Below are 72,089 nucleotides of genomic sequence, written 5' to 3' on the forward strand. Positions count from 1 at the left end.
CTAAGCTCTAAATTTTTTTTACTTTGATCTGGCATTAATCTTAAAAGATTTGAATAGAAATTTTTCTAAAGGAGTTTAAGAAAAAGATGCTTCTTCTTCCTCCTTTTGTTTATTGGTAAAGACTTTTTCTTTGCTGATTTTATCCCCTAAAACTTGAAGTTACTTGTAACTATAGTTGGCATGTTCTATGAAGCCTTAGATATCATTGGGAGTAATAAACTCATTAAGATTTTTGGTTTTGAATGGTGTTGTCATTACTGTATTTGAGTCATGATCATTCTAAGCTGATGAATTTCACATGCAGTGGGGACACAGATGGTAGAGTTCCAGTTACGTCAACAAGATATAGCATAAACAAAATGAGTTTAAAAATAAAGAAAGCATGGACAAGTGTCAAGTGGCAGGGTGGACAGAGGTGTACGAGAACGGCCTCACATTTCCCACCATTAGAGGTGCAGGCCACCAAATTCCAGTCTTTGCACCAGAACAATCCATTTCTCTATTCAGCCATTTCCTCTCTTCTCAAACCGCCCATCTTCTTACTTCTAGACTAGTTAATTATATATACTGCTCAAATAAAAATAAACAAGGTCAGTGATGAATCCCTTAATTGATTATATTTAATTGCCTAAGTTGAACTTTTTTACATTTTGTAATTATGGTTATCCCTTCAATAAATTGTGGCTTCACTAGCCCAATTTCATTTTGGGTGACATGTTTAAAGGGTATATATAGAACACCTTTTACTTATATTATATTTCCTATTTTTCATGTTTAACATTATACGGCTGTTAGTACGCTTGAACCTTATGCGCTTTTTCATTTTCTGTACTAATCACACAGCATAACAAATGCAAAAGGTGAAATGAGATTTGGCGTACAGTAGATTAATCTGCCCCTTGCTATCAAATGGTCCCTTCAGCCTTGGGTTTATAGCTGTTTTGCACACTCAGCCCAATACTTAATTAAATGAAATGGTCCAACCCAACAAAGGAATTTAAGCATACACTCTGTATCAGCATATGATGCCCAAGTTCACACGAAAAAGGACAAAAATGCACGGATTTGTTTGATAAAAGAAGTCAAATTAGAGCAAGAGCTCCAGCAATGAGACACTCCAAAAAGGTGTCAATTCTTTAGAACACAGAACGGCTAACAACAGTGGGTAGATGCTAACCTATCTCTATATTTTCAACATCTACAGTTTCATAGGCTTATTTTTCATAGATGATTATTAGTATCTCTATATAAGTGTACCATCAAAATTCTACACCCAACCTAAGTTATTTTGTACTCGATAAGGCATATAGATAATTTTTGAAACTCTTGATAATTTTTCAATTAAAACAAATATTCATTTTTATAGTTAAACCTAAATTATACTTCATAAATTTTTCACAATTTTTTAAGTTATTTTTTCTTGTTTCTCTCCACAGTCTCTTTTTCTTTAATTACTAACATATAAATTTTACTTTCTCTTAACTACACACCATATTTCACTTTCATGTATTTTTAAATTAAAATATTAAAAATACTTTCTTAATTTTATAACAAGCTTTCCAACAACTCAATTTGTGTTATTTTTTTATTCTTAAAATCTTTGTCATGAGTGTGTTCATAGTGAAAAGTTTTAACCTGAAAGTTACGTATCACATTACTTTTTACACAATATATTTTTCATTTGGAGTTATGATTCTTATACTTGACTTTTACTCTCACTTTGTCATTTTTATCCACTTAATTTCTCTTTCTATCTGAATTGTATAATCTTTAACACCTTGTTTGAAGGATTCTAAACTTCCAAATTTTATTCCTAGCTCTAAGTTCACATTTCAAATTTAGCAGCTTCATCAAACTAGGAAAAACTTTTTTGTTGTTGTATTCATCATCTAAATTTATTAGAGTTATTAATTCTTCAGACTTTTATAAATTTTATGAGTGTTTTTCTCTCCCTGTGATAATTATCCCTATGACTCATGTCTTATACATCTTCCATAAAATTTTTAAAACATTCGTCATCTAAATCATCTTCAACAATTATGGTCATTTTTTCTTGTATTTACCTTCACCTTTTGTTGCCCGTTTTCGTTTCCTTTTTCTTTTCCCATGCTATTTTGTTCTATTTCTCTTTTGATTTAGCAAAAACACACTTATCTTTTCCTTTCCTTTTTCCCTTGCTTCTTTTTGTTTGTTCCCCATTTGATTTACCAAACTCACCCTTGCATTCTCCATTTCTCTTTTTTATTTTATTTTTTTGTTCCTTCTCAACTTCAACTTCTACTCTTCCTATCATTGTGTCTTCAACTTTTATTTATTTTTCTGTTGTTATATCTTCAAGTTCAATGCCTTGTTTAGCTATTATGTCTTCAACTTCTTTCCCTTTAATTAGTCTAATTTCATCATCATCAAGTAGTTGTAGTTCACCAATTTCATGCTCATAATATACATGCATTTCATCTCTATTCCTCTTACCAACTCTTAGCAACAATCACCATATCCAACACATCAGTATCGTATTTTAATGGTTTTAAACATTTCCTAAACTCTTTGGCAGGATCTAACTAGAAAATATTTTGCCAAACTTTAACTTTATCCCACATGTACTCTTTAGAGTACACAAACGAATAAATTATGGAAGTAATGCAGACACGTGAGAGAAGAGGGTAAAACCATGCAAAAAGAAGACCACCTCCATTCAAACCATCTTTTTCTTTTTACAAATCAAAAAATCATAATTGACATTGGGAGATCACTTGCGTTGATATCACCGCTTTCTTCTCATAAAACAACCAAAAAAAAAAATTCTTAAACTTACATTAACACTAATGAAAGAGAAATGAAATAATATTAATATAATCAAACAAAACTAACCTAACATAGATAGCATGTCTTCATTCTCAGTAGCGTATAAAACAAACAAGATTTTGTTAGTCAAGTTTCTAACAGAAAAAAGACTCAAAAGTTACAAAAAAGAATAATATAAAATCCTCTGTGATTCTCCTTCTTACAAGTACAATAAATTTCAATCTTAAATTTTCTAGAGCCAATAGAGTTACGATTTGCAAATTGGATCTTAAGATTTAAAAAAAAAAAAAAGGATTTTTCATGAGAAAAAAGAGGAAAGTTACAGCTATGTAGTGTTTGGTCATATTTACCAATCCATATTATGAAGTGACGTCGTATATATCATTTTAGTTGTCACATATGTTACTTAATATGTCAGTATTTTGTTATTATTTGTTAATGGTGTTTGAATTTAGAGACTAAAATACTTAACAAAAATGAAAGTCAGAGACTAACATAACATTTTTAATATTTTAAAAACTAAAATATTTGATGCTAACTATCTAAGAGACCAAAACAAAATTTTAATCAATGAAAAATATTTACCGAAAAATAGGAGGATAACATGGCCATTGTAACATACTTGAATTTGTTTCACTTGTATTATATGTATTTTTCAAATTTTAAACAAACACGTTAATTTTTTAAAAAAAAATCAATATTTCTAAAAAAATCTTATACAAATTGAAAGTTATTATAGTAAATTATTTAATAATTTTAATAAACATGAAAAGTCATACATTTAAATACATTACATTAAATGAATATATATATATATATATATAATTATATTATTTAAGTGAATTATATATTATATTTATTAAATATATTTTAAAATATTACATTAATGCTACAGTGTAGTTATTTTTATAATATTTTATTAAATTATGAAATTTAATAGTAATAATAATAATAATAATAATAATAATAATAATAAAATTAGTAAACTGCTAAAAATTATAATATGCATTTTTGGGCATTGAAGTTTATAATATTCCATTTTTAATTATTAATTAATTACATATATATAAATTAAACGAAAATTTATTGACTATATATATTAAATGAATAGATTATTTAGTTATAGTATTTAAGTTGATTATGTATTCATTTATTAAATATATTTTATGCTGTAGTGTGTTCAATTTTCAGATTAAATTCTCGTACGATATTAAATTTTGCTGTCACGCTAAGCATTTTGCAATGCGACTGTTCGCTTCGGCAAGGTTAACGCAATCGGACCATAAGCTGTATTTTATTAGGTCTAATTTTGTATTGAACACCAATTACACATTTTCCGCAGCCAATATTTGTGCATTAACGCAGTGAATCCATCTCATAAAGTAATTTACTACTACAACTACTTACCGCGAATTCATGCGTGTGACATTACAAGTCTTCACCAGGTTTTTACACTAGAAGTGGAACAGTCGATTTTTGTTCTTGCAAGTTGCAACCATTGTTTATCAATTTCTACAACCTAAACGTAAGTAAATTCTCAACTTGTTTTTCAAGTGATTGCCTGATTGCCACTATAATTATCATCCACTTTGGATAAAGTGCCCCAAACAAGCGACTGAATAAACCCGCTTAAAACTTAAACATGAAGCTCATAAACGAACACGAATCCATTAGCTGTTTTGACAAATCAATCTTCATGATCACAAACAACTCGTATAACATTCATATTCACCAGACCATAAAAAAGAAACTATTTAGGGGGCCTGTGATAAGGCAGCTCGAGCAGCACGCCTTTCTAGTGCCTTCAACCTATTTGCTTCCATACGAGCTCTCTGCTCGTCTGTTATCTCAGCTCTGCCGGACTGACTGGCTCCATTATTTGGGACTTCCTTTGATGTCTTTTCAATTGCTCTACTATTGGAAGCCATAATAGCGCCAACCTCATTATGTGTGGACTGAGAAGGTTCCTGTAATAAAAGGGGAGAGTAATCTGGTCGTTAAGACTTTGACCCTCGTTTACAATTTTTGTATGGCAATTTGGTTTAAAAAGTTTCGAATTGCTGGCTACTTGAAACTATCGATTTACAAAATATACAAACTTTTTCATCTTCATAACAAAGGCATAAATATAAATAAACCACAGACCTGAGAAGGAAAAATAAGATGAATATATAAATCACATGTTCAAGTAGTCTGTGTCTGATGAAAGCATACAAGAGCATGAAGTTGCATATGATGGGCAATGTTACTCTTGGAAATGGATCCTCTCCATTTCCTATTGAAAATGGACACAATCATAGCCATCAAAAATTTTGAAAGCAATAATAATTTTAAAACAAAATTGGTATTATAATACATTGGATGGTTGGATAAGGAAATGGAGAGGATTTGAATCCGTTACTCTTGCATTCTTACATGACTTTGTTTATTTTCTCTGTTTTTAACTCCTGCATACCACTGCACAAGGAAAACAACTGAACTTGGCCTAATCATTTTCTGAATAATTAGGATTACTCGCAATTGTCCCACAAATTTGTGAAAGAGTATGAATCCTTGAAAGATAATATTACATCTTTCCTCCCTGATTTGATCTAGATAAATTTTGATAATTTTTTCAGAAATACACAAAACACATTACATGATAATACTTTGTCTAAAGTAAATTAAACTTACTTCAGTAGCTTTTTCATATATATCATTAAGAATGTCGTCTTGAATGTCAACATTTTCAGATTCTGCAAACATGTCTCTCTCTTGATGACTTGCTCCCCCATCTTCTCCAAATACAGCAAACACCAAGGTAAGGATTTAGTAAAGACAGATAAGAATGTCAATAAATAAAACCAAACTAATTAATTTTCTGTAATTACAATATCAGATCCAAGAAAACAGTAGCTAATAGTCTAATACCAACGAGATTAATGTATTTCATGACTTCGATGGTGAGTGCAAAGTAGATACCTTGTTCATCAGCTGGAGTGTCATCCATAACTGGTGGTGGTTCACGCAGTTTTGTTGGATCTCCACCACTTGCAACTCTTTCTCTCAATTCTCTAAGGCAAGTCTGGTCAAAGTGTGGGGGACAAAATGTTAACACAGACAGCAAGAAGCAATTTTTGTATAGGATGTGAAAACTGAAAGTATGCATGTATCATTCATTCTTGCAAACATATGTACAAATAATGCTTGAAATTTGGCGGCTAATCTCCTCAATCATGCTAACAATGACATTTTTAATGTTAGGCTCATTGATCCCTCTTGGATTCTAGTCAATACACAGATCTCGCGTAAGTTGCTATATCAAATGAATAGTTGCTTAATTTTCTGAAATTTGGGATGTACTAATACCAACGTGATAATTATGTACAATCTAACATCCAAGCGATGAAAATCATTTTCTAGAAGGAGGGTGTGCATGCGTATTCTTAAACTTGTGTCACAGACACCTGACCGTATGACCCCACATCTATCTCTCTTTCTTCTACCTTATTTTATATTGATGAATCTCAATATCTATAGGCTAACTAACAAATACATAATAAAAAAACACATACACTCCACTCGAGCTTTGCAGAAATGAAGTTACATTGAAGAGAAGCAGTACCTTTACACGCCTGGTGGCAGCAACTTTCTCCACTTTGTGAATAAATTGATGGAAAGAGTAGTAAGGGAGCAAGCGAGAGTGCCATTCGGAGTACAACTGAAGCAGATTACCCAAATCACGAACCTAACAGAAAGCACCACCATCAGCACACAAATAACAAATACAAAACAATTCAACCCAACTATCTACTAAAACAAACCCACCAAGTCACGTTAATCATGCTTAACGTAAAGAGAAAATATTATTAATAAAATTAAAAGCCCGAACAGTGATGTCAGCGAAAATTACAGGCACTGCATATTAAATTAAAAGAAAATAATTCCAATTAACCTAATCAGAAAGATAGTATTAGGTAGTACCTCGTGGCCAGGACCACGGTATTTGAACTCGCGAGGAAAATAGCGAAGGACGTAACCGAGGCCGTCGTCGGAAAGAAGAAGATCGGGAGTGAGTTTGGGCCTGGTTCGGGGGAGCTTCTTGGGCTTGTCGGAGGCAGATCTGGCGGAAGAAGGCTTGGGATTGGTGGCGCTGTTACTATTAGGGTTTGAATTGGGGGCAGAGAAAGGGCAATCACGGGACCAGTGACCGGGTCTGCCACACTTGTAACACCCTGTTGCTGTTCCTTTTCCCTCCATATCTATTTCTCACAACGATTCCCTCTCACTTTGCTCCATCCACCATTGTTATTTGGATTCGGATTTTACTCATTTGCTTTCGCGGGAAATGGCGGGAAAATGCATAAGAAATCGTTTTTTTTTTTTAAATCTGTTTCTTAAAATGGGCCTGTCACCTTAAAGCCCATAACGTCGGGACTCGTTTTCTCGTTATAATAATTTTCCTTTCAGCGAGTAAAAACTTTTGGAATTTTTTTCAGAAAATTTATTTATGTAAAATATAATATTGTTATATTGAACATAAAAATTAATGCACATGAAAGACTTGGTATGGATACTAATGTGGCACACGTGTATATCTACGGTATACGTATATAATTAAATATTTGAAGAAAAATTATTTTATAATATAATATGTATAAATTTTAACATTGAGGTTTTTTTAAATAATGTCATATTGTGACAACAATTTTGAAAGTTGTTTTAAAAAGTATAAAACATTTTTTAATTAATGTGGTTTAAAATATTTCTTACGTGTATTGGTCATATGAGTGAAAAAACAGAGGAACATCATCTAGGGAAAAATAAAAAATAAACAAATTAAACCAAGCATATCAAACACATTGTGTTTAATGAATCGTACAAATGTTCATATCATTTCTGAACTTGGCGTGCTTATGAGACAAGTTAGGAAGACTTTTAGTATTTATTGGATTAAAATTTGGATAAAGCCATTTTGTTTTCACTTAAATTTGACTTAATAAAGATTAGATAAAATGTTTGAGAAAAATTTGGGTCAATTAAGTTCATTAACAGAATATGAAAATTTTAACATTATGTATGATATTAATTTGTAGAATTAAGAAAGGTATATTTTATAATAAATTTATAGAAAATAATTAATGTCCATATAAATATAATTTATAGTATATACAATATTATCAATTAAACAAAGAATTATTATTATTATTCATATATAATTATTTAAAAAATATATAATATAAATGTGAATTGAGATAATTCAAAGTATAATCCAAATTTATTTAATTTGTAGAATACAATACATTGACCCTATTTAAAAGAAAACAATTTTAATAAATTTAAATTTTACCAAATTAGGTTAGTGAAACGAGGTGAATCTAACATATTCCTATTTAATACATAGACATTACATCAATTGCGATGCGTTTAGTAACATCTTAAATATATTTGTTTTTAGATACTGTCCGCTTTTCACCTTGTCTTTTCAATCACACACATGTTTTAGAGAGTCAAAATTTGAATCACGTCAAAAAAAGAATTAGAATTTGGAACATTTATCGTTGTTGATATGATATTTTAACGTTAATTAATCATTTTCCCTCTCTTATTTGACGTTGGCGTTTTAGGCCGGCTTTCTAGTTAATGTAATTTTGCTAAAATTTATGTGGCCGGCTTAAAATCCGAATACAATATTGAATCTATTAATTTTATTTTGTGTGGACATTTTTGCGGTCTCACTTTCTGTTATTTATGAATGTGATGGTTGGGAAGGCAATTATGTGTAGGTCGTATACGTGATGTATAGAAAGTGTATGGATTATATGTTACCATAACTTTCAAAGATTTCAACCCAAAGCAATTGACCAGTCCGCGAATCATGCCCCTTGAATCCCTTGGATCGAACAAATGTAATTATCACATACAAAAGTTCCACTCAACCTCAAAGCTAGATGGAGCTTTGAAAAAGTCCATCTTTCACCTTCTCTTTTTAGTAAACACAATTTAAACTAAATTCATTCTAAAATATTACTCATGTAAAATTTATTTTAACTTAATATATGATGTTAAATTTAAGTTTAATAAATATCATTATATTAAATATTTGAAGAGAGATATTTTTCATTTTTAACATTTCTATTCCATTTAATATGATACACATAATTTAAAATATATATATATATATATAATTTAATTTTAAGAGTATATATTATTATGATGTTATCTCCACTCATTAAAAATTAAGCGGAATACTTTTTATAGTGAATATCACTCATAATCCATCGGTACTTTTCATATTAATGTAATAAATTTCAAGTGCTTTTTTAATTCAAATTTTAAATAAAAACTACTGATTATCAATTATAAAAAAAAAAAATTGTCTCTCGTATACAAGTGATTAAATACGAAATCTGGATAAATTTAATTAGAGTAAAAATTTCAATAAATTACATACCTTATTAAGTATAAAATAAGAAGGCATCAATGTATTAATCAATACAATTATATATAAATCATAAAATAAGAAAATATGTGAATATCTTAAATGATATATATAACTATTATAAAGTAAGGAAAGATATCAATATATTAAATAACACAAATAATTCTACGCCATAATCGTACAATATCAAATCATGCATCCAAAATGGGGCATGACATTCGCATGGCTTTGGGGAATATATAAGAAAAATTTTGTTTTAGAGGTAAAGCAACAGTAGCTACGCTACACCTGACTCTTGCCTGTTTTTTCAAGTCTCTTCCATTATTTAAACCGAAGGCCACGCCTAGTGTGGATGTGAGAGAGAGTGAGAGAAAAAGGGAATAGAGATGGGTTTGTGTTCAGTTGTTTTGAATCTTCTTTTACATGTTGTGCTTCTTATCTCTTTGACCAAAGAAGCTTTAGGAGTGTCAAAGCTTTCAGAAAGTAATTACCTTAGTGAGGAGGTACTATCACAGCAAGAAGCCGACAGAGTGCATAGATTACCCGGACAACCTGCGGTGAGGTTTAATCAATATGCTGGTTATATCACAGTCAATGAAACTCATGGAAGAGCACTGTTCTATTGGTTCTTCGAGTCCACTAAAAAACCAGAACGAAAACCTGTTCTCCTTTGGCTCAATGGAGGTATTTTACCAACTCCTCATATATATGCACAGCGCTTTTTATTTAATTAATTAATATTAATTCACCCTTATATTTATCTCATTCAACTGCTATAAGTTCTTTCTATCCTATTCTTAGCCTGATTAACACATGGTTGAATAAATAATAGTCACTCATGAGTCTCCTACCAATTTATGAACTAATGATTGTGATAACTTGGTTTATTCTTCTATATTATCATATTAGTAAGAAAAGATTTAATTGTTACTGCATTATTACCTTTGTATAATTCAACAATGCCTATTTCTAGAGAATTTTTATAAGAAAAAAATTAATATAAAAACAAATAAAATTTCTCTAAGAAATTTAAAAATTCATTTCATCAAATTTTAAAGAAATAATTAGACGAGAGTACTTTTCAAAAAATAAAGAAGTATAAGTTATTTTAATTTATGAGAAAATTTTTATTAATTTTATATTTTTTTTTTATCTTATAAGACTTATCTAAGAATTGTATGGCATAACTTAGTTGAAAATAATTTTTTTTTGAGAAAAGAAAAAGAAAAAAAAGATTAATTCCACTATAAAATTAAAAACATTCCTTTCTACATAATCTTAAGGAGTTTCAGCAAAACCAACTTACGATAGAACACGTGCAAACTCATCAGATTCATAAGATGTAAACGCAAATGATTTAGAATAAAACCTAACATCAATTAACGAATTAAATATCATAATCCATAATGGAGTAAACTTATAACTACGAACGATCCCCAGGTCATTCCATCGCGCAATTCAGCACTCATTGATCTGATTCCTAAATAATATCATCCAAATTAAATGCAAACTTGTATGGCTTCAACAGTATAATTAGGAGAAGAAAATAAAAAATTAGAGGCACCCATGCTATGCACATATATATAGCATTATAATTAATATATACCCCTTATGAAACAAGTTATGCCAAATATCATAATGTTACCCTCGTGCATAAGAGCTGTCTCTTTTAGTCTTTACCCAGCCAAGTTTGATATGAAATTGTCCAAACTTATCGTATTGAAGTTACAAGCCAGAGCCCACAAATTAATTAATCAGCTCCTATATCGGTTTTAAAGTTTGTAAACCTTGGTTTATTTGAAAATTTTCTATTTAATTTTCCTTACGCTAATAATTAATATTTAGCATTATTGCGTGAGGAAAAGAACTTTACTATAAACAACTAATATAGAAGTAAGCAAACCAACTTTGTCACGTCCCATATAATTAGCAATTATATTAATATTTTTTATAACTAATTAATGAGTTGTTTCTTGCATAGTCTGGCAGGATGACATATAAAGTTGTTTAATTATATATTTAATTTACGAGTTACGTAATCCTTTCCAAATTCATTAGTTGGGCCTAGCAATAGAAATAAAATAGAAAATGCAAACAATAAAATACAAACAGAAAAAGAAGCGAAAAGATTGAAGATGAAGTTTGCAGTGACTATATTCAGTTGCTTTAGGTCAACAAACGAAAATAAATATAACTTTGGATAAAAGAAAATGTAAGAATAATTGAATATGGTCAAGCAAGCATGCGGTTATTGGAAATTTGACCAAAAGTCTACGGTCAGTGGCTTCAACTTGCAGCAGGAACAGCCATAATGAAATTCGATAGAAGTAATGAATATTGCTTTGAACCAAAGTGAAACCCACTTTTTTTTTTCTAGCTGCTGATAGGAACACAAAGGCAAGAAAACTTTAGGTGGTAGCATCCAAAAAAAAAAAGGATAGTAAAACAAAATTAGCAAGCATGGGCTAAATAAACAAATATGTAACTTTGATCATTGAATTCTGCTTATTCTTCTACTGTTTTATAGCAATTTATTTTATTTCTAATTTATGAAAATTGTTAATATTTACCTAAAAAAAATATTAGTTGATTATCATGACATGTTATATAGCACTCAAAATTATGTTTTCTATCTATGCTTCTATAAAAGTAAACTGAATTTTGTATTCGTGTACGAATTTATAAAATATTTAATATTATTATTATTATTATTTATAATATTAAATAGTTTATTTATATTAAGCATATATTTAATACAAATATTAAAATAAATTAAAAAATTTTAAATTACTTATTAGTATCTAAAAATTTGTTTGATATCAGTTTAATCATTAAAAATATAAAATACTTAATAAGAAGAAATAAATTAAACGATTAAAAATACTAAAAACAATAAATATATAAATGAAATAAATAAAATAAAGAAAGAAAAAATTAAAATGAAAAATCCATGCATGTGTCAGGTTTACTAATATATAAAGATACATGTATTCACTTAAAAAAAAATCCATCTGTCTCATTTACTTTTGTTATGCAATTCACAAAATTAAGTATTTGCTAGGAGTGTGTGTGTGTATATATATATATATCAAATGTTTTGATAATGAAAAATATATATATAAAAATGAAAAATAAGAGCGGGATTTGGTTATTAATTATATAAATGAAAATTCAATATTAATTTTATCAGTAAGTTTCTTAATATACTAGAAGTTAGAAAAAAAATGTTAACCTGACATTATCTTGTTGAAAGCACATTTTCAATTTTTTTTATTAGTTCTTCTATAATTTTGATATTAATAATTATTAAATGAATCACAGAATATAATATACATGTTGGTGTAACTTCAACATCTTCTTGAAGGTTGTTAAACCCCGCAATGATTTATATCTTTGAAAGTTAAACTCTTGAGCAACTCCATGATGGAATCCTTACCAACAAAAAAACCCATGATGGAATCAATGGATTCATTTGATTTTGGAACAACAAATCATTACTATGGCTTCTTTGCCTTTTGCTTTTTCAATAGATAGGACTCACTTTCTTTTTAGAATAATAATATCGTGGAAGTTAGAATGTAACTTTAAACTTCTGAATCTTTTAAATTAATCGTAATTAATTAGTTTAAATTTGAATTGGTTTTTCAATCCATTACTATATGTAACTTATATCCTATATACATCGTCCTTGGCAAAAAATTAACATCATAGAGAGTGGGGATATATTATATAACTTTCTTATTTATTTTTTCTATCCTCCACTTTGAGTTTTTTAGTGGAAAACTATGAGCCAAGGCTTATGTTTTTGTTTTGGTCTGAAAGAAAAAAAGATATATGAAAAAAAATACGAAACAAGATCAACATCATCACGCAATACATCAAAAGCGAGAACCATCGACATTTGAGTTTTATGAATAACAAAATAAATATTAGAAGAAATTTGTCCCTTTGAATGACATCATTGACTTTAACTAATTAAGAATATATGATATAATTTGAAAATGGTGAATGTTCTTAAAAAAGACCAACCAACATATGATTTCATCAAAAGTAAAAAACACAGGACGTTAACACTAGTCCAAATTATCATTAGTTATCTTAGTAAAGTGTCATATGACAGTAGATGTATTCCGATGCATGTTTTCTAATATAATATTAAGTAGTAAATTTAGAGAAATACCATGCACTTAATGATATGAATTGATAACTTGACATAAAGATACATTACTGCAAATGATATGAAGAAAATGCATGAATGTTTCAGGCCCTGGTTGTTCCTCAATTGGATATGGAGAAGCAGAGGAGCTAGGACCATTCTTTCCCCAGAGCAGCAGCCAACCAAAGCTAAAGTTGAACCCTTATTCTTGGAATAAAGGTTGGTGAATTTAGATCAATAGCCATAAATGTGTTAATCCACTTCCAATGTTGATTTTTCGTTTACTCATACAAAATTATTATAGAAATTAAACCTATTTTGTGTAATTATGAAGCAATGACACTGTTGCTTGATTTGATATAATTTATCAATTATCAACATGGATGTAGTTTTTTTTCAAGTAATATTGTTGTACTCTAAACATTAATGTGTGTATTTATTATTTTTAAAGAAAAAACTATGCTTAAAAATGCAATAATCCTTATAATCAGTGTGATTTCTACAGCTGCCAATCTCTTGTTTTTGGAATCCCCTGTTGGGGTGGGATTCTCCTACACCAACACCAGCAGTGATATCAGTGAGCTTGGTGATACAATTACAGGTAATGCTGCTATTTCACCTAAGGATTTGTACTATTTTTTCTTACTTTTACTAAATGTGATTTATTGATGAGTACTGATTTTCCATGACCAGCTAAGGATTCACACACCTTTCTCATCAAGTGGTTTAGGAGATTTCCACAATTCAGATCACATGAGTTCTACATTTCCGGGGAAAGCTATGCAGGTATTTATGTCCTGAAACACCATATATTTGGGTCTTTATTCATTTCAAATAAATTTGGTTTGTTTTTACATTTCAGGGCATTATGTTCCCCAACTTTCTGAGCTCATTTTCGATAATAATCACAATCCTGCCAAGAAAGACTACATTAACTTCAAAGGTTTCATGGTAAATCTGTCTCTCATCAAAATGCTAAATTTTCTTACTATTTCAGTATATAAAGCCTCCTCCTTAAAAATAACACGACTTTTAAAGAAAAAAAAAAGTTAAAAAATAAACGTGTACCTTTTAAAAGTCAATATTTTTTAAAAGACACTTGTATTTTTTGTGAGTAGGATGATTTATTTGAAAAAATTTATGAATAATTTATGGCTCTCGTCAAGCAATGATTCTCATAACTTATCAAAATAAACTGTTTTCAGTATTAAGTTTATGGTAAAAGCTATAGTTTAAAAAAACTTAAATGAATAATCACTTAATTTCTAAACAAATCAGTCAATAATAAATGTCCGAAAGAAACAACATGAAACCGATGGCATTGCTTGTGCAGATTGGAAATGCACTGATGGATGATGAAACAGATCAAAAGGGTATGATAGATTATGCGTGGGATCATGCTGTGATATCTGATGGGTTATACCATAACATCACAACCACATGCAATTTCAGCCTTCCCAATCAAACCAATGACTGCAATGTGGAACTCAATAAGTACTTCGATGTGTATAAGCTTATTGACATGTATAGCTTGTACACTCCAAGGTGTTTCAGCAACAATAGCAGCACTAGAAAGGAAGCCCCTATCATCAGAGGCACAGCCCCTCAAACATTTTCCAAAATTGTGAGATTTCCATTACTTGCTTGGTGAATCAGTGAACTGAAACACAATTATGATTTGCAACATTTTATAGAGCAAGTTGGCATTTTTGGTTTTAACAGGACGCGTGGCATAAAAGACCAGCTGGATATGATCCTTGTGCATCAGATTATACTGAAGTGTACCTAAATAGACCCGAAGTTCAAAAGGCACTGCATGCCAATGTCACCAAAATTCCCTATCCATGGACTCACTGCAGGTTTTGCTCCACCTTATCTTTTTTTTAATCATGACATTTATTTATGTGATCGATTAGCTTCAGTTTTTGGTTACCATTACACAATATTGGAAAATATCATGAAAACAAAAGTGTGTATTAATGTTTTTTTTTTTACTTTTGGCCAATTGTCCCTAGCAATAATATCACATTTTGGAATGACGCACCACATTCCATGCTTCCTGTCATCAAGAAGCTTATTGCTGGTGGAATTCGCATATGGGTTTACAGGTAAATTGCAACATATTTGTTAGTCCCTTTTGAAAACTAGATAAAAACTAAAACAAATTTAAGTAGTGGTTGATTATATGCCAAGTCTCTATTTTGTATTTCTCTGCTTATTTCAGTTCTATCTTAATCTGTTTAATTCTTCATTTGCTAATTTACTTTATTTATATAGTGGAGATACCGATGGAAGAATTCCTGTGACTGCAACAAGATACACACTTAGAAAACTGGGTCTCGGTGTTGTTCAAGATTGGACTCCCTGGTACACCAGCCGGCAGGTAAACCATGTTGTGTTTGAGTCTTTATTTTAGCAGTTGGGTATTGTTTTAAAATATAATGCCCAATTTAAGTATATTTTTATAAAAATTCTTATAAAATTAATGTAATAAATAAATAAAATAACTTGTATTTCTCTAAATTTTGGAAAGCTATTGTATTTAATAAGTTGTTTTTAACTTATGAAAAAAAATTAGTTTATTTTACTTATAAAAATTTTTCTATAAATTTACCCAACTAAACTAATTTTCAACATCTTCAGAATTTTAGTTTTGGGTATCTGACTGTGAATAAAATAGAAGTGAAATTAGTATTTTATTATTTAGATATTTTATGACAAAATATAATTTGACCAAAAAATATTTTATTGAAAAAATCGAACATAATTTCATGAATCAAAATATAATATTAGCTGAAATTGTATCACAGGTGGGAGGATGGAGCATTGTTTACGATGGGCTTACTTATGTGACGATTAGAGGTGCTGGTCATCAAGTTCCAACTTTTGCTCCCAAGCAAGCTCTGCAGTTAGTTCGACACTTCCTAGCCAATAGGAAATTGTCACCTCAACCAATTTAAGTTTGGATATTTCTTCTTTTGGTTTATATAACCTCTATTGTTCAATTTTTTATTATTTCATAAGTCTCTCCTTCCTTGAAGTGTGAAATGTACAATTTTTCTTATCTCCTATGTTGCACTAGTTATTTTAAATTTCATTTAAATTTTTAATCTCAAACTATCGTATTTTTATTTGGTATTTTTATTTTCATATAATTTTTTCATTGATGATTCATTGATTTTTTTTTGTCATCTATTTACGTGATATTTTTTATATCTTCATTTTCTTTATATATTCAAAATTTAATTTAAAAATCCTTAAAACTTTAATTTTTATTAAAAAATTACGAAAGATATAATGTTAATAGTCTATCTTATTCGTTAGATGTCCCAATTAATTCATACGACTTATATATTAATAAAAAATATATATAAATAAAGAACGACTTTTAAGAGATTAAATTGGAAAAAGGTTAAAAAGGAAGAGCTAAATTAAAAAAAAAAACATTTTTAAATAACTAGACATTTAATTAAGCCTTTCGTATGTTATTATAATTTGATAAATAAATATTTAGATTATTTAAATTTAAAATTGGCTTTTTATTTAAAGAATTTTTTTAACACTTTTGACTGAAAATTTTTTACACACAACAATTAGTAGTAGTATGTGTACATTTATAAATCTTAGAAAGAGTAATAATTATATGAGTTGATTTTATTTATTTTTAAGTATCAATATTTTATCAAAAATAAGTTTAGAGTAAAAGGGGTACTCTAACTAGTTATAATTCTAGAAGAAATTAATAATATATTCCAAGGAATCATCAATCCAATTTACATACACAATCGATCTTCTTAATAGCCTAACTGCAAGCTACTTCCAAGAATGGTACTTAATATAATCAAATATTTCACTAGCATTTAACACACAGTTGTTGAAGAGAATATTAGTCTATTGAAGTCAAATTGTCCATACTACTGTAAATCATACAATTACAACTCTCTTCCATTTCTTTTTTCTACACATGCTTAATAACGCCTCGTGTAAATTTTTAGGTAAGCATAAGTTAATATCAAACCATTTAAACACTATGTACCACAGTATCATGGAGATATTGCAATGCAAAAAGAGATGCAGTATGTTTTCATCTTCGTTATCACACAACCCATAAGCTTCCCAGAGAATCATTAATTCACCTTTAGTCAAATTTCTTTGCACCAGAACTGCATTAAGCAGTGAACGCCAAACGAATACCACTACCTTTTTCGATGCACTGACCTTCCAAATTTTCCGTAAGACATGTACTAGACACAACTCTAAACCACTACTTGCAATGAAAAAATGATGAATGTAGTGATAACTGAATTGCACACTATATTTCTTATTATCATCACACTTCCACATTAGCATGTCATTCACATTTTCTCTCGGTCTCTTACCCTTCATAGTCTCTAACAACTGTTGTTGTAAATTTTCCTCCCATAAAAATTGCCTTCTCTAAGGAATTTCCCACATCCATTGACCCATCTTAAATTGTCCATTATCAAATATCCACGCCTCCTTATTAGGTGTTGCTGAAAATAGCCTTGGGTATAAGTTTACCAATGTAATATTTTTCCCTCATTTATCCTTCAAATTTTTTTTAAAAAATATCATTGTCAAGTACTCGTGTGATATTAGAATCTATCAACCCATCAGTGTAATACCTTAATTTAATTTCCAAGTAATAATTTCTCAAAATGAGAGTAATAAAAATTTCATTTAAATAAAAAGATCTCATCTTAAAGTTTTATAAGACAGTTCAAAACAATAAAGGATTACAAATTTGTATCAAAGACTGCTACAGGACTTTCAATTACATCATAATTTCAAAATACAAGCTAAGTTCTATAACAGTTCGTTATTCCTTCACTGAGTCTGGTGCTGATTGTCTTAGTTACCTGAAAAATAAATTAATCTATCTTCCCTGTGACTCTAGGTTCTTGAGTGAGCCAATTTTCTTTGATCTTATCAAGAGGTCAAGACTCTTGTGACGATCGTTCCTTAACTTATCAATCTTGTCGAATTATTCTATTTTTACTTTTTATTAATTTTCGTCTTATTTCAATTCCTATTTGTGCCTTAATAATTTTATTTTTATTGTGTGAAATCTAATTCAAGATCGTTTAATTCGACAACACGGTTTGTGGTTGTCATCAATTGGTATCAGAGCTTTGATTAAAATTGGATTGAAAGGTATTGTTCATCACACACTGTTAACGTAATGCTCATTAAAAAAAAAGAGAGAGAGAAAATAAAATACTACAAAAAAATTGCAACATACAAAAGTGTGTTTTCGATATATTTCTTTCAATCTTTCATTTATTTTGCTTGATTCCATACCAAAAAAAAAAGTTGTTATTTAAGGTTACATAATCTTTTTTAAATTCTCCAATTTTGTCTTATTTGCAATATACTTTTGAGTGTGTTTACTTCTTATTTAGTCCTTTTTTCTATTGTCTTGTTGACTTCCTTAGTTTTGTCTTAGAGTTCTCTTTTGTTGGCTTCACTTGTTTCTCGTTGATTGATCGTCTCTTGGTTTTGGTTGATTGTGTGGATTGGAGGTTGACTTTCTTAAGAACTCTTGAGAGCACTTAGAGGGAAAAAGGCAAGAGAGAAATTCTTACATAAGAGTCAATTTAGAGTGAAACACAAGTGAATATCTACTGAGTGAAAACACTTAGCGAGTGGAGAGAATCTTTTCTTTTTGCATTAACTTTTATTGTTTTGTAGAATATCTCAAGAAGGAGGATCAAGTAGAGAGAGCACTCCTACTTCGCAAATTGAAAGACTTGCTTAAAGATTTAAAAGCATGTTTAAGAGGCAAAATGAAGCAATAAGGAATGTTTAAGAGGCATTGGCAAATAATGCAAGAAGGCGGTCACGTGATTGTTCCCCACATGCTCATGGAGACTCTAATAATTCTTCAAGAGAAAGAAGAAGAAATATGAGAGATGATGAAGAAAGGAGGTATGATAGGTGGAGAGATAATAGAGAGGAGGAATCAAAGAAAGAGAAGAGAAAATGTAAGAATAAGAGAAAATGAAAGAATTGGTGGAGTTAAAATAAAGATTCATAGTTTTCATCGAAGGAATGATGTTGAAGCATACTTAGAGTGGGAATTGAAGATAGAGCAAGTATTCTCATGCCATAATTATAGTGAAGAAAAGAAAGTAAGGGTGGCCTTCCTATAGTTTTATGACTACGCTTTGGTGTGGTGAGATCAAATTCAAATGGACCGAAGGAGATATGATGAGGAGCCTGTAGATACATGGATTGAAATGAAGAACCTAATGCACAGGAGATTTGTTCCTATATACTACAATAGAAAGCTTAAAGGTTTGAGGTAAGGTGACAAAAGTGTCGATGACTATTATAAAGAAATGGAAGTTGTCATGATAAGAGCTAATGTATTTGAAGAAAGAGAAGTGACAATGACCCGTTTCTTGAATAGGTTGAACCATGACATCCATGACATAGTGAAACTTCATCCCTATGTAGAACTTGAAGATTTGGTTCACCAAGCTATTAAAGTAGAAGCACAACTAAAAAGAAAAGGTACTTTAGGGAAGAATGCTCTTCCTATAACTCAAAAGGATGGAAGGAAGAAGTAAAGGAGAAAATATCAATTAAGGATACAGTTGTGCAAAGTGGTAAACCTTCCTGAAAACTTCTTTTAATTCTACTAATACTTCTACTTCTCCTACTTCTCAGCATAGAGTAATCAAATGTTTCAAATGTCTTTGAAAGAGTCATATTGCATCCCAATGTCCAAACAAGAAAACTATGATTTTGAAGGAGAATGGTGAAATCTCAAGTGCAAGTTCATCTCAATCATCACATGCTTCAAGTGAAGAAGACAGTGAGTTTAAAGCTTTATGCCATGAAGGAGATTTGCTTATGGTAAGGTGTCTCTTAGGTAGTATAGCTAAAGAGGATGACACTACACAAAGAGAAAATTTTCTATTCAAGATGTTTGGTATGTAGAAAGATTTGTTCTCTTATTGTTAATTATGGTAGTTGTACCAATATGGCTAGTGTTAGACTTGTTAAAAAATTGAATCTTACTACTACTCCTCATCCTAAGCCCTATAAGTTACAATGGTTGAGTGATAAAGGAGAGTTGGTTGTTAATAGACAGGTTTTGATTACTTTTTCTATTGACAAGTATGAGGATGAAGTCTTATGTGATGTTGTGCCTACAGAAGCAAGTCATATCCTCTTGGGAAGACCTTGGCAATTTGACAAAAAATCTATTCATGATGGTCATTCCAAGTTTACGTTTGTACATAAAAGGTGCACAATCACTGTAGTGCCCATGACTCCTAGACAAGTACATGAAGATCAAAAAGTCATGAAATTAAGAAGAGAGCAAGAAAAAAACGATGAGAGAAGAAATGAAAAGAAAAAGAGTGAGTTTGAGGGAAAACTTAAAAAGAAAAGGGGAAAATTGAAGACACTTACAAGTGAGAAATATGAGAGTGAAAAGAAAGGTGAAGAGAAAAATCAACGTGAAAGGAGAGAAAATTTGTTTGTGAGAGAAAAAGAAGTAGAGAAAGTTTTGTTGGCCTCTCGGCCTATGTGCCTACCTTTGTATAAAGAAAGTCCTCATAATAAATTTATGGATTTCTTTACTAACAATATTTTGCCTAGTGGTGTTTCCTCTCTTCTACAAGATTTTGAAGATATATTCCCTAAAGAAGTATCTTACTGCCTACCTCTAATTAGAAAAATAAAACATCAAATTGAAAAGAAAGTGAAGAAACAAGCAAAGTATATCAATAAGGGAAGGAAGAAAGTAGAATTTGAACCTGGAGATTGAGTTTGGATACATAGGCGCAAAAAAAAGTTTCCCATGCAAGGAAATTTAAACCTTCAAACAAGAGGGGATGAATTATTTCAAGTCTTAGAAAGGATTGGAGATAATGCATATAAATTGGACATACTAGGTAAGTATGGTGATAATATTACTTTTAATGTATTTGATTTATCTCTTTTTGATATAGGTAATAAAGAGTCAAATTTGAGGAAAAATTCTGTTGAAGAAGGAGGGATTGATGAGAATTAAGGAGGGCCTATTGAAGACAAAAACTTGAAGGCATTGAAAGGACTTCAAGGGTCAATGACAAGGGTAAGGACAAAAAGAATAAATGGAGACTTAGAAAAGATTGTTGCTGTCTTATTTGAAAGGGAGTTCAATTTAGAGTTAGAAAAGTCCAAGATGGTCAATTACATATACTTAGAAGATTTGAACTCTAACGAGTTTTATTAGGATTTAATTATTATATTTGGTTTATTTATTTTAATATTAGTCATTACTTATTTTGAGTTTTTATTTAGGATAAAATCTTGTTATTTTATTTAGTTTATTTGAATTTAGGCTTGTTGGTACAAGAAGCTCATTAAGGTTTGCGTTAGTATTAGTTTACAAACATTAGGCATATATAAGTTCTTGTAGACGCACTTTTAATTAATTTTTGAATACAATTTGAGATTGAATACTCTTGTGAGAACGTGTGGCTCTAGATTTTTGAGTGAGCCAATTTTCTTTGATCTTATCAAGAGGCCAAGACTCTTGTGGCGATTGTTCCTTGGCTTATCAATCTTGCGATTGTGACACCATTTTCCATCTCTATTCTATTTTCACTTTTTATTAATTTTCTTCTTATTTCAATTCCTATTTGTGCCCTAATAATTTTGTTTTTATTGTGTGAAATCCAATTCAAGATCGTTTAATTCGACGACACGGTTTGTGGTTGTCATCAGTATCGCTAAACCATTCATAGCATCATTACAACGGCATTTACACGCTCCATTCACACACATCCCAATTTCACACAATATCCATAGTTATTAACATTGCACAACACATAGGCCCATAGTTCATTCACACACACAACACAAGTGCCCACATTCATCTACCGCGCACGACACACACGTCCATTTCATACACACAACATTTCAACATGTCATCTATACTCATTTCTAACCATTTACATCATTCAAGGACACACAAATACACCTATTCGCTCATATTGGGCTCAATCATTTCACTCATTGCATTTAATGTCAAGTGCTCAACATGCTCATACACATTTTCAATAAAGTGTATGTTAACCCCATAATCAATTTACATTTCACTCCAAACACATAATAATTTCTATCAACACATGTATTTCTACGTTCTATTTCAATCTTTTTGACACACATAGTGGAATAACCGATTATCTAACAAAAATGAGATAGGGTAGAGTCCCCCCTTACCTCAAATGAAGACCCACACACCAAATCAACAAGGTAGGCGCTCTCTCACACCAACTTTGACCTAAATACATGGAAGAACCCCATGAGAACTCAGGAAAACTAAGAAATCAGAGGATAGGGATGAGAAATCGAAATCTTAACCATTAAAACTTACTTCCAAGCGTTCCTTACACAAATCCAACCTTCAATCTTGCTCCTAAGCGGCTTGGAGGGAATTAAATCGATGAAATAGGGTTTGGAAGTGAAAGAATCAAAGAAATCTCGAAAGGAAAGTGAGAAATGAAATTTCCCCAAATCCTAACCCGTCAAATACCCCTCTGGTCACGTCACTCTCACTACAGCGAGATATTCTCGCTACACCCCAAACTGTGGCTTTGTCGCTGCAGCGAGGGACCTCTTACTACAGCAATAAGGCAACAGTTTCACGCCTTTCTCCCAGTGCCTTCTCGCTACAACGAGAAAGACACAATTTCATGCCTCGAGTCCAGGGCCCTCTCGCTACAGCTAGAATGCCCTGCAACAACATCCAAACTTAGCCTACACACACACACACACACACACACACACACACACACACACACATATATATATATATATATATATATATATATATTCAATCTATCCAGTCCAGTCAATCCAATCCATTCTCTTCATACATATATGTACATATATATAAATACATAACACATCAAAGTCCACGTAAACACTTATATTAATAAACAAACTATATTACAAAATCTGAGGTGTTACAATCGGCTTACGTACAAACCCAAACCACGTCCCTCTACAAATATGAAGCATTATGAACTACCTCCAAAGAAATTAACACATTAGTATGTGATCCATACTGCACCCACAGTACATCAAAGCATAACAAGTTTGGAAACTTTAATCCTCTCTAAATCCATTTACCCAACAAGCTCCAATTAAATCCTTCCACATTTCTCACCCCTAAACCACCCTCATCTTGTGGCATGCATACTCTTTCCTATTTAACCCCAAGCTATTTTTTATGATTCCTTTACACCACTCCAAAGAAACCGATGTTGAATCTTCACCACCTCTTTGATTATACTTGGTGATATTTTTCAAAAAGATAAATAATGTAGCAGAAAACTATTTAGAACGACATTAAGAAGTGTTACTCTACCCCCAATAAAGATGTATTTGTGCTTCCAAGATGCTAGTTTGCAATTAAGCACCTCAATAAGCTTTTGCCAAGTACTTTTTCTTCTCGATTTATCCCCAACATAGATGCCTAAATACCAAAAAGGCAAAGATTCCACCTTGCAATTTAGAAATCGAGATGTTATATCTAGAAAATCATCCATCACATTCACTCACACAATACAACTCTTATGAAAATTAATTTTAAGTTTGGATACAAGCTCAAAGCTTCGTAGAATAGCCTTTGTCATCCACAAATTCTGCTCAGTAGCTTCGCCTATAACCAAAGTATCATCTGCAAATTGTAACAATGAAATTTCTGGTCCATCATTAACTTTGACCTAAAAAAAAAAGACTTTTTGACATGATACTCTACATTAATCCTCCCAAACCTTTCGCTGCTAATAAAAACAAGAAAGGAGATAAAGGATTGCCTTGTTTGAGGCTTCTACTAATCCCCACTTCTTCTGTTGGGCTCCTATTAACAAGAACTAATAAATGGCCACCACAAATAAAAGCCTCCATGCACCTTATTCACTTCTTCCTAAAGCCAAACTTTCGTAACATATGTAGCATATATTTTCAATCCACTGAATCATATGCTTTCTCATAATCTACTTTCAACATAAAGCATATTTTATTTTTATTTTTATTTTTTGATTTTCTTAACATAATCTATTACCTTGTTGATAACAAACACATTATCTAACATGTTTTTTCGTGGTATAAATGCTGATTGTTGCTCATTTATTATGTTTGCTAGCACACCCCGCATTCTATTTGCAAGTACCTTTGAAATAATTTTATAAAGACATCCCAATAAAGAAATATGTCTATACTCATTTACCTCTTGAGAATTCTTTGTCTTCGAAATGAGTGCTATAAAATAAGAGAGCAACATTTTGGGAACCGTGACATTCATATGAAATTCCATAAACATCTGCATTACCTCACCCCTCACCAAGTCCTAAAACGATTTTGCAAACATGAAATTGAATCTATTGAGACCAAGACCTTTATCTTCATCACACTTTTTTATCATACTCGACACCTCCTTTACAATAAAATTCTTTTCCAATTCCTCCCTATGTTCCTCCGATATGCACAGCATATTAATGTTGTCAATTGTTAGTTTGTCTCATTCATGAGCGTCAAAGTAATCACGAAAAAAATTTAGAATATATAATTTTACCTCGTTTAAATTCTTAAGCCACTTACCCCTCACTTCTAGTACCAATATCTAATTACGCCGCCTTCCTCTAATACAAGAATGGAAGTATTTGGAATTCATATCACCCTCAATGAATCACCTCTTCCTTGCCTTTTGTGCCAAGAGAATTGTCCTACGCCTTCTCACCTGCCAAATACCCTTAACCAAGTCTTTTTGCCAAATTGCCTCCTCACTCAACAAGTCCTAAATTTTGTTTTTCGTATCTAACTTTGCAAGCTCTAATGTCAAGTTGCTAATTTTCTTCTCCACATCTTCAAACACTTCTCAGTTACATCCCTTGAGAGCAATTTATACATTAGTCAACCTTCTCTTAATGCGCTTTGCTGCCCATGACTCGTTAACATTTTCATTCCATGCCTTATTGACCATCTCGCGAACACCAACATGCTCCATCCAGCAATTATTGAACTTAAAAGCTCTTGGGCCCCAATCATCCACCCTATGCATTAACAACAACAAACAATGATCAGATGTCTCTGAGTAAAATACTACTGCATTTCTCCACTCATCACACCAATCCTCTGAGACCATCACCTTATCTAGTATGCTCATAACCTCATTGCCTCCACGCATCCAAGTAAATTTCCTTCCCATAAGCGGCAAGTCAACCAATTGTATATCGATAATAAATTGATTAAATTTCATCATATCATTAGCATCCACCAAAATCATCCCTTCTTTTATTTCCTCATGGTCTCATATTGCATTAAAATCACCCTAAACATTATAACTCCTTTCCTAATCCATGTCTAAACATACACAGGTTTTCCCACAACCTCTTTCTGTCACTCAATCGACATCGAGAGTAAACATTCACTATTCTCACTTGCTTTTTGTTTGATCCCCACTCTAGGCACACACCAATAAAACTCAATCCACAAAAGGTGAAGAGTAGCTTACCTTTTGTTGCATTCCAAATAATAAGTAAATTGCCACTACTTCCAACCACAGGCCACTCACACCACTCAAAGTCATCATCGTTCCATATCTGACCATATACCTCTCTAAAACAAGCCTCAAGCTTAGTTTCTTGAAGTGCTAAGATATCAATATTTTCCTTTCTAATGATCTCTTCAATTTTCTCCTTCTTCAAATGATCTTCCATACTTTGGATATTAAATGTTAGGACTTTCATTTATGACCAATGATACCCCCTTCATTACCTATCTCTTGCCTATCCCTTGCTTCTATCTCAACTAATTTATTGAACACCTCCGTAGAATTCCCATTGACCACCACAACCACATCTTCTCCAATTTGCAATATATTTTTTCTCCCAATCCCCTCTCCTCCTTACTAGAAATAGATCGCGCCTGGGAACAATAAAACAACTCATTTTAACACTGATGCTGCTATGTATTCTAAACATTTGGGCCCAAGCTTTGATTTGCTCATAATATTTTTTCATAACTTTAGATCAAGCCTGGAACTTGGAGCAATGCTTCTTCCTCCTCGCCTTGCGAAGTGCACTCTTAACATTAATTCTTTCTTGAACCACTACCTCCACAACAACATTAGATTGAAGGGAGTCTAGTATTTGATTCAATATGTGATTAGTCTCATCTATCCATAACATAGTTGCCATAATTCTTCATCAGTTCCCATGTCCCACCAATTCCCTTCATCATAAGTTTTCACCAATAAAGGCTCATCTCTATCAACCTCCTTTTCCAACGCATCCTCACTCAATTGCACAACATCTACATTATTTTTTATAATCAAGTCATTATTGATTTCATGATTTAAATTCTCTTTCATTTACGCATCTAGCACTTTTTCCATGAAATTTGATTTCATACTTTCAAACTTGATTTTTTGCACTATCTGGCATAAAATCACGTGAATTTTGTCTACAATAATTCATCTCTTGCTCCTCTTCCTCCGAGCCCTCCACACCATCTTTGGTTACTATTTTGTTTTTCTATACTTCTCGTCGTTAGATTATGGCCTTTCCTACCATCATCCAAACTTTCATCCTCAAGAGTATCTAAGTCCAATGAAGCATCATTAGCACTCTTCGACGATGAAGTATTCGAATCATAGACCACCACCCTTCTTGAAAAAATTCTCCCCTATGTTCTTCGACCATCTAGATTAAGAACACAAGATCACTAACCTGAATCCTTAGATTTTGGTTAATCAGCGCATGTGTTTGAGTCTATAGGTGAACTCTCACAAAATCCATTCGTCTTTAGGAAGTTGTATCACTGTCCATGCACACAAAATCTCTCAGCGGTGACACTATCTTTTGAAAGAATGATGATATGGCACACCATACAAACGAATCCACGTTTCCCTATTAACAACTATCATACGAGGATGCCACCAATAAATGGCATAAACAACTTTGGACAAGTCATCTTTATGCCTAGCGATAACCCTCTAGATCCTCTGGATCCTCTGATTTCAACAAAACCAAATCGTCGCCCATGGTAATGACCTTGACATTCAGTATAGATTCTCATAAAAGGAAGTCAACCACACTATCAAACTATTCTAGTAAGTGTAACTTTTCTACCATTGTTTTACTACACCTCTTAACTGTATCCTAATCAACATGGAACTCGTTGTGACACCACAATTTTTTCTTAGGTATCCACACTGCATTCTTATGTGAACTTCCAATAGCACCCTTCTCCTTCACCATATCTGCATACCTTCGCCCACTAGCACTACCTCTCCCCTCCCCTTTAGTCATAACGTTTATTGATGGTTTTGATACCTTCACACACAACGTCTTGAGTTTGTCCCGTGATTTCCTATTTATTACCAGCTCTACTATGTCGAGACACATTCAATTGTCATTCGCATGTTGCCTATTGTTATGAAACTTAGTCTCTTTTCCATATCATGGATATCCCCGACCTCTGCAAACCGCATAAACTTGAATATGCGTTTCTCCTTGTCCTGTTTCTTCGAAATAAACAAATTCTCAATCTTTCCATACTTCCAGAATATCTCTCAGCATTGACACCATGATTTTCTAAAAAATTTGTAAAGAATAATATTAGTAGCATTTGTATACAAAAATTTGCCTGAAATTTTCTTTGTCAAACCGTCACAAACGTTCACCCACTGTGATGCTCCACCCTCCTTTCACGCCCTCTCGCTTTTGTAACACCTTAATTTAATGTTTCAAATAAATAAATTTCGCAACAATTGGAAAAAAATAAAAGTTTCATTCAATAGTTTCCAATACATAGTTCAATAAAGTATTTCAAAATAAGAATTGATTACGAATTTTGAATCGAATCATTGCTACAGGACCTATCAATACATCACAGTTTTTCAAAATAAATTCTCTAAGTCCTATAGCAGTTTCTTCCACCCCTTTCACTAAGCCTGGTACTGATCTTCTTGGTCACCTGAAAAATAAATGTAAGGGTGAGTCCTGTACGCTATCACATACACAAATATAGAGACTCGTCTTGTATGTTCCAATCATAACATAATATAATTTAAATCATTCATTGAACCACCATAAGTCAATTCATTATAACAACACGCACACCAAATCACGTATCGATCATTTACATGTGTACACTTACTATACATAGAATCAAATCACATCATTTTACACACGGGTGTACTCACTGCACCTTCAATCAATCTACACACACGTGCTCTCACTGCACGTTAGCCACGTTCACTGTGGCACTGTGATCACAGATTGCTGATGCCCTCAATCTCAGAGACTTACTTAGTTTCATACCATGGATGGTCGCCAGTTAGCCCTTGCCTTACGTATACAACGTGTGTGGTCACGGGTCCTTTAGCAAAAGTGTTAGTCAGCGGCTGAGTCAGGAGGAAAAGTGTGTAACCTTTGGTGCGCCCACGCTTACTGCTGGTGTCACCACCACCCTCTCTTCCCCAAGTTATTTGTACTGCCCTCATCTTCCACACCCCCAGTGTATTGCTATAACCATTCATAGTTTCCAACATTTCATAATCACACTCACATTTTCATGCCATTTTCACACACATTTGTTCACATTCTCAATCACATCATGGTATTCGTTTTCATCAAGTGGCACATCCACATATATTCAATCATATTATAATTAATCATGCAATCTCCATCACAATCTTATGTCAAATGAATTCATTTCATCACACACATCATCCAATGACTACTATATCATACCTCATATGAAATTTTCATTAAAATACACATTTTCCCTACACTGTATCTCAACCATATTTTATTATCTAACATTATAAACAGATTTCAAACCTAAAGAGATAGGGTAGAGTCCCCTTACCTTGGAATGAAGACCCAACATGAATTAATGGTAGAAAATGTTTCCCACGTGGTGCTTCATCCTAAATACATGGAAAAATATCCATTAGAAACCGAGAAAACAAAGAAAGGGACAGAAAACCAAAACCCTAACTCTTAGAACTTACTTTCAAACGTTCCAAGCGTGATTCCAACCTTCAATCTAACGCAGAAACAAAGTGGAGGCACTTTAATTAGTGAAAATGGGTTGAGGGTAGAGAATTGAAAAAGGGATGAAAAGAAAGAGTGAAAAATGAGTTTCTCAAATCATAAACCCCTTAAATACCCTAGGAGTCACGATATTCTCGCTACAACGAGGAACTCTCATTACAGTGGGACCCTTTCTAGTTACAGCGAAAATATTAGAAGAAATTGCACTTTGGTTTCTGCATAATCTTGCTACAGCGAGACTACATACCAGAAATGCACCCTTTCACTGCAGCGAGGAGCCTCTAGCTACAGCAAGAATGCAATAGATACACGCCACTCACCTAGGATCTTCTCGTTGTAACGAGAAGGTCCCTGCAGTTCACTCTTAGCCTATAATTTTAATCAGTCCAAACACATTCATTCTCAATCTATAATCAACATTTACATTTATATTTACATATTTATCCACATATATTCACACACTTATTTATATCACCACATAAATCAAAATACACATTCAAATAGAAATCCATAATTTATATTAATAAAGAAAATACTTTTACAAAACTCAAGGCGTTACAACTCTCATTTTTTAGTTCAATGAAAACTGCTCTTCCTAGCACTCCCTCCTTCGATCACAACACTCACGAAACCCCTACTAAGATGCGCCCCACTCTAATTCTGTTGCATCCAAACACCTCCAAAAAAAGAATCAGCTGAAAAAATAAATCGAAACATGAGCTGATTTTATTATTTTATTATAATACTTGTGTGCATTTCGAATTCCATAAAGTCAACAGAAAGAGTGATTTATTCATATATGCAACCGTTAAAATGCTTGAAAAAATATGCAGCATGTATTTGTATATAAACATTAAAATTAAAGATGAAATATAGGTGTCATTCATTACATGTTTATAATATTATTTTTAAATTTAAATTCTATCTAATAATATAAATCAACATTCAATATTAATACTTAATAAATATACAAAATAAAATGGAATATTTGAAAATACACATGCACCGCTATGACTACTTTTTCCAAGATTTGGTTTTCTCTTTTCTTGTTTTGTGGTGAGAGAAAGCCTCCTTGCGCTGCTGAGGTTTGCTTAACCCTTTTCTCATAATGGCAAAGCGATACAGAGGCAAAGCAAGGGCAATTTTCTTCATCTCTCTTTTGGTGTATATCAAATTGCAACCTGGATCACTTGATCTTAGAGAAACGCTCAATTGAGGAGATCAATCTAATGGTTCAAAGACTAAGAAGGTGAAGATGGACTCAGAACCAACTACGAAGGACCAGAGTTCCTGCACGTGAGAAGATAAAACCTTTGAGGCCTCCACGAACCAGGTGTTTTCTAACTATAAATCTCCTCAATGCATGTCTTATAAGGATAAGGTTCTTGTTGTGAATAACCTAGATCTGGTATTAGATGATGAAGAAATTGTTAAAATAAAATTTGAGGAACTTAATATTCCACTAAAATTGAAGGAATCTGAACCCAATAAAAGGATTGACATTAACAATATTCAAAACTTACGTCCTGAGCTTAAGATTCCCCTAGAAGATTGAATCTTAGTGTAATCTCTGGAAACTAACTCTAATCGTTAAACTTTTAGGCAAGTCAATAAGCTTTAGCTTTATTAATCAATAGTTAAATAAATTTGGGGAAAAAGTGGGAGTCTTAAAATTCTTGATTTGAATAATAATTTTTTTCTTGTTAAATTTGATAATTTAGATGACTATAAAGTCGCTTTGTTTGAAGGTCTCTAGCTTATTCTGAACCATTATCTCCTTGTTCAGTGTTTGAGACCTTTGTTTAGACTTAGGGAATATAGTCCTAGGAAAATAGTTGCTTGGGTTAGAATCCCCCTTGAGTTGTACAATGGAAAATTTCTTTGGCAGGTAGGTTCTTACTTAGGGACAATGCTCAAAATTGATTCCCACACTTCACTGTTATCTAGAGAAGATTTTGCTAGAATTTGTATTGAATTATATTTAAATAAGAAACTAATTCCTTTTTTTTTAAGTTGTCAAGAATTTAAGGTAGAATACAAAGGTGTTCATCTAATTTGCTTTCAATATGGTAAATATGGCCGTAGGATGGAATACTGTTTAGATAAGGTTGCAGCCCCCTAAGGATAAGCCTAGCCAAAATTCTAATTCCTATTTTCCTATGATGGATAAATAGAAGGTATCTAGTAACCTAGGGAATCAAGTTGGCCAGTGTACCCAGAATACTAAGGAAATGCATTGTACAACAGATCAGAGCATTTTTGGCCTATAGATGTTAGCCAAAAAAACTCTAAGGAAGAAGCCTGGAACCCCTAGATCTCCAGGACCTTCTATTTCTAATGTAAGGACAAGGTAGCTTCTATAGGCTCTAGATTTGAGGTTCTAAGTAAGTCTACTCTTGATAAAGAACGAAAATTCCTTCCTGCTTATGATTCCTCAATTACTAATCTTAATTTGCTTACTAATGAGGATAACAACCAGTCTAGTATGCCTAACACTGAGTTTGTAGGGAAAGGTAAATCTGAACCTAGTTTTATTTTTCATCACAAAAAAAGAAATAAAACTAAACCTAAGCCTAAAAGTGACAGAATAAGAGAGGAAAGAAAGGCCTTTTCTAGGAATGATAGTACATGCACTAAACCATTTAAGATGACCTGTTCAGTAGATAATGACTGACAACCACGTCGTAGTAGTTTCAAACAAAATTAGATTCATCAATTAATTTTGAAATATAGGGAGCAAACTTAGGTCATCTCACAAGGATACAAATCTATTATGTTTTTAATTTTAAACATGCAACAGTGGTTAGATTAGAGGTTTTGTAGTTTTTACAAAATTAAACAGAAATGTGAATAGGCAACAGAAAGATGAAATTGAATTAAAATGAAATAACAAATTAAATTGAAATTGAATTAAATAAACAAATTACCCATAATACAAATTAAATCCAGAAAATGAAAACGCATGCAGAATTTAACGAATGCAAATCTAGAAAACAAAAATGAACACGATCAAGAATTGTGAGAAAGCGAAAAGACAAATTGATAAATTCATATTTCACCAGTATTTTACTATAGTTTTAATACATTTGATAAAGAAAACATATTGGAAAAAACTAAAAAACTCAAAAAATAATAGAATGTTCAAAGTCTTGTCAAAATACATAGTTGTTTAGATTTTATGAATTTTCTGTGTAAAAAAATTAATGATTTAATCATATTTTTGTAGGAAATTTTGAGCTAAGTTCATAGGGCTGAAAGATCAAGGAAAAAATAGAAGAAAAGTAGCAAAAATTGGAATCAAGGAACAAGGTTTGATGAAGCAAAAGCTGGGCGTGATCATTTTTCTTGGCAAAAGTGATCGTTCTAGAGTTTAATATTGAAGGTAGACCTATGCGTGATCACTATTGCTGATGATAGTGATCGTTCCAGAAAATCCTCTAGGAAAGCAAGTTGCGCGTTATCATTTTTGTTCACAAAAATGATTGTTCCAAAGAGCCTTCTATCACTGCAAGCTGCGCGTGACTCCTATTGTTCATGAAAGTGAACACGCGCAGACCACTAACCTCTGCATTGTTACTTTTATGAAGAATAGTGATTGTTCTAGTCATGAAGATGATCAGAAAGGCATTTGGGTGGCTACTATAGTAAAAAATAGTGATCACGCCAGAAGGGTGGAAATTCTATAAATATTAGTTAGCTCCGATTTGTTAGATATTTTTTTTTCATTTTTACTTTCCATTCGTTTTCTGGTGTTGAGAGAGTCTGAGAGAGAGATTGGGGACGAACACCAAGCTTCAAATCTTGAGGAATTGGATTGAAGATTGGCTTGAAGATGCTTCTTTGTTCATCTTTTTCTTCTCTTTCTTTCTCTTTTCATTTTGTAATGGTTGCTTAAACTCTTTGTAGTTAGGGATTATGGATCTAAAATGGAAGTATTGAATTGATTTTGGATCTAAACTTTAAGTATTTGATTGGATTGAGTAGTTGATTCTATTAATCAAGTAGTTGTTAAATGGAAATTTGATTTACTAATCACAGAGGAACTTTTATCAATGGAAGTTGAACTTGTTTCTCAACTCTGAATCAACTACCAAGATTATTGATTTCTTAGGGATAAGACATCTTGATTTTGCAATCTTTTGGTTTCTAATGCTTAATGCAACATTTAATTGAATTAGAGTGATTGAATTGAATGTTAGATTCATTGAGTTAAGGAATTAACCTTTGATTAATACATCATGAAATTGATTGTCATTCAATCTAAATGCTTGAAAGTTTAGAACTTTATCGAATCAACAATGAAGTTTTGGTGAAATAAGTCCCTAACTATGTTTTCTACATCTGTTAAATACACATTTTCATGATTTTTGTTCTGTTCTGTTTTTTTTTTCCAGTTTAATAATTGTTATTTTTGCTTCAAAACTTCAACTGAATTTCGTCAGGCTCAACTAATTGTTAACTTATGAAGTGATATTTGAGAATTCTATTCCCTGAGGACGATATTTGGGACTCAAACATAGTTCTAATAATTTTATAACTTGCTACAATATCACTAGTACACTTGCTAGTCAAGTTTACTTCTGTTGAGAAAGTGACACAAACTCGAAGCAATCAATCAGTCTTGCAAGCAACGCTCGAGATGAGATGATTCGGAAATTCCACCACGCAGTTGCAAATCAGAATGCAAGTAAAATCAATTTGAAAATCGCAACAGAAACAAAAATTGAATTGTGCAGAATCCAGAAACAAGGCAAGTAACGGTAACGAAAAAGGTTTTCTCTAAAAAAGAAGGGGTCTTTACAGAAAAATGAAATTATGAAAACAAAGAGGTGCCAAAATCAACATTTTAACCCCTATATATACTGGTTTTAAATGAAAACAAAAATGCAATGGGTCAAGGATGCTGCAAGTAATTATAATAAAAGCCTTATATATAAAAGGTATGTTTTAAGTTTAAGCTTCAAAAATTAATAGAAAATAGCTTCAAACTTCAAACAACATGATCCATATGTCCAAATTGAAGTCCAGGAAGTCAAGAATCCATTGCAAAAAGAATCAACCAAAAAGGAGACCTATAGAAAAAGTTATGGCCGAAATAGTGGACAAAGGTTAGAATTGTGAAAATATGAAATATAAAGTAAAGATAATAAGTATTCATGAAAACTCCAATTTAATGCAAGAAATGCAAAAATATGCTAAATAAAATAAAATAAATAAAGAGAGAAAAAGTATTTTGGAAGATACAATAAGGCTATAAATGTGAGTACAAAATATGAATCATTAATGACCAGAACCAAAAGGAAATTTTCTCCCTCATGAACAAATTCCAATGGAAAATAAATAATACTATTACTAAAGCAAGTTCCATCCAAGATTTAATGGGTTTACACCTTTACAAATCTTAGATCAATTCTAATAACTCAGTTAACTTTCCTACTGATAGGATCTCCACTATAGAAATAGATTTGGAGGAAAATTTGGCTAAAAAAGAACCTTCTTCCCCTGTAATCTCTGTCAACCTAGAGTCCAGCTTGCCTTGCCCTCAGTATCCTAACGATACTAATCAATAATTTCCTTTCTTAATGAATTGCCTTTTTTGAAACTTTAGGGGGCTATAGGTAAGACTTTTACCAGACTCATTAATGATCTTATAGCTGTATACAATTTGGACTTATTAGCTTTATTTGAACCTATGGTCAGTTTACATAAAGTTGATCAAATCCTTAAGAAAATCAATCTAAAAAGTATTATTAAATTTGATGCTATTAGTTTTTCAAGAAGGATTTGTGCTTATGAAATCCTAATAGGATTAAAACTTATAAAATTTCCAAATCCAAATATATGATATACCTACATGTTCTCTGCCATGACAACACTAAGTGGTTTCTCGCCTATATTTATGCCAACACCCAAGAGAATCTAAGAAATAAGTGTTGGAATGAACTTAAAACTTTTAATTTATCCCTTAACAGTCCCTGGTGTGTAGCTAGAGACTTCAATTCTGTTCTTTTTTAGTGTGAAAAATATGGAGGTAACCCTTCAAATCCTCATCATATCAAAAGGTTTTCTGAGTGCCTCCTTAGTTGTGAGTTGCAGGATTTAGGTTTTAAAGGAAGCCCTTATACATGGCAGAGGGGAAATATTAAAGAGAGAACTGATAGGGTTGTTATAAATGAGAATTGGCATCTTTCCTTTCAAAATAGTACTGTTATCCATCTTCCTCTTTTAAAATCTGATCACATGGGTTTCTGGCTCAGAATTAGAAATAAGGATTCCTCTCCCTATCCTAGTAAACCTTTTAAATTTATAGCTCCTTGGATTTCTCACCTTGATTTTTATACCCAAGTTAAAATTCGTGGCTTAGTTCCCTTTCTTGGGTAGAAAATATCCATAAATTCAGAAACAACATCTTTGTTTGGAACAAGTTCAGTTTTGGAAATATTTTGAATAAAAAGAAGCTCATCTTTAAAGAATTAAGGGTATTTCTCGCAAGCTTAGAAATAGTAATAACATTTTCCTGAGTAAGCTCATGAAAACTCTGTGTATTGATTATCAACAAATTCTTGACCAAGAAGAATCCTATTGGCATCATCAATATAGAGCTAGAGTTAGGGGATAGGAATACAAAATTCTTTCATTCAGCTGCTATAATTAGAATGAAAAAGAACACCATTGAAGCCCTGAAGGATGAGTTAGTAATTGGGAATTTGACCAAGCTAAGCTCAAGATTCTTGCCCTGAATTACTTCTAGAAGATCTATTCTAACCCTATCACCACAACCACTAAGCTAATAACCTCTAGCTCCTTTTCTCCTCTTAGAGAATTTGATAAGAAAAGACTCTATACTAATATCTCTTTAGAAGATGTGAAATGTTCCCTATTTAGCATAAGAAACTTCAAATCCCTAGGTCCTGATGGACTATATGTCATTTTTCTTTAAGAATCAATGGAATATTTTTAGCTTTTTTTATTTTTAATTTTGTTTTAGAGGTATTTAGAGACCCTACTAAAATTTATGTTGTTAATGAAACAACTATCACCCTAATCCCAAAAAATGATAGCCTTCATTCCCTTAAGCTTTTCAGACCCATTTTTCTTTGTAATGTTAACTATAAAATAGTTACTAAATTAATTACTAATAGGTTGAGACAGGCTCTACCTAATCTTATATCTGCAAATCAATCTAGTTTTATCCCAGGTAGACAAAGAATTGACAATGATTTGGAACTTTATCATTGAGACTCTTCAGCTTTCTGGTATTGGTTCCTATTTGGTTGATCTCATTTCTTACTGTATATCATCCTCTTCAATGTACATTAATTGGAACAATAGCTACCCAAACTCCTTTAAGCCAGCTAGGGAAATTAGGCAGAGAGATCCCTTATCTTCCTATACTTTTGTTCTCTGTATTGAGAGATTAGCTTACATGATTCAAGATAGAATCAGTAGATCAAACTGGATCCCTTTTAGATTTGGTTCCTAGGGTGCTTTGGTTTCCAACTTATTTTATGCTGATGATATAATTCTTGTTGCTAAGGTTGATTTTAATCAAGTAGTGATTATTAAAAATGTTCTTGATGAATTTTGTGCTATTTTAGGTTTAAAAATTAACACAAATAAATCTTTTCTTAAAAATTCTAACCCTTCCCTTACTCGATCTATTAGTGAATATCTTAATATTACCTGTTCTAACTAGATGGGTAGCTATTTAGGTGTTCTAATCCTTTACACCAAACTTTCCAGGAAATTTTTTTTTCTCATTGATAAAATAAGAAAGAAGCTGTCTTTATGGAATATGAATTCTCTCTCTGTTGCTAGTAGGGTGACCTTAGCCCAATCTAGCCTTATAGGTATTTCTTCATATGTAATGCAATTTTCCCTTCTTCCAATCTCAATTTGAAATGAAACCAATAGTCTATGTAGGAAATGCATACTATTTGTAAACCTAAAATTGAAGAGAGTTTGGGTTTTAAAGACCTTGTAACTCTTAATAAAAATTTTCTAATGAAATTATGTTGGAGACTTGTCACTTCTCCTTCTAACCTCTGGGCCCAAATTTTGAGTCACAAACATCGGTTCTCTCTTGGCCAATTCCCTTCCAGTAGGGCAGGACCTTCTTCTTCCAGTCTTTGGAAAAGTATAACTTATGTCTGGCTTAATTTTTCTCAGGATCTATTAAGTTATGGACTAATGACTGGTTACCTAAATTTCATAATTTACCTAGTCATTCTAAATACCATATACTTGAGCTTGATTTGAATACCCCTATTACTTTGTTTTCTGCTAATGGAAACTAGGATTAGGCTAAAATTTGGGATGCCCTCCCTGATTATATATGTGATGCTATTGTTCTTGTCAACCCTCCTAGTTTGTCTAGTGGCCCTGATAAAGTGTTTTGGTCTCTAACTAGTAATGAAATTTTTTCCATTAAAATTGCATATTCTTTGCTTTCTGCTCCCTGATTATATATGTGATGCTATTGTTCTTGTCAACCCTCCTAGTTTGTCCAGTGGCCCTGATAAAGTGTTTTAGTCTCTAACTAGTAATGAAATTTTTTCCATTAAAATTGCATATTCTTTGCTTTCTGCTCATCCTAGTTCTCCCACCAACTGTAATAACATCTTTAATGTAATTTGGAAGTGGAAAGGTCAACCTAAAATTACTATATTGCTTTGAAAAATTGCTCACTAATGAGGAAAGATGTAGGCGGAATATGTCCTCTTCCTCAATTTGCCCTAGATGTGGAAATCATACTGAATCTGTTATGTAGGCGAAAAATTGCTTTTTGATTGGTTATTACTGAACTATCTAATCCTTCATTTAGTCCCTTTAACAATTGGAATAGTTTATTTGGCTATATTCTTTGGATGCTTTGGAAAAATAGGAATGATTTCATATTTTCAAATCATACTATTCAGACCATAGAGAGTATCCATAGAGCTTTATTTGAGACTGATTACTTTTATCTAGTTGCAGACAGCCATCTCAATCTTTCCCAGTCTTAGTCTCTGATCCTAGAAGTTTTAAATGGCGCCCTCTTCCTTCAAGACAATTCAAGATTAATATTGATGGAGTTGTCTCTAACTCTAACAATGTTGCATCTACCTGTGAAGGCCTCATTTTGGATTCTACAGCAAATTAGAGCCTTGCACACCTCTGGTAGATAAGCTTTGGGGGTTCTCCTTGGTGTCCAATTGGTGATCAGCTAAAACATTCATATAGTGTGGATTAAAAGTGACTCTAAGGAGTTTGTTGGTCTTATTTTCGGTGAACACCGGCCCTCCCATTCTATGTGATTCTTTATCAATAATATTAGGGACATTTTTAAATACGTTAAATCTATTAGGATCATGCATATTTTTAGACAATTTAACAAATATGCATATGTTTTAGCTAAACTAGGCTTTGAGGATCTATCTTCCTATTATGATTTTAAGATTTCTCTCTCTCCTCTTCTCTTTTTCTTAGACTTGTTCTTTGAACTGTTTCCTAAATTTTTTAATTTCGTTTAATATATATATATAAAATATATATATAATAAAATTAATTAAGTTAGTTGTGTTTTTTATATAATTAAGTCTAAAATGAATTAAATAATTTTTTGTTTGCTTAATTACTTGTAAAATGTGACACTGTATTTTATAAATAAGGAACATATTAAATGATAAATTTAATATTTTTTATTAAAAATTGAATTAAAAATAACAATTATCTAAGCATTTAACTTAAACTATATCTTTTTTTTTAAATAAAATTTTTATGTAAAATTAATGTATGAAATCATTACATTATGAGTAAACTATTTTTTATTTAGATTATTTTTTTCAAATTAAATCAAATTTATCTGTATATATACACGTTCATTACTTTTAGTGATTACAAATTATTGTGCATATCTGCAGGATATAAAATAAAAGTTAATCATACGTAAATTTTAATTAAATAAAATTATTTTATTAAATATTAAAAAGGACCTGTAAAATTATTTTAATTTAATTTATAATTTTAAATTCAAGTTTCATAACTTTATCATCTATAATATTTTTATCAGATTTGAAGATGATTATCATTTTAAATATATGTAATTTAAAAAAAAATTAATTACTGTTAATGAAGTTATTAAAACAAATTATTAATTACTAAATAATATAAAAAATTAGCTTTATATATATATATATATATTTTCAAATAAACAACATTTTTTTAATATTTAAAATTAAAATACGAAAATTTATAGAAGGGTAAAGGAGGGAATCTAGAAAACGAAAGGGGCGAGATCTGGTGTAGCCATTAGCGAGGGTTGATTCTGATTGAGAAGTGAGAATTGGGGTCGATTTGTGATCGAGAGAGATGGGAGGACATGGACATGGCGAGGGCACTACCTACAAAGGTATCACAATACATCAACCTAAGCGCTGGCACACTATCACCGGCAAGGGTTTGTGCGCCGTCATGTGGTAATTAAGTACACTTCCATTCCCCTTTTTCTACTTTCTCTCCACTCTTCGTTTACCCTAATTTAATCCATTCTGTGATTTGTTGCAGGTTTTGGGTTTTGTACAGAGCAAAGCAAGATGGTCCTGTCGTATTGGTAACACACTCATGCTTTAATTTTGTTTTATTTCTGTTCTATCAACAATAACGTTTTATTTTCCCCCTTTTTTGGTTTTTAGGGCTGGAGGCATCCCTGGGAGGGTCATGATGATCATGGCAAGGGGCATTAACATTCCTTAGGTACCTTCTTATCATCATCATCATTTTTATTTTTGGTCCCTGCAAATTTGCAACTAGCCTATTCCTTGTAATTCATATGTCGCTTATATTGATCATGACACAAGTTTTCCTTCGTTTAGTTGATGCACTCATTCTATTGCCATGGATAATTTAAAACGATGTGGCGTTTATCTTCATTCTCATTGTTGGTGTCATTGATAGTGGCGGAGACTTGAATTCATGAAACGTACTTTATTTATTATTTTCGGGAATTTCAATCTCTGGATTCTGAACCTTGTTCATAACTGAAACCTAGTAGCCTGGAAGATGAAGCTCGTGGCAGAGTTCCACAAGATGACCACCGACCCTCTTCTGTTTTATTTGATTTAATTATACCCTAGATAGAAGTATGCGTGCATGCTGAGCCGAGTCACTACTTGGAAAATTAGGATTCGTTGACGGTTTGTTCTGGGCATATGCTACGAAATTTTTTAGTTAATAGCTATTTTGTTCCCAAAAAAAGGTATTGATATTTATTTATGATTTATCATCAATGTATCGTGACAAGCCTCTGGATGTGACAAACTTTTGAAATTTTAGTGATAACAACTGTTTTACAAATCTGATATAAAAATAATCATTACTTGCTTTGATTTTCAAATTATGACTTTTTGATGAAGCAAGGATGTTCAGGGTCTGCTTGGTTTTATGATTTTTCTATTTTCGTTTTCACTGAAAATCAATTGGAAATGTTATTTTCAATTCCATTTCTTAGAGTGGAGTTTAGATTTCTTAAAATTTTTTAAAACAATGGAATGTTGTTTTCAGTTCCAGAGTTTCTACTTATGTTACGGTTCCATATTTATAGTTATTCTTCTTTGAGCTTCCATCGTCATTGCAACCCCCATTGCCTACCAAAGAAGTTTAGGTCATCACTTTTCATTTGTATGGCCAAATGAGCTCTATGAAGAGCAGGACCCTTTGCCCATAAACCTGGTGAAGTTTAAAATCATGGTGTCAAAACAACAATGTAGTCATGATTTTCTTTTTTTCATCCAAATGGTACCTAGATAAAGGCTACTTGGGACAGTGGTTCTATGGACTCGGCAATTGGTGAATTGAGCTTCCTGCGCATAAGCCACTTGCCCATTAAGAACTTTGAAAGTTGAAAAGCAAAAGATGTTTACATGTTAGCTTCAAAGCTGTTTTGGGTGACTTTTCAGTTTCTACCATTGGAGGCAGAATCACTATAGTTTGGAATTTGAATCAACAGTCTGTCAGGTGAACAAGTGTTTAGAATTTGGAGCTCTTAATTTGAAAATGATGACTGAAAGAAGGTTGGAGAAAGAACAGAGTAGATCTGATGAAAGCAACTTGCTTGAATTTGAGTGAAAGAAAACAAATAGAAAATGGAAAATAATCATAAACTGTAAACTATGTTTCTAAAAATGTGAAAAAAATGAAAATAGAGAATGATTTTCAGGAAATGAAATTAGGGAATGAAAACAGGAAATATGTCATGAAACAAACACACCCTTAAGTTGTATTCTGCCTCTCTCCGTTTTCACATTTACAAGATTGGTTTGCTTGATTTATACCTATTTAGCATGTGTACAACTTAGTCTTTAACAACATTTAGAGAACCTAGCTTGAGATTTTGAAACTTGTCTGAAGCCAGAAAGTCCCTATAACAAAAAATTAGGGAGAAGATTTGTTCAAAGGAGAATTTATATGATAATGAGTAGCATGTGTATTGATTTCTTGGCAGGCACGAGCTCCACGAAGGGAACAACAAAACTTGAAGGATCTGTGGCTGTGGGTGTGCTGGTAGTTCAAATATTTACCTTGTTTCATTCAATAAATTGTAAAAGAAGAGATTTCGTTTTTACATAATGTCATGAGCATTAGCTATGTTTCATCACTTCAACTGTTATCTTGGATGAAAGTAATGGCTAAGGTTGGTTGGAAAATTATCCATGTCTTCTGTTTTCTCATAAATTGTGTCAACTATGATAGTCGTGTGTCCGCCAGTGAATAACACAATGTTATAGTGCGTTTTGTTTATTTCAAAGAATTTGATGGCGTGCTAGCATAGTAATTTGGGATCTTATTCAGATATGACACTTGTAATTTGCAGAATTGTGCAAGTTGCAAAGAGTAACACTGTTGAGAAGTGCCATCTTGCATTTGAAGTAACGAACGCATGAATTGATCAGTTTTGAGATAATGGTGACAACTAAGAGAACATATTATCCAAACTCCAATGGAACATTTGCTTTTTGACTCTGAACAGCGAGTCACAGCACACATGTTCATCAAATAGCAGGGATTTTTAAATTGCGCTACAAGGACGAATGATAAATTATTCGCTGCTAAGATGGGTGTATCACACGCTTACAATAAACAAAAAACAATTTCTCACTCTATTATTTGCGAAACGCCGATTACAAGATCGTAGAAGATACTTGGAAAAAAATATAATGAGAAAGGGTTATTTTAATATACATTTTTAGAGATTAAATTTTGAATGATAGGAATTATATCATGAATAATTATTTTATTAATCAAATTAGTTACTAAATATAAATTTGATCGGTTAATTTTGTTTCCAATAAAGCTATTCAAAAAATAAGAGTATAACTATGTTGTACAATTTATTGTGTGAATAATACATCACTTTTTGAAAGAGAAATTTTATTCTAACAATTTTGTTGTATTTTTATTTTATAAATTAGAGAGATAAAGATAGAAGAGAGAGAATAAATGATTGAATGAGTGATGTAATAAAGAAAGATAAATATAAAATTATTGTTGTAGAAATATATTATAAAAAAGTGTTGAAATGGTAATATATACATCTTTTTGAAATGTTAGGCGTGATGTGAACGCATAGAAGAGAAAATGGAAGGTGTTTTTAGACACTTGGGTTGGCGGCTTCATGTAGGGATGTTAGCGGGCGGGGCAGTAGCTACGAGGCTTCATATTGAATCGAAGAGAGATGTCGAACTTGGTACCACGTTTGCACTCTGATAGGATGACACATGCATGCAGGTATGTATGTATACGGAGCCTTAAGATGCAAGCAATGCCATATCTTAATATGTTTATCTAAATTTAAATTAGTATGGTTTGAAATCAGATGGATTGTGGATATCATCAGTGAGGTGTCGAAATTCAACACCCTTGCACGGTAATGTTCTTCTTTAGGAACAAATATATTATGATAGACCTTGGAACCGGAAACACATTAAGATGATTGGGCTCTCAAAGACAACCAATAGTTCATTGATATCGTCGAAACTGTATACCGTGTGCAAGGAAGGGGAGTGGTCTTGTCATTTCTCCCAAAGATTACTGCCAAATGCACTCCATGCAATTTACTTGTTCCTAAACTTCAAATACTACTACTTGATGTTTACTTGTTTATGGCTATTCTCCATTGTTAATTGTTGTGTTTAATATTAATTAATATTCTTCTCCTTCTAAGATAGTAGGAAGTAAGAACTAGGAAAGCTACTCAATTTCACAGCAAATCAATTTCCACTCATTCAGTCAAAATCACTTTAAGCCCTCTCCTTCTATATATGTCAAGATCCTTCCAAACACAATTTCCAACATTATTCCCCTTTCTAAGCAACCAAGGCGAAAATTACCAAAATTTTTACCAGTTTACATCTTGCAACTCTTACAATACATAGCAAATCAAAAAGCTATTGAACAATCATCTATAAATAAATAAAGAGAAGAAAAAAAGTGTGAATTAAAAATGCCAACAGTGGATTGAGTACCTAACAAAGTCTAAAGCACCCAAAAACCAACTATGGTTTGAGAAATGTTGAATTCTGGCACAATGATTAGGCTTTACTGAAAAGGAACTGGAACACCCTGGTTCTTGTTGACTATAGCCATTGCCTTATAGCGAGTACCCATACCAATTGGAACATCTTCATCAGGTCCTTCCCAAAAGGGAGCTTCACCATCACCTACAAGACGCCAGTATCCTGTCCTCAAAGCTTCAGCCTGCTCCTCCGTGCAGTTTTGAAGGAGTGCCTCCACACGAAAATTTATCCCAAGTGAACCAAGAAATTCAGATTGAGTAATGGGTCCGTGGACCGACACTTCTCCTGCATAAAATTAGTTTTTGAGCAAATGTATAAACTTGTGATGTTTGATTCTGATCATTGTGCTACGTGTTACAACTACTTGTATGTGAAAACCACCTGAAGCTTCCTCTGCAGAATGCCTAATGGAAGCAAAATCAACATATGCACTGAGATCAGCAGATCCAGGACTGTCTAGAAGGCTGACAAATTTGTGTTTCCGAATTGCCTGCATAAATAGATACACCATAAAAGAAACCATGAGAAGGGAAGACAAACTAAATATAATGCATCAACCACCGCATCAAATTAAAAGATTTACTCATATATTGGACTGTTGTACTTGGTATCATAACCAACAAAAAATTACATAACAATACTGATATAAAGAACTTGAGTAATTTAATCTTCAGGATGACAGTAATTTACGATAACACGTCTAATGGTTCCTCACGGCACAGTACAATCCATTGCAGTGGCAGGATTGCTTACAAAACTACAAGCAAGTGTAGTAGAAGAAAGAAAGATAATGAGGTGGGTTCCCCCCAGATTCTATGCCCCACCCTCTAGATAATAAGGTATACTCCAACAGAGAAAAAGAGTTATTGTAATTAATATTTATCAGAAATTCAATCAACATGTTATGCTTATATTAATATTGCCATGATATTACAAAACAAGACAAAATTAGGATATAGGATACAACACTTGGGAGACAGAACAATAAAACTAGAAAGCAAGACTTTTAAGGATAAGATGGGAAAGATGCTAGACCTGGAGACTGTCCGAGATAACTCCATCCAAGCCATAATCAATAATTAGAGCTCCACCACCATCAGAACTTATCCTATCAACAATGGTCTGAGTCAATTCCATAGCTTTGGGGCAAACTTCAATTTGATTGACTTTTGCGATTTCCTCGGCTGCAGCCCACTTGCACCGTTTTAATAGATACAGAGTTGCAGGTGTAGGCTGTGGAGAAAGAACAAAGCGAAACCTATCCGATATATGTAAGAAGTATCAATACACTAAAACTAAAATCAGCAGAAATACAATTTCAAGATTATATACATTACAATACTTACGATGAATCTTCTGCCACATCAACCATTTTCTCACACCAGCCACGAGATGCTTTCTGTAAACCCCCCAAAAAAATTCATATTTCACAGAAATGTAATACCAAGAGCAACACGGGAAAGGTAGGAATTGGTAGAGAAATAAGATTTCAGTTTTATTTTACAACAATTATATAAGGTATATAGTATGACATGAATTTTATTCCAATAGACATTAAGGAACCAAAAAGATTCTTTGCTGAACCCAAACTCTTCATAGCAGTAAGTTGTGGGAATTTTGGAATCGTTTAAACAAGATAAGAGGCAACATTTTAAGCTCAAAGTATTGAACATCTCTTACATTTTATTAAGCCCCTTGAAGATCAACCAGTCAGATAGCGAAGGCATAGTTAAGACAGACCAACATCAATGCACTGCCTTAGCTCAGCTAAGTAAATGGACTAGCTCAAATGAAGACAAAAGGCCAAACTATATATTACCAATAAAAATGGAAGGGGAAAACAAAAAGAGAGCCAAGACAGTATGGAAAGAAACATTGAACGCAAAAATCTTGCAGAATTTCAAATTCCATAATATAATTGTACAGCTTGATAGGTGTACTTAGTTTTAATTCAGATTAAAAGCACAAATATTCAATCACCTGAAACTGATGGACTGGTAGAGCATCAAAGAACTCGTGTGCGATAATAATTGTTGGCACTGGAGCACAACAAAGGGAATAACTTGGTCAGGGTATTCAGATATAGTCCAACGAAATATTCTATGTTAACAAAAATAAATAAATTATATTTTCATACTACAAGTTGAAAATTGTATTTTATGTCTAATAAGTCTATCTTCATTGAAAAAGCATTACATACATCCCAAAGGAACCTGCTCCAGTGTAGCATGCCATGATACAGGAGCACCAACCAAAGAGCTTACAGTTCTCTTATCAGTGTCTTGAGTTGCATTCTCTTCATCAACGCATTTCAAATTCTGGTGCTGAAGCTTCTGCAGTGCTGGACTACACTCCACTAGGTGTACATGCAATGATTCAATGAAGTTCTTAAACTTTGAAGCACCCTATAAGAAATAAAAAGCTTTGTTCTCAAAGGGAATAATTGAGAATGTAAACTTAACAAAAGGTTCAAATAGAAATTCCTCTAGGATGAAAGCACATCATACACGAAGAAGATCAACCATGAGAGTTCCTCTTCCCGGGCCAAGCTCAATTAGATTAACTCTTTTTGGTTGGCCCATTTGCTCCCAAAGACACATCACCCAGACACCAATCATCTAAGTTTGAATAAACAACGCATTAGAATCCTTCAGTGATTGAATAATTGCAAATTTCCCAACGTACACAGTTAAATACACAGATAATTCAATTCACCTCACCTCACCAAACATCTGGCTAACTTCAGGAGAGGTGATAAAATCACCTTCAGCTCCAAAAACATCTCGATTAATGTAGTACCCAGCTTTAGGATTTGTCAAAACTTCTGACATGTACTCACCTAAGGAGATAGGGCCTCCACGAAACTGAGAATCCAACAATCACGAGACCCAAGTGAGATAGCACGGTAAAGACCCAATTTTTATAATGTGGAACTTGAATTGGGAAGAATTAAATATATGGGACCCAATGGAATCATAAAATAGAATAGAAAAGAACCTTGATGATCCCTTTGAGATGCTTGACGAGCTCAGAATCGGAAGATGGATGATGAGAATGCTCTGCCACAAGAAAGAGAGAAAAGTTGAGAGGGAGAGCAGAAAAAGCGAAGAAAAGAAGGGAATATGAAGAGAGTACGAGGGGGGTTGTAAAGTGCAGAGCGGTCGATGGAGATTTCACTGGCAGTGGCAGTGGTCTCTGAAGAAGAAGAAGAAGAAGAAGAAGAAAGTGTGGTTCTTGGAGCACAACGTGACAAGTATGCATTGGCTATTGGACGATGAAATGTGTAAGATTGGCGCAGAACTTTTCTCAGCATTTCTTCTTTCTTTTTTCCTTCGGTATTCACTCACACATCACAACACAACAGGGTTTATTATATCCAGTAAGTGCTCCAACAGGTTCTGCTGACACATTTTATGTTGGTATTTTTTATATTATATTTTAATAAAAATACGTAAAGAATAATATTCATAAAAAAGAACATAATATATGTAATAGTTACGCTGTATATTATATGTTTATTACATTGAGCGTGTGTTTTAGTAGATGAGTGAGCTGAAGTATGAACCCATTAATTAATTGAAATCTCTTAAGGTGTGTCGTAAATTAAGGACGCTATAAAAATATTTTGTAATTTTAAAAGTTTTTTTAGGTTAAAATTCATACTTCAATTTTATATTATGCAATAAAAATTTATTGAATAAACATTTAATTTATTCTAACCTATCTTAGGGACTCTAGTTTCAATTTTTTTTATTTCATGTTTTATTTTATTTTTTAATAAACATTAGTTTTTTTCTATGCAAATATTTAAAACAGGTAGATATAATAAAAATAAAGTACAATTTTATAATTAAAACTAAAAATGGGAAAGAAAAACAGAAAATAATTCTAAACCAAATAGTTCCTAAACTTCTCTATTGTATAGAAGAGTGTTAATTTGAGATCCTACTGATTATGTCATCCTCTATATTTCTTTTCTTAAAAGAAAATGATCCTTTTTGACACTTTTGTCATGTTGAGGTTATGGTAGGTCCTAATAATCAAATTTTAAGAATTAATGTTAGTTAACTAAATTCTGAATGGGGGAATTCATACGCATATCTAATTTTTTAATTTTAATTTTATTTCAAACCAGTCCACAGAACCAAGAATTAGATAGAAACAAACCAATAGTTATTAAACTTTATTTCAAGCAATCCCAAGAAGCCAACTCCTCATGTAATAGTAAAAGCAAGCAACTCCAAGATTGTAATCGATCCACTGTTACCGTAAAAATAATATGAACAAGGAAAAAGCTTGCCATTCCTGGGATGCAGACAAAGGAATGGCACTGCCATAGGCAAAATGGAATCAATAAAAAGAATGACAATGACTAATATATTTGTCTTCCTCTACCTTTCTTCCTATTTCATTACGGGTACAAATGAAAGACAAACGAGAGAGAGGGGATGGAGAGAACACTTTTGAGCTGTCTAATAGCAAAAAGACAGAGTCAAGAGATGCTAATTTAAGAGCTACGAGATAGACTCGCAAATGCATATCATGCAGCAAATTATTTGCGTTTTCTCTTAATCATAGCAGTAGTTTGCTCCAAAACTAACATTCTTTGATTTTTTTCACAGATTTTTTTCATGCAGCAAATTTTTTTTTCACAAAGAAATTCACTATGTAATTATCGTGCTTAAATTTGCTACAATCATGGGATCTCCAGACCCTCCTCCACACACGACGCATTCGTAAAAGTTGTGGGGCATTGTGTCGGCATTCATTATAATCCAATTAACAAAACTAACACATGCAACCAAACTAACTACTCAATATTGAAGTGATAATAATTTAACAATGACAAATCAAAATCCTCCCTTCTTAAACATATCGAAAAACTTGGACTACGAGTATGATCATTAACTCTGAAGCAGCACACATTAATATTCCTCAGGCCTACACAAATAAACAATGGCCAAATACACTACAGAGCTGTACTTGCCAAATTGAAACTATCAAAACAAATTCTTTCGACTATCTCCTGCGGACACTTGCTTCCTGATGATCATGAATAATAGTGCACAAACATTAATAATCTGTTCTCATATAAAGGCTTCACAACTCGCAAGAAAACATTCCAATATTTGTATTTTCCAGTAATTACTCAATAATCCATAACTTAAAACTCGTCATACTCCAAGTTATTAAATTCACATAACAATCAATAAGAAGTAGGTGCAATTTGAGTGATACGAGTCACATTCACATATATACATAATTCATCAATATGTGCATAAAAAGGGACTTCTGCAAGGTTATTTTGTGCATGGCTTTAGTATGTGTTTATCAGTCCATGGTATCCTTTAAGGAGTCTGACATATACATACATGAAAAGGAGGGTTACCATATTGAAGCACTGGTTAGTAGTATGGTGGTTTGTTTTTGTGCCACTTTCAAGGAGGATCTTCATTTGTATTTCTTCTATTCAACAAATTTCCTCTTTTCTTTGAGGAAACAATTCCTAATATATTTTTTTCCAAAGGCTTGCAACCAAATCCATGCATTCTATCTAAATCATACAAGTGAAGAAAAGGTCTAACTTACCATTAGCAATTAGCTAAAAGCAATCAAAGACCAAGGGAGGAAGGTAATTTAACCAATAGAATTACTTTTCCTTCTCAAAGAGACCCTTAATGTTCAATTATCGACAATCATAAGACAAGCAAACATATACTTTGCCAAATATAAATTATTTACGCACATACTAAGCTGGTGCGTACAATTCTTCTCAAATGCTACTAATATAATAAAATTTTCAAAAGAAATGCAAGGACATTCAACCAGAAATGCAAATAACGCCTTGATACTTAGCCATTGTGTTTGCGTATAAATAATAAAAACAGGCAAGGCAAGTAAAAGCATTGATGGAAGCATGAAAAAAATAAATATATCCATCATAATATTCCCATTGTTCAAAGATACAAAGTGGGACAAATCTATGATCCATAAGCATGTATACTTCTGAACAGTAAAAAAGCCAACACCCCCCCTTCTAAAACCAAAAGTTTCAAGAAAATCATATTATTAAGTCTGTATAAGAACAATGGTACCGCCTCTTATGAGCATTTTCAACCTACTGAACAAGGCAGGGTAACCTGACCAATTTATGCTATTTGCTACAAGCACTGACTGACTCAAAGTGAAGAATAAGCAAAATGGCAATCTGTACCCACAATGAAGGATTTGACCAGTTGAACCACCCTCTTCAAACACAAACCAACCAAGCTACACACATCCTCTCAGTCAGTCTCAGCTACCATAATGTTGATTCCGAGCAGCCATACTCGCAACCTGAGCCTGCAACTGAGCAGCTCTAACTTTGGCGGCGGTGGCGCGGTGAAAGAATTGCTCCCTGGACAGTGCCCTCACACTCCTCAAGTACTGATCAAACGGCAGAGACCCCACCTGAACAGCCTTATCCAAAGCATATAGTGTGTCTTCAATAGCCAAATCCGCAGCAGTGGACTCAAGCATCTGTTTAGAAAGCACATCAACACACTCAAAAGCATCCTCAACATTCTCCGAACCCCCCAACTTCTTCCCCTGGTTATCCCTCAACCAACCTTCGAGAACATCACTGTTCATCAACACCATCTGCAGCTGCTGCTCCAGAGCCTCCATTTCCTCCTGCATCTCCTTCAAACCGTTGTTGAGATTCTCCTCTCGCTGCTTCAGCACCGCCTGCAAACTGAACAAACCCTCCATTTCAGCCTCCCTGGTCTTCCTCAACCCAGCAACATCGTGATGCACCATCTCCACAAGCTTGTTAATGGCATTGCGCTTGTAGACCTCAGCAGGGTCCTCGGTGTGAACCCTGGAAGAAGCAGGAGCACCAAGGGAAGCGTAAGGGGAAGGAGGGTAGGTCCTGGGAGGGGGATACCCAGATGAAGAATTGGACAAATTAGAAGAAGAAGATGGAAAATTGGGCGAGGGAGAGGGAGAGTGATTAGGGTTAGGTCTTCGTTGGGAATAAAGGGGAGGATCACGAGCAAAAAGGTGGCTGAGAGAGAGAACAAGTTCAACCAAATTGGAACTAGGGTAAATCCAACCCTGCAAATAAGGAACAGAGACGAATCCAGAAGGGTTAACGTGAGGGTGTGGGCGTTTGATGATCATGTCGCGCGTGGGGTTGACGTACACGCAGGGAGGGTGGCGAGGGTAAGATTCCATGAGCCAGATAACAACGGGGATGTTGTACGTGACGCCTTGGAAGGTCATGGGGATGGTTCCGTCGGCTTGGAGGAGATTAACGGAACGACCGTCGTTGTGGGTGAACGTTGCCGTTTTGGGTTCCAGAGAAGGGAAGGTTGTGGTCAGGGCAACCAGATGCTGCCGGATCAGCCATTTTGTGTCCTCCGAGTACGGCACTGCGGAGGGGCCGCGCTGGGAGAGCACGGAGTTCAGAAACTGCGCCACTTGCGTGTTCGGCGATTGGACCATGATGCTTTGATTTGAGGAAGCAGAGGGTGATGGCTATGGTGATGACGATGATGATGATTAATGGGTTATGTTATGTGTGGGATTTGAGCTTGGAAACTGCTAACAAGGCACATGCCTTCGAGACTGGATTTACGCTTGCCTGGTTCATATCATAGCTTCATTCGCATTTCACTACCATCTCAAACGACGTGGCTTCATTCACTGGATTTTATGATTTTATGTTTTTCTAATGCCTGTGCTTGTTCCGTGTTCGTTCATGAGAGTTCACTGCTCCTGATGCGAACAAGGATGGAGGGTAATTTATTTATTTTTGGTAAAATCAATTGGTGAGCTTGATAGATGCAATACTTACTTAGGAGGGCTTTTTATTTAAATATTATTTTTTAAAAATTAAAATCTCTATTTATTATTTTTTTGTTTAAATGGTATTTTAATATCTCTTCTTGACTTAAATTTGAATATTTAACTCGCTACGTGGAAGGCTTTCTTTTCACCGCACGAAAGCTTTCATGTCTCTTTCACTGCACTACTCTGAACACTCTCAGTCTTTGCAGATAAAAAATTTATAAATTAATTTTTATATGTATATTTATTCTCAATTTAATTTTTATGTTAAATTTAAAGTAAATAATATTAAATAAATAACTAATTAAATTAAAATATATATATATAAGATTAATTTATAAATTTTTTATATAAAGAGACTAATTTACAACTTGAGTTAAGAGTATTTTTTTAAATTTGTGAAACATATTTAGTTTCCATCTTAATTTTTATGATATTGAGAAAGACATAAATAAATGCGTTAGTGATTGAGCTGATAATGTCAATGAAAGCACATTTAAGAATAAATAGGATTTTGATTAGAGCGGGTCATACAAATTTAATCTATAACTAATAATAAATTGATTTTAAAAAGTTAGATTCATATTAAATTAATTTGTTTATTCACCGTGTTTTTGTAACTTGTTTAATATTTTTAATTTACTTCCTAAAACTAAATTTTTTTTATTCATCTAAATTTATATTTTGTATGAAAACACTACTTCATTCTTTGTTTATTATACTTCAGAGCTATATTTTATGGCTATTATTTTTTCTTAATGTTAATTCTTATAATTAAGACTAAATATTTAAAATAATATTTTTTAAAATATAATTATATATTAAAGATATAAAAATATAATAATTATTTTTAATTAATTATTGCTATTATTTTTATATTTAAATTTAAATTTTTAAAATATCATAATATAATATTTTTATCATTATTTAATATTAATATTTTTTATAGATTTTAATTTAAACTTTTATTATTAACTGTTTATTGAAACAAAATTAAAAAAATAACAAATATTTTATAAAAGTTTCTATAAAGTATAATATAATTAATAAAAATTATTAAAATCTTTTTAAAATACACTAATTTAATTCAACGGTCCAGTATAACAAATTAACTTTACACTAAAAACTAATTTTACAAATGTATTAAAAAAAATTTGTTAAAATTAAATTTAAAACTAACTTAATACAAAACATTGAATTTTAAAATTGTTTCAATTAAAATCAGATTTTAAATCATTTTTAAACCAAATATAAAATGTAAAACTAATTTTAAACTACTTTAAAAGAAATAAAATTAAATTAGTTTAAAATTAAGTCTATATTAGTTTGTGTGATGGATAAATAATGCAAAGTAAAAAATATGAATTTAATTTTAATATAATATGAATGTAAAAGAATAATATTATTAATTTATTAAAATATATGCATATATATTTTATATTAATTGTTATAAAATTAATTTTTTTAATATAATAATTCAATACTAGTATAAAAATATTTATAATATATTTTACAAGATTTAAAATTAATTTTAAACCAAATTTAAATTTTAAAATTAATTTTATACCAGTTTTAGAAAAAAAATAAAATAGATTGATTTAGAATTCAATTCATATTATTGGATTTAAAATAGATTTAGTTTAGTTTTGTGCAAATCCAATCCATACACATTCCTAATTCTGATGAGAGATTAAAGTTTGGGGTGGGTGGGTGTGGGTGAGGATGAAAGTGAAAGTGAAGTGGTTGAGAAGAGAAGATAATTAAGTGAAAATTATTGAGAGTTGATTAAGTTTTGGGATGAGAAGTTAAGAGAGGAAGAGACTTTATCCTCGATTAAAGTTTACGAAAAAGAATGAAGAGAATAAAATTAGAGATAGAGGCAAAGGTGTGGGCAAGGATAAGAGTGGTGAAGTGATTGAGAAGAAAAATGAATTTGGTGAAGATTGTTAAGAGTTAGTTGAGTTTTTCGCATGAGAGGCTAAGAAAGGAAGAAACTTTGGTCATCACTGAAGTTGAAGATTGAAAACAGTGGAATTGAGAGGTGGAGAAGAACAAAAGTTAGGGAAGGAGAATGACGTCATTGTTTTGTTTTTAGTCCCTATACTTAACTTAAATTTATAAGTTAGTTTCTATATGTAAAAAAATTTATAAATCAGTACTCATGTGTACATTTGTTTCAATTTAGTCCCTTACTTATTTAATGTCATTTACTTTAAACTTAACGACAATGACTAAATCGAGAATATATATATATAGGGACTTATTTACAAATTTTTTACTATGTTGAGACTAACAAATTTAAGTCAAGTATAAGGACCAAAATATCATTTAAACCATTGTTTTTTATATATTTTGTTTTTGTTAGAGATGAATTTGACCCATATGTTAAAGATTTTGCCAACACCACTGACGACACTTTTTTATTTTAAATTTTTTATAAATGAGTTTTGTTACCAATAACATGAAAAAGTAGAGATCCTACCACGTGTCAGGTAGACATAAGCTTTGACATACTATTACCGAAGCTAGGTGCACAGTTTCATCATGCGAAACAGGTAGTATGTGTCACATGGCGCGATGTAGGAAATTTTGCCACTAAATCTGAAAAAAAAAAAAAACAGAGTAATGACAAGTGACACAAGATGGCAAATTTCACAACCTTAATGGCAAAACTATTACTGCCCTTTCTTTTACCCCTAGGCATTTTGATGTAAGTACATGTTATCTAAAAAAGTTTTTCCATATATACGAGATACATTTTCATTTGAAAGAAAAAATTGGAAGAAGAACTTTTGAAAGCCTTACAAGGTTAGTTCTATTCAAGTTTTTTTTTATAATATACTACTCTATTTAATTTATAAGTATGAAATTAATTACTATGTTGGTTTAATTTATATTAAATAAGTAAATAATATTTTTATTTAGAAGAGAAATGATTATTATTGTTTTTTAATTTAAACATTAAATTTAATGAATTAATTAACTTTTATTTGTAAGAATATAGAATTAGTGGTATTGTTATTATTATATATTGAAATGGTAGAATCTATTAAGAAAATGAATGAGTTTTGAAGGAGATAAGAAAATGATTAAGCTAAAATGAGGATTAAGTTTTGAAGCATGAAAAAGAAAATTTTATTTTAAACTAAAGTTATTTCCAGATTAATTTTACATTTTTTTTATTGATGGAAATGCTAAACAATACACAACTTTGAATATATGTGATGATAAAGATATTGATGACACGATAAATGAATATCAACAATAAGCTAGTAGAACTGTTATCAAGTTATATGTAAATGTCACTTTTGATGAAAGCTCATCAGTTTTGTCCCGAATTGTAGATTTAAATGTATCACTTTCACACCTAGACCATACTACACTTGTGAATTCTTATTACTATTGTAACATCCTTATTTTTGTTTAAAACAATAAGAGTATAATTTCAGAATTTATATAAAAATTTAGTTAAATTTATTACTAGTCAAATATAACAAGTGAAATTATCATATATTTCATTTATCTTGCTCAAATGCATAAGAACCTTGAATAATAAAACAATAAAATTAAACAAATTTTAAGAATAAATATCGAATTAAAATAAACATACATTGTTCTCTTAATATACAAAATATTAACATTTACAAAATATTAATCAAAATACATCCAAAATACATTAGAACTATTTTCCAACATTTACAAAATACAAAATATAATAATAAGTTCTAATGAGCAGCATATCCATCACATGACCAAAAAGACACTAGTCATCCCCGTGCCATCCCTCTATCATCGCTATATCATCAGAGTCGAGGTCGTCATCCGATCCAAGATATAAGTCACCAGGGTCTGTAGTAACTTGGGTACTCGTAATCCGCTCAAATGTCCAATGAGATGGTCTTCCAAGATGATCGTGGTCATGGTACGTGAACAAGTAGGTCAAAACTATTGGGCTCCTCACAGTGTCAGGAAAAATATGTACACAAACGGTATAATGGATTCTACTTACGAGAAAATCAAAAGGAATGCTATAAGCTAATTCCATTTCCATTATAATAAAGTCACTAGATACATCATTTTCATATACAGCAATTCTAAAGAAACAAAGTCTCTGATACTCTTAAATACATAATCTAACCTATTAGTTACAGAATTATCTATTAATCTAATCCTCTCGATGGGTGCTGTTATCCTGGTTCCCTGAAATGTTTACATAAGGATGCGTCTCTATTTTTATTACTAATAAGCATACAAACATAAATAATTTAATGATACAGATAAAGAAATCATACAAGCATCACATAACAAAATCATCAATCATCTATTCTATTCACCTTAGGTCCATTACTACTAATATTCTCAGTTTTTCACTTTACTGCCCTTGGGATCCCTCGAGGTCTTCCTTAGCATAGATAGTTGCTAGATAGTTGCAGCTACACGGATACAACGTATGCTGACCTGGCCCTTTTTAGCAAAAGCATGGTTAGAAGTATTGGTCAAGAAACAAGTGTAAGGCCTGTGGTGCTTCTACTCGCATTTGTCTTGCGCAATTCAAGAGGAGCATCTACTACGCTCATTTTCTCAAGACTTTTCAGTCTTTTCCATCTTCTATACTCTCAGTGTACCTCTGAACTATCTATACCCATCCTTATCATATTTCTTTCCCTTTCCATATTTCTATCTCATTTCTCCATATCTTATTCTAACTCATTATTACTTTGTATGATAAATCAGTTATTGCCAAGAGTTAGTTCCCTCAGACTCAGTCTACTATGTACATGCATATATTCAAATAAAGATCATACTCATCATCAATCACTACCAAAACATGCTTCACGCATAACAAATCATATTCCAAATATATCAAAAACATATTATCATCCATTACGTACTCAAATCAAGCATTTTCATAAATACAAACACAATAGTTCTTAGTAATAAGATAGAGCTCTCCTTACCTTAGAAAACTAGTTGTGGTGATGAGAAAGTAATAGAAAGATGGTTCACGGACCAAGGTAATTCTTCACCTTATAGAAAAGAGTATTCTTAGAGAAAAGAGAAAATAGAGAAGATAGAAATGAAAATGAGAGATTTGATCTCTAAGATACTCATCGATAATTCTGTAGAGTCGAAGTTCGAGCTCAGATTTGGTGAATTTTTGAAGTTTCTAAGACTTTTATTTGTGATATGGGAAGAGAGTTAAGACAAATGAGAGAGGGATGTGAGTTGTAGAAATGAAATGAATTTTCATCCTAGAAATCTCTTAAATACCCCTCAGCCTCGCGTGCTCTCGATTGAGTTACAGATCCCTTGCGTGAGTGAGATATGTAGACAATGATTCTCTCAACGTTTTTCTGATATGCTCGCTTGAGCAAAATCTATCTCACCTGAGCAAAATAGCGACCAGAGAGGGCGATATTTCTCCTGTAAGTCCTCACTTGAGCAACACAGCTCGCCTGGGCTGGATCTTTATCTTGCTTGAGCAAGATCACTCTCGCCTGGGCAAAGTGACAATTGAGCTAATTCTATCATATTTTGCTTGAGCGAGATTGCTCTGAAATAAGATATTTCTGGATGTTCAGTCTCGCTTGAGCGAGATCTCTCTCGCTTAAGCGAGATTCCCTACAGTTACCTCTTCTAATACTCTTCAAAATACACTCCTAACACATCTTAATACTATTTAATATCAAACATAACATAATTTCTATATAATAAAAAGAGGGTGTTACAACTACCAAGGTAAACTTGATATTTATAAATTTTTTTAGTAATAAATTTGTTTGTTAAAATTAAAAGTTATGAATTTATTGTAATAAAGAAATTAAGAATGATGATGAATATAAAGACACAAATTATGATGATGATGATAATGACAGTGATGATGGAGGATAAATTTTGTTTGACAACTCTTCTTATACTAATGTAGAAGGCAATTTTGATTCAAATTTAAATATACAACAATAAGAAATAGAAGGAGGTATTGAACAAATGCTAAAATACCTTTTTTATATTTAATTAAGTTAATAGTAATGAGCAAAATTATATTATTGTAATGCAAGAGGGTATGAAAATCCTTTTTGGAATGTAACTCTACACTATAATTATATTAATTGGGAACATTGTGATTAAGAGATGATTGAAGAAAATTTTAAATATGCCAATTCATGGGATGAAGGAGATCCTTTATTTATTGGCTTGTTATTTGACGATAAAGAAAATGTCAAGAATACATTAAAATATTATGCAATAAAGATTCATCAAAGTTATTTTGTGGTTAAGTCTAAATTAACATGTTTGTATGCAAAATGCTTGAACCATATCTCTAGTTGTCCATGGAGAGCGAGGGCTTTATTGTTAAAAAATTCAAACAAGCGAAAAATTACTTGTGGAGCATTTCACATACATGTGTCAATCTTTGAATTTCTCAAGACCATCAAAAGTTAAATTTAGATTTAATTTGTTTATGCATTCTTGATAAGAAAAAATCTTTAATATATTTTAAATATTTTATGATATATTATGTATATGATTATTTTTGTTCTTAACTAAATAATAAAATTTTAAGTAAGCATAGTGAATTAAGAACCCTTAGTACCTATTCCATTAATACAAGAGATAATAAGTGCTCAGTTTGGATATAAAATTTTATACACAAAAATTTGGAAGGCAAAGCAAAAAGCCATTATAAGTATGTTTGGTGACCTGAATGAGTCATACGCTACTTTACTACATTGGTTAAAGTATATTTAATTACATGCTCGTAGATTTGTTAAAATTAAAACTAAGGACTACGAGGTTAGTCATCAAGTGTTTAACAGATTTAGAGTATTTCAACAGTTATACTGGTCATTCAAACAATGTCATAAAGCTTTCAAATTTTGTAAACATGTATTACATGTAGATAAGATGTTTTTATATGGTAAGTATTATCACATGTTGGTCATTGCAACAAATCAAATTGAAAATAATTGTGTCCTTCCCATAGTTTTTGCAATTGTTGAAGGAGAAACTTTGTCAACAAGAGAATAAATTTTGGCAATGATTTGTTTGCATGTTACTGATGAATTAAGAATTTGTTTAATATCTTATCAACATTAAAGTATAAAAGGGATAGTGTCAAATCTATATAATGGGTGACAACCTCTAACTGCTTATCATGTATATTACATTTGTCATATTACTAGCAACTTCAATCACCTACTTAAAAACATAACATTGAAGGAAAAACCAAATAAAATTAGGTATATCTTGTATTTACCTATCATGTATTAAGCATAATGGATTGTTAAGTCACATATTACTAATGTTTCATTTACATTAATTGTAGGTTATACACAATCAAAGGTAATATTTGAGCAAAAATTGACAAGATTTCATAATGGATATGACATACAAAGGTGCATTGATTGCATATCAGTAGAGAAATAGGCATTGACTTATGATAAGGAAGGATGGTAGTTATGAACGCATGACCAAAAATATTTCATAAGCAGTTACAAGGTTTTGAAAGGTGTTAGAAACCTACCTATAACTGCAGTTGTGAAAGTCACGTATGGATGTTTAGTTGAATATTTTGTGAAGCGTGGGAAATAGGCTACGTCTAACCCTAACAATGGAAGCATTTTTTGTTGTAAAATAATGTTGAAAATGCAAAAAAAATCAACACAAAATTTTGTCACACCAAGTTCATTGATATGACATATGAATAACAAGTTTTGAGGTTGAAAAAAACATTTAATCCATTAACACAAAGCGGTGATCACAAATAGAGAGTTATATTGTCTAGGAGGTTTTGTGAATATGGAAGATTTCAACCATATTGATTTCCAAGCTCACATGTAATAGTTTCATGTACTATTATGAGTGTTGATTTTTAGCAATATGTTAACCTTGTTTATTCAATAGAATGTTGTGAATGCATACTCGTCATAGTGGGATCCTCTCAGCAATGAAAGCAATGTTCTAACAAATAGCAAATGGAAGTTAGTGTTTGGTGACCAAAGAGTAAGCGGTAAAGGCTAATCAAAGTCAACTTCGATTAGAAATAAAATGGACTGGGTTGAGTCACAGGACTCACAATCCAGACAAAGATGTAGGAATTATAACCAAGTTAGTCATAACTAACATCATTATCCTTCACAAACCTGAATTAGTTAGGTGTAATGAAAGTGTTCTTAAGCATGTAATAATTGTTAGTTGATTATGATCCAATTGATTTGTTTACCATTTAATACAAGGGTTATTAACCACTTATTAACCATTAGATATCCTTCTTCCTCTTCTTTATACCATGTGATAACCATCTGCAAGTAATGTTTTAATACATACATAATAATTGAATTTTTACATCATAAGTATAAAAGTACTTACCTCTCACCAGATGGAAGATAAGGACATGTGTGGGGGGGGGGGAGGGAGGGCTAAAAAGGAAAATATATCCCAAGCCCACATCACAATCAATGCAACAAGTTCTCCAACAGCAACACAGTTAATGTTGGTAGTCATGCATAGTTTTTGGTACAAATATCCTAGAATTGTAGAACCTAACTATATTGATCAGTCACTTCAAAATCATCAAGTAGGGCATGCACTTAATAGATACCATGCTTGTAACACCCCATATTTATTTAAATTATTTCTTCTATTATAAAAAAATATCATCAATTATTTGAGTAAAATAAGCAAAAGATCAATAAGTATATAAGAAATCTTTTTGTATGTAAGTTCTGAATTACTAAAATAGGGTAAGATTTTAGAACTTCAATTCATACACATATCATGTTCTAGAGCAATCTCGCTCAGGCGAGATAATTCTTGCTTAAGCGAGATAGGATAGAATTTTTTTCAACTATCACCTCGCTCGGACGAGATAGAGCTCGCTCAAGTGAGCATACCAGAAAAACATTGGAAAAACTATTATTTGCATATCTCGCTTAGGCGAGGGATCTGTCGCTCAAGCGAGATGCCGTCACTTAAGCGAGAGAGCGCGAGGCTGAGGGGTATTTAAGTGATTTTCAGCATGGAAATTCATTTCATTTCTATAACTCACGTACCTCTCTCTTATTCTCTGAACTCTCTCTTTCCTATTATAGATAATAGCTTTAGAAACTCTAATATTTCACCGAATACAAGCTCAACCTTCTGCTCTATAGAATCGTCAGTGAGTATCTTAGAGCTCGAATTTCTCATTTTCACTTCTATTTTCTCTTTTCTCAAAGAATCTCTTTTCTATAAGGTGTAGAACTACCTTGATCCATGAACCAACCTCCTTTTACTTTCGCATCACCTAGAACTAGTTTTCTAAGGTAAAGAGAGCTCTATCTTATTACTAAGAAATGTTGTGTTTGTATGTATAAAAATGTTTGATTTGAATATATGATGGGTGATAATATGTTTTTGATATAGTTAGAATATGACTTGTTTTGTGTGAAGCATGTTTTGGTGATGATGGATGATGATTGTATTCTTTATTTTGAATATATGCATGAATGTGGTGGGCTGAGTTCGAGAGAACTAACTCTCAGTAATGATTGAGTAATATATGATATAATCATGAATTAAGAAAAATATGGAAAGATAAGATAGAAACATGGAAAGGATAAGGAAAGGATATGATAAGGACAGGTATAGATAGTTCAAAGATACACTGGGAGTATCGAAGACGGAGAAGACTGAAAAGTCTTGGGAAAATGAGGGTGGTGGATGCTCCTCTTATATTGCGCAAGATAAATGAGAGTAGGAGCACCACAGGCCTCACACTTGTTTCCTGACTAAACTCCTGACCATGCTTTTGCTAAAAGGGGTCAGGTCGGCACACGTTGTATACATGTAGCTGCGGCTATCCAACGACTGTCTATGCTAAGGAAGACTTCGAGGGATCCGAGGGGCAGTAAAATTAAAAAAATGGAAGTGTTAGTAGTAATGAACTTAAGTTGAATAAATTAGAATATTAATAATCTTATTGTATGATACTTGTATGATTGTTTCATAAGTATCATTGAATTATATGTGATTGTATACTTAGAAATAAAAATAGGGACTCATCCTTACATAACCATTTTTGGAACCTAGGATGATAGCACCCAACGAAAGCATTAGGCTTTTAGATAGTTCTGTAACTAATAGTTTATATTATGTATTTAATGAATACCAGTGACTTTGTTTCTTTAGGATTATTGTATATAAAAGTGATGTACCTAGTGATATTATTATGATGAAAATGGAATTAACTTTTAGTATTCCTTTTGATTTCCCTGTAAGTAAAATCTACCATACTCTATGTGTATATATCTTTCCTGATACCGTGAAGACCCCAACAGCTTTGACATACCTGTTCACGTATCACGACCACGATTATCTTGGGAGACCATCTCATTGGACGTTCGAGAGAATTACTGGTACTCAAGTTACTGCGGACCCTGGTGACGTATATCTCGAGTCAGATGATGACCTCGATTCCAATGATATTGTGATGATAGAGGGATGGCATGTATTTTGATGTATTATGATGAATATTTTGTAAATGTTGATATTTTGTATATTAAGAGGATAATGTATGTTCATTTTATTTCAATGATTCTTCTAGAGATTTATTTAATTTTAATTGTTTATATTATTCAAAGTTCTTATGCAGTTCCAAAAAAAATCACTACTATATGATAATTGCACAGATTATTTTTAATCGGTAATAGATTTAACTAAATTTTTGTAATTTTACACAGATTTTACTATTATTAAGTTAAATAAAAATAAGGATGTTACACCTTTTTTACCTGAAAAATAGTTGTAAGGTTGAGCATCCCTTGACCACTAAAATTTTTAATTTATAAGATAATGAAATCAATGCAAAATATATTTTCAAAATCACATAAGAAATTAGGAACATTCATTTCTAACAAATTAATTTATAACTTATATCTAGAACACAGACATTCCTACTTCTTCTAGTTCATACATGTAACCTAACTTCTTTTGTTATTTAAAGATAGTTAATTCATTGACATCAATTTCATTCAAAACTTAACTTCTCAATCAAACATACAATAATAAAACAAGAAAGCACATCACTTTACACTTAACCAAATACCATTATTCAATCCATAACTTCGTGCCACTATATCCATTTTGAATCCGAATATTCCATCAATTCAACGGTACTCTAGGTACTTTCAGGCCCCTAAATCACTGCCAACATACTCTCCCTAGTTACAAAAGACTTACGTAGCATAGATAGTCAATTGTAAGCTAAACATCACACGAATACAACGTGTGTGCTCACAGCCTTCCAAGTAAAGGTATAGTTAGGAGTTCGGTTGAGCGTGAGACTTGTAAATGCTTCCCACTTTTATATTGTATACACATTAATGAACTGCATTTACTACTCTCATTTCTCCCAGATTTCTACAATCAACTCTAGATCTTATACCCCTAGTGTATCGTTGAACTATCTATACCATATCTCAATCGTGGCACATCACTTTATACTATTCTAATACATATGTTGCAATCACATTAATTGATATATTACAATATGTGTTATAATCTCACTCATCGATGTATTACAACACATATATTATAATCGCACCAATCGTTGTATTTGTAACACACGTACTAGTATCCCTATTTCTTACCTCCACATATATCATTACTTTTCATGTCACACAATTTCCTAAGAGTCATACTCATGCATCCCTATTCATAATTATATTTTCCTTCCCCTTTCTCATCATTTGATTAATCAAAACATATCCAATAATTCGCATATCCCAACTAATTTTGATTCACATATTAATACATTTATTCTTCCTAGTACCCACTAAACTTCATCATACTCTATTATTTTAGTTCATAACCTCAAACAGTAACACATTATTATACAATTCTGCATAATCATCATGTTCTATCACTTCAGCAAATATTTATCAATCAATAACCCATTAGCACACAATATGCCGGGGTCAGATACACTCGAACTCAATCCAAATCGTACAATTTCATATATATAATCTACCGAAGATCATATTTCCTCAGTCTCAATAGAGTCTTCTAACCTAAAGTTCAATATTCTCTATCTTTTATCATTCAACACTTATACATCTCAAGTAACTTAACTATAAAACTTCTTATTATTGTTTAGCTCATGGCTTTTGCTAAGAATTTAGTTCTAGTGTTTTCAAATAAACCCAAAACCTTTCTTAATACCAAAAATCCACTTTTACCATATGGTTTCATAAAAATTTCATAGATTATTACTAAAATAGGTTACTTGGATTCTCATTGGGTCATTATATATAAAAATAGAACTAAGGCTCGAGAGTACTCTCCTTATTGGAAATGGGTCTGAGAACTAAATTCTTCGTGGGCTCTAAGGAGAAACTTTACATCTCAACTGGTAACACTTTTCAAGAACTAGAGTTCTGTCTAACGTCACAGAATATATTACTATTAGAAGGAGAAAGAGTAGAGAAATAGGAATTAGATTTGAAGGTTAGACTCCAAAAACTTACTTAGATCTGAGAAGGACAGACATTTGAGCTCAGATCCAACAGAGATTCGGGGGTATTGAAGGCTTTCTCTAAGATAGGAGAGGGAGAGAACAGAGAGATCAGAGAAGGAGAAGTAGTTTTTGGTGAGAAATGAAATTTCTCAATGCAGAAGTCCTTAAATACCCTCCAAACTCACGCAAGATCTTGCTAGCTTGAGCAAGATAACCAGATAGTGAGCAAGAGGTATTCTCACCTGAGCGAGAGGTATTCCCTCCTGAGCGAGGATGGGTCTAGGAGCATTCTATTTTCCTGCGATACCTCGCTTGAGCGAGCTCTATCTCGCTTAGGCGAGTTGCTCCTCGCTTGGGCGAGCTCTCTTTTCGCCTGAGCGAGAGGACAGTTGAGGCAACTCTATCCTTTTTCGCTTAAGTGAGGCTTACTTTGCTTGAGCGAGAATGCTCCAAAATGCCAAATCTTGAAATATCTGTCTCGCTTGAGCGAGAAGTCTTGCACCAAATCTCATATTTTACCCAAAAATAAAGGAGTAAAAATGAGGGTGTTACACTGCTGCTAGAGTGATTAAAGCATGAAGCCTTTAATCAACCTCAAGATATATGCTCTAGCAAAGTGAGTAATCTGAAGCAAGTTCTAATTATGTATGGCGATGAGTGAAGTGCTCGTCTAACCAACTCATCTTCAAGAAACTCCTTACAAACGCATCAAGACCTTGTCTGATACTTAGGTTGTCTTCCACAATATGCACTCAATCACCTCTTGTGGATGCTACAATTAGTCTCTTGTCAATAGTATGTCAAACAAAATAGCAACATCCTGAAGAATAATCATACACTCTCCGGTGGACAAGTGGAACGTGTGCGTCTCAAGTCTCCACCTCCTAACCAATGCATTAATCAATCCCAAATCCAAGAAAATTTTACATACATTAGCATCTTTGATATAACTGACCAACTCTAGATGCAGTACAATTTCCTGTAGAGCACTTTCCAAACCACAAGAATAAATTAACTCTTCCTAACCCTTAACATCGGGTGATCACATTCATCTTATATATGTTCAGACTCTGAAACCGAAAAAGTTATCAATACTTTGGACCATAATAAATAACCCTACTATGTCATGAAGATAATGTCATCTATACCAATATTTAATATTTAATAAATACACAAACAAATAAATTCCCACCTTTTAAGGATATATAAAATAATTTAAGTAACATTTTTCTTATAAAATTAATTACAAAAATTTATATATACATTCATTCACTACATACCTATTATTATTGCAACTTACATACAAATAAATTCTCTCATTTCAATATTTTACATTAAATATTTTCTATTTACGTATAAATTTTTCATAAGTCAAGTCATATTATATTAACATTTTTAACTTAAAAACATACAAATATAAACTAATTAAAATAAATTTTATATTGACGTACAATACATACAAATTAATATTACATCTTAATTAAAAAAATTAAAATTTTTAACATAATTATTAATACAAATATCAATCTACATACCCTACATCATCTTCATTAAAAAATTATAATTATTAAAAAATATATTAATACAATTTTTTACTAAATAACAACATTTAAAATTTACATTAAGTACATAATGAACAATAATTTTTTATAAATAGAAATTATTACAATTAAACTAAATATAGTTTATTATTATCATACAAAATCATAATAATAACATTATTAAAAAAACAACTAAAAATTTCATTAAGTTCTAATTTCTCTAACAAAATATTACTAAATCACAAAAATTTACATGTTAGTAAACTATATTTCAACTTAATTTTTGGTAAAATTAGTCTTTTCATCTCTTAACTTTAGGGTATAATTTGTTTTAGTCCTCTAACTTTTTTTATTCAACTTTGTCCCTGAAGTTTTTTTTATTCCAAGTTAGTCATTTTCGTTAGTTTTATTATATAACTTGTGGGGATGAAGTGGCCTTCGTCGTTTATTTAATTCTACTTAGACCCTATAAATGAAAGCCTAGAATTGGAAGCCATTGTCACACATGGAGATACCAGTTACTTGAAACACACTTAAGGGAGGGAAATCGTCACTGTGTTTTAGACTGAATTTAAGATATTGAAAGCTAAAAATCTGTTTGTGAAGCAAAAAGTTTCGTGCTATAAAGAATTCTTTATGGCAAAATCCTAAAAATTTGAAGTAGAATCGAAAATCAATATTATAAAGTATGTTTCTATTTCTGAAATTTATTATTTGCCTGTGTTAGGTATACTATTTTATTTATATTTTGTGGGGTTTATGAGTCACATTGTTTGAAAAGTCACAAAAGACTAAATATGTTGGAGATAAGACAAGTATATAGGACTGTGAAGAAGATTTTTAGAGTTATTTTGAGTGTTTGGATGAGGTACGTGTATTAGGCATATGATATGGTTGATATAGTATATGGTACAAAATAGATGATAAAGGTCTTGATGTTGGATTGAAGAACTAAAAGATGATAAATAAGCTATGGAAATGGCCACAATGTCCAAGTGTTGTAGAAAAATGGAGTTGTATGTTGTACATGTTATTTCACAAGCTGAGATATATATTGTTGTTTCATTACTTGAATATTTCATCAATGTTGATGAGGTGCAATTTGATGAGATTGGTGTTGAAGGAAAAGTATCACAAGAAAATATTGAAGTAGAACAGGAAGATAAGAACCAACCAAAGCATGTTGATGGTAGTCAGAGAAAGAAATTTTTTTTTGGCAAAGTGGGAACAAAAGAGTCAGAACAAAAAGTATAGAATAAAACAACCAAAACAACAAGAACAAATGAGAAAAAAACAACCAATATCAAGAACAAGTGAGAAAAAAAAAGGAAAACAACAACTCTTATTGACTTTCATATTGATTCTAGTTTTGATGAATCTCAATTTGAGGTTGATTCTACTTCTAATAATCCAAGGACATGTACAACAAGTAAGGGATTTTTTTAATTTTGATGAATATTACAGTAGCGTAAGATTATAGATTGATGTATAATCTGATAAGAAAGAAGACATAAACAACTTTAATTTATTTAAGATGCTAATGATACAATTTTTGTTTGCATAAAGATTTGTCGCCAATCCTCATCAAAACATGCAGAACTTTTATGTAGTCTAGGATGCAAGCCTAGGTTGTCTCCAATGACTTTGGTTGGTAACAAACATTGAACATGTTATAAACATTTACTATGAAAGCAATTAAAAAGGGAGTTTTGTGTGATTCCAATTTTAATGTAAAGACAAGGGATGAAATTAATGAGTTCAATCAATGAAATGTAGCAATCCTTAATTCATTCATGTGATTCTATCCCTATTCCTCTCAAGATTCAATACTTTTCCTCTTTCTCTGAATTAGATTAACTAAACAAGTGAGAATTAACCTTAAAACCTCATACGAATTTAAGAAAATTCAATGGACTCCAACTGAGTATCCATAAGGAAATAATAGAATGCATGTCCAACAAGTATTTCCAGCATTTGGTCAGCAAATAGTAGTGGAAAGTGATCCTTTCTAGTTGCATCATTCAATTTCCTGTAGTCAATACACATGCACTAGCCAATGACAGTTCTAGTAGGTATTAGCTCATTCTTCTCATTAGATACAACTGTCATCCCTCCTTTCTTAGGGACAACTTGGACTAGACTAACCCATTGGCTGTCTGAAATTGGATAAATAATCCCTGCATCTAGCAACTTCATGACTTCTTTCTTTATCACTTCTTTCATGGCTGGATTTAACCTTCTTTAAGGCTGCATAACTGGTTTAAATTTCTCTTTAAATAAAATTCTATGTTTACAAAAAGAAGGATTTATACCTTTTAAATCTAAAATGCTCCAGCCTACTGCTGATTTGTGTTCTCTCAGAATTCTCAGCAACTCTTCCTCTTCTTCCTCCTTGAGTTCATTGCTAATGATGACTGAATTTTCATGATTCTGATCCAAAAAAGCATATCTCAAGTGAAAAGGCAACTGCTTGAGTTATAACTTCTGAATTTGCTCTTCTTTAATTTCTTTTTTCAGCTCTTCTTTGACTGAGTTTTCTGCAGGGGTTAGAATTGGTAGAGCTTCCAATTGTTGCTCAATTTCCATAATATGTTCTTCTCTATGAATCACAGATTTGATACTCCCTGCAACTATGGTTTCTCTCAACACAGAATTTTCATCAATAGGATAATGTGTAATAAGAGAATTCAATATGTCTACTCTCATGCATGTATTATCTTCAACTGGATATTTCAATGCTTCAAAAACATTAAACACTACCTTTTCATCTTGAACTCTAAGCATGAGCTCTCCTTTTTGCACATCAATAAGAGCTCTTCCTATTGCAAGAAATTGTCTACCTAGGATCAAGGGTATATTTGCATCCACCTCCATGTCCAGAATGACAAAATCTGCAGGAAAAATGAATTTATCAACTTAAACCAATAAATCTTCTACAAGTCCATAAGGATAAGTATAGGATCTATCAGCTAGCTGTAGTGTGATATTGGTGGGTTTCACTTCTTCTATTCCTAATTTCTTCATGATAGCTAATGGCATTAGGTTAATGCTGGCTCCCAAATCACACAATGCTCTTCCCACAGTACAATGTCCTATCTCACAAGGTATGCTAAAGGATCCTGGATCTTTGAGTTTTTGAGGAAGCTTCCATTTTAGAATGGCACTGCATTCCTCTATCAATGGCAATGTCTTATCATGCTCTAGCTTCCTTTTTCTGGAGAGTAGTTCCTTCACAAAACTTTGCATAGGCTGGCATCTACTCCAAAGCTTCTGCAAAAGGAATGTTAATTTGTAATTTCTTAAACACATTTAGAAATCTCTCAAATTGTTCCTCTTGTTTTGGATTTTGTACTCTTTGAGATTAAGGTAGTCTCTTGTGCTTTTCTGGATCTATTGGCTTGTAAGCTTTTTCAAAAAGTTGCTTCTTGGTCTTCCTCTCAGAATTTATAGGAATTTCTACCTTTTCTTTTGAATGCTCTCTCTTCAATAACTTAAAATTTTCTTGTTGTAAATCTTGTTATATTCTTCTCTTTTCTGCTGCATCACTTGTTTTTTTCTCTATAGGTTTGGGACTTGCAACTACAACTCCACTCCTTGTAGTTATGGCTTGACATTGCTTTTTTGGGTTTATTACTGTGTTGCTTGAAAATCTTCATCTCTGTTGGACAGTTGTTCAGCTAGTTGTCCAATTTATGTTTCTAACTTCTTCATAGAAGCTTCTTGGTTCTTGAAGTTTTTTTGAGTTACTTTCATGAATTGCAACATGGTTTCCTCCATCTTAGTCAACCTTTCAGTCATAGGCTTGGCAAACTCTTGATTTCATTGAGGTTGAGTGGTTGGATTCCTTTGGAAATAAGGTTGTTGTGTTATTGGACCTGCATTCGAAAAAGGCAAATTAGAGTTAGAATTCTTGGCAACAGAATATTGATTATTCCAATTGGAATATTACTGATTTCTATTATTCGAATATTGAAATCCAGGTGGGAATGAAGGTTGTTATCTTTGAAAATTTCCCATGTAATTCACTTGTTCTTGTGATTCACTTGTAGATGCATCACATGCACCATTGACATGATTTCCTCCACAAAAATCACAGCTTAGTTGATTTATTCTCACACTTCCAGATTGTACATTGCTGAACTATTGAGTCAAGGCAGCTATTTGTTCTGAAAATATCTAGTTTTGCAGTTAATTCTGTGCAAGAAAAGTTTCTAAAATCTTGGCTTCATATCCAATACTTCTCCCTGCATTTCTTGAGTTTGAGTTCTGGTACATTGATGATGCCATCATCTCAATGATTCTCTGAGCTTCTTCTAAATATTTCATGTTTAAAGAGCCTCCTGCAGCAGCATCCACCATGGTTCTTGTTATTGTATTCATTCCATTGTAAAAAGTCTCCAATTGCATCCAATCTAGAATACAGTGATGTGGACACCTTCTCAGTAGTTCCTTATACCTTTCACAGACTTCATATAATGATTCTCCTTCTTGCTGGATGAAAGATGTAATTTCTCCTCTCAATTTGGCAATTGGAAGGAGGGAAGTACTTGGTTAAGAATTTGTTCACAAGCTCTTTGTAATACTTTCTTGTGGTTGTGCTTGTAACCAGCATTTAGCCCTATCTCTCAGAGAAAATGGAAACAACCTCAGTCTTATGGCATCTTCACTCACTCCATTCATTCTTATGGTATCACATAACTGCAAAAAATTTGAAATATACAGATTAGGATCATCAGAAATTCTACCAGAGAATTGGTCTTGTTACACTAAATGTAGCAAGGCTGGTTTAATTTCAAAGTGATTATCTTGAATAGTTGGTCTAACTATTGAAGAATTATAGCCCTGCATGTTTGGAATTGCATAGTCTCCTAGTGTTCTCATCCTAGGTTGTTCTGCCATTTCAATTTCTGGAGTTGGTTGCCTTAGAGGTGGAGGTGTTCCTTTTAAAATAGGATTATTCTGAATTTCTGGAGAATGGATAACTTCTAATTCACTATCACTTCCTAAGAAATTTTCTGCTCTAACCTCTCTTCTTAATCTTCTTAAGGTTATATCTATGTCAGGACTAAAGACCAGAGTTGATTTATTTTTGTTCTTGCTACGCATATACAATCAAAAATACAAATATAACAGAAGAAAACAGAAAATTGCACTAATTTACAGTATACAAATGCAAACTAACTACTTACAACAATATAAAATCAATCAGAAATCAAAACTACACAAATATAGAATTAATTATTCAATTGATTACAAACAAAAAAAATTCTAAATGTAATCTAAAATTGTAGAAACTTTAAAGAAAACAAATGCTCAATCTAATTACTTTCTTGTTACTAATGATATTGAAAACAATATTTCAGGGCAACGACGCCAAAAACTTGTCACACTTCATAAGAGAAGTTAATTTGACTAGCAAGTGTACTAGCGATGATGTAGCAAGTTATAAAAATGATAGAACTGTGTTAGAGTCCCAAGTATCGTCCTCAGGGAATAAAAGTGCTCCATTATTACTTCACAAGGCTATAATTAGTTGAGCTTCACAAATTTAAGATGGAATTTGGAATTAAAAGTAACAAATATTAAATTTAGAAAGGAAACAGAACACTAAACATGCAAATGTGTAATTAACAGATGTGGAAGACATAGCTAGGTAATTGTTTTACCAAAACTTCAATGTTGAATCAATAAGGTTCTGAACTTTCAAGTAATTAGAAGGAATGACAATCAGTTTCACGTTATATTATTCAAAGGTTAATTCCTTAACTCAATGAACCTAACATTCAATCAAATCACTATAATTCCTTAGATCTGGTTCAATTAAATGTTGCATTAGGTGTTAGAAACCAGAAGATTGCAGAATCAAGTTATCTTATCCTTATGACATCTATAATCCTGGTAATTAATTCAGATCTGAAGAACAAATTCAATTTCCATTGACAAGAGTTCCTCTGTAATTAGTTAATCAAATTTCCATTCAATCACTACGTGAATCTACGGTATCAATCACTCAATTCATTCAAATATTCAAAATTCAGATCCATAATCGATTCAACACATTCGTTTGGATTCACAATCCCTAACTATGAAGAATTCAAGCAACCGTTACAAAAAAAAAAGAAAAAAGAATAGGAGAATGAACGCAGAAGAGTCATCTTCAACTGATCTTCAATCTTATTCCTCTAGGTTGAAACTCG

General features: G+C 32.1%; 5 protein-coding genes and 1 non-coding gene across 11 annotated transcripts; 3 read left to right on the plus strand and 3 right to left on the minus strand.

Moving 5' to 3' along the window:
- Nucleotides 1-4,261: 4,261 nt before the first annotated feature.
- LOC113865777 (TIMELESS-interacting protein) lies at nucleotides 4,262-7,116 on the minus strand. Of its 2 annotated transcripts, none has more exons than XM_027500521.1 (5): nucleotides 6,769-7,116; nucleotides 6,410-6,532; nucleotides 5,767-5,869; nucleotides 5,479-5,579; nucleotides 4,262-4,772 (listed from the first exon to the last, which is right to left on the minus strand). In XM_027500521.1, exons 1-5 carry the CDS (start codon nucleotides 7,042-7,044, stop codon nucleotides 4,560-4,562), a joined length of 816 nt encoding a protein of 271 aa, XP_027356322.1. In that variant the 5' UTR covers nucleotides 7,045-7,116; the 3' UTR covers nucleotides 4,262-4,559. The 2 variants fall into 2 exon arrangements, with proteins under 2 accessions (XP_027356322.1, XP_027356321.1); XM_027500520.1 differs by having other exon boundaries at nucleotides 4,272-4,772; nucleotides 5,479-5,582.
- Nucleotides 7,117-9,472: 2,356 nt separating this feature from the next.
- LOC113864893 (serine carboxypeptidase-like 34) lies at nucleotides 9,473-16,342 on the plus strand. The gene is made up of 10 exons (XM_027499105.1): nucleotides 9,473-9,910; nucleotides 13,491-13,601; nucleotides 13,888-13,983; nucleotides 14,076-14,168; nucleotides 14,245-14,333; nucleotides 14,716-15,006; nucleotides 15,105-15,241; nucleotides 15,398-15,490; nucleotides 15,660-15,765; nucleotides 16,193-16,342. Exons 1-10 carry the CDS (start codon nucleotides 9,613-9,615, stop codon nucleotides 16,340-16,342), a joined length of 1,464 nt encoding a protein of 487 aa, XP_027354906.1. The 5' UTR covers nucleotides 9,473-9,612.
- Nucleotides 16,343-39,712: 23,370 nt separating this feature from the next.
- Nucleotides 39,713-42,282, plus strand: LOC113865428 (NADH dehydrogenase [ubiquinone] 1 beta subcomplex subunit 2). Of its 2 annotated transcripts, none has more exons than XM_027499957.1 (4): nucleotides 39,713-39,930; nucleotides 40,019-40,064; nucleotides 40,147-40,207; nucleotides 41,955-42,282. In XM_027499957.1, the coding sequence occupies exons 1-3, from the start codon at nucleotides 39,824-39,826 to the stop codon at nucleotides 40,195-40,197; spliced, it is 204 nt and encodes a 67-aa protein (XP_027355758.1). In that variant the 5' UTR covers nucleotides 39,713-39,823; the 3' UTR covers nucleotides 40,198-40,207; nucleotides 41,955-42,282. The 2 variants fall into 2 exon arrangements, with proteins under 2 accessions (XP_027355758.1, XP_027355759.1); XM_027499958.1 differs by lacking the exon at nucleotides 41,955-42,282 and adding an exon at nucleotides 40,506-40,660.
- A 1,454-nt stretch (nucleotides 42,283-43,736) lies between these two features.
- Nucleotides 43,737-47,434, minus strand: LOC113864856 (protein arginine methyltransferase NDUFAF7 homolog, mitochondrial). Of its 4 annotated transcripts, XM_027499034.1 has the most exons (11): nucleotides 47,161-47,434; nucleotides 47,023-47,084; nucleotides 46,865-46,889; nucleotides 46,746-46,789; nucleotides 46,533-46,643; nucleotides 46,226-46,430; nucleotides 46,006-46,064; nucleotides 45,372-45,424; nucleotides 45,061-45,283; nucleotides 44,407-44,515; nucleotides 43,737-44,310 (listed from the first exon to the last, which is right to left on the minus strand). In XM_027499034.1, exons 1-11 carry the CDS (start codon nucleotides 47,336-47,338, stop codon nucleotides 44,048-44,050), a joined length of 1,332 nt encoding a protein of 443 aa, XP_027354835.1. In that variant the 5' UTR covers nucleotides 47,339-47,434; the 3' UTR covers nucleotides 43,737-44,047. The 4 variants fall into 4 exon arrangements, with proteins under 4 accessions (XP_027354835.1, XP_027354834.1, XP_027354833.1 ...); XM_027499033.1 differs by having other exon boundaries at nucleotides 46,548-46,643; nucleotides 46,746-46,889; XM_027499032.1 differs by having other exon boundaries at nucleotides 46,746-46,889.
- Nucleotides 47,435-49,946: 2,512 nt separating this feature from the next.
- LOC113865612 (protein ELC-like) lies at nucleotides 49,947-51,806 on the minus strand. The gene has a single exon (XM_027500296.1). It carries the CDS (start codon nucleotides 51,508-51,510, stop codon nucleotides 50,320-50,322), a length of 1,191 nt encoding a protein of 396 aa, XP_027356097.1. The 5' UTR covers nucleotides 51,511-51,806; the 3' UTR covers nucleotides 49,947-50,319.
- Nucleotides 51,807-70,309: 18,503 nt separating this feature from the next.
- Nucleotides 70,310-70,416, plus strand: LOC113866411. Its single transcript, XR_003505050.1, has one exon. It is a non-coding gene; the product is annotated as a small nucleolar RNA R71 (small nucleolar RNA).
- Nucleotides 70,417-72,089: the final 1,673 nt, after the last annotated feature.

This window comes from Abrus precatorius, unplaced genomic scaffold (genome assembly GCF_003935025.1).
Source record: "Abrus precatorius isolate BTA unplaced genomic scaffold, Abrus_2018 Scaffold4, whole genome shotgun sequence".
NCBI lineage: Eukaryota > Viridiplantae > Streptophyta > Magnoliopsida > Fabales > Fabaceae > Abrus > Abrus precatorius.

Excerpts from the sequence above, each read along its gene's own strand:
- LOC113865777 (XM_027500520.1), bottom strand. The coding sequence starts at position 7,044 with ATGGAGGGAAAAGGAACAGCAACAGGGTGTTACAAGTGTGGCAGACCC. Across the intron at positions 5,870-6,409 it reads CTGCCACCAGGCGTGTAAAG|ACTTGCCTTAGAGAATTGAG; the intron begins GTACTGCTTCTC and ends CACTTTGACCAG. Across the intron at positions 4,773-5,478 it reads TATATGAAAAAGCTACTGAA|GAACCTTCTCAGTCCACACA; the intron begins GTAAGTTTAATT and ends CTTTTATTACAG.
- LOC113864893 (XM_027499105.1), top strand. The coding sequence starts at position 9,613 with ATGGGTTTGTGTTCAGTTGTTTTGAATCTTCTTTTACATGTTGTGCTT. Across the intron at positions 13,602-13,887 it reads CCCTTATTCTTGGAATAAAG|CTGCCAATCTCTTGTTTTTG; the intron begins GTTGGTGAATTT and ends TGATTTCTACAG. Across the intron at positions 13,984-14,075 it reads GCTTGGTGATACAATTACAG|CTAAGGATTCACACACCTTT; the intron begins GTAATGCTGCTA and ends TTCCATGACCAG.
- LOC113865612 (XM_027500296.1), bottom strand. The coding sequence starts at position 51,510 with ATGGTCCAATCGCCGAACACGCAAGTGGCGCAGTTTCTGAACTCCGTG.
- LOC113865428 (XM_027499957.1), top strand. The coding sequence starts at position 39,824 with ATGGGAGGACATGGACATGGCGAGGGCACTACCTACAAAGGTATCACA. Across the intron at positions 39,931-40,018 it reads GGTTTGTGCGCCGTCATGTG|GTTTTGGGTTTTGTACAGAG; the intron begins GTAATTAAGTAC and ends GATTTGTTGCAG. Across the intron at positions 40,065-40,146 it reads AAGATGGTCCTGTCGTATTG|GGCTGGAGGCATCCCTGGGA; the intron begins GTAACACACTCA and ends TTTGGTTTTTAG.
- LOC113864856 (XM_027499031.1), bottom strand. The coding sequence starts at position 47,286 with ATGCATACTTGTCACGTTGTGCTCCAAGAACCACACTTTCTTCTTCTT. Across the intron at positions 46,890-47,022 it reads ATCTCAAAGGGATCATCAAG|TTTCGTGGAGGCCCTATCTC; the intron begins GTTCTTTTCTAT and ends TTGGATTCTCAG. Across the intron at positions 46,065-46,225 it reads GGAGCAGGTTCCTTTGGGAT|TGCCAACAATTATTATCGCA; the intron begins GTATGTAATGCT and ends GTTGTGCTCCAG.